The sequence below is a fragment of the Salmo salar genome, chromosome ssa03 (genome assembly GCF_905237065.1).
Source record: "Salmo salar chromosome ssa03, Ssal_v3.1, whole genome shotgun sequence".
NCBI classification, from domain to species: Eukaryota; Metazoa; Chordata; class Actinopteri; order Salmoniformes; family Salmonidae; genus Salmo; species Salmo salar.
The window spans coordinates 30,225,926-30,286,873 of NC_059444.1; the positions used below are offsets into that span (position 1 = coordinate 30,225,926).

Genomic DNA, 60,948 nt, shown 5'->3' on the forward strand with positions numbered 1-60,948 from the left:
AATTAACTTTTAACAAGGCACACCTATTAATTGAAATGCATTCCAGGTGACTACCTCATAAAGCTGTTTGAGAGAATTCCAAGAGTGCGCAAAACTGTCATCAAGGCAAAGGGTAGCTACTTTGAAGAATCTCAAATATAAAATATATTTTGATTTGTTTAACACTTTTTTGGTTACTACATGATTCAATATGTGTTACTTCATAGTTGTGATCTCCACAATTATTCTACAATGTAGGAAATAGTAAAAATAAAGAAAAACTTTGACTATATATATATATATATATATATATATATATATATATATATATATATATATATATACACTGTATATACACGTCTGAAATGTCTATGTTAATGTTTTAAATGTATGTAAATTGTGAGGTATATTTTTCTGTAATTTATTTTTCGTTGTGTGTCGAACGCCAGGTAGACTAGCTGTCACCATTGGCGTCGGCTAATGGGGGTCCTAATAAAAATCATTAAAAAAAATCTCAGAAACGACAATCACTGTGTACAGGTGAAACCTGGAATTACCAAACGAACCTGCATGTACAGTATGTCTGACTGTGTTAGTAGATGGAAAATGAACCAGTGGTGATTGTAAATAGTGAAAGTGAAGGGTATTTAAGTGCACCTCTGACCTATTCCCCAAAGTCCCAATCGTGTCTCATCCTCCGCCCCTGTACGCAATGTTCACCGTGTGACGGGGGTTGTACAATCACTGTGGCAGCCCTGGCCAGCCTGACAGTGTGTGTTATCTAGCCACATCACTTAGTTCCCGATCTGATCCCCCCCTCCACTCTCATTAACAAGAGAGTTGGTGATTGGCCTGGACACACACACACACTGAGTCTCTGGTGTGTCTGCGCTCACAGACGACACCACTCATACACTCTCAAGCCATTTAGACAGCACACCTCAAATATAGACTACACTGCTAGACTACAGGGACTGGAGTCAAACTAGAGTGGTGTTTATCTGATTAACTGTATACATTTTACACTAATCACACAATTATTTGGATGGATGCATTTGGGCCAGTGCATTACCTATCCCCAATCAATTATTTCTGATGAGGTCACTTAGATTCTTCATTTTGTGATTATTTACTGTATTCTTTGATGTTATGGGTGGAATGCATTTTGAGAAGAGTGCATATTGTTGTATTGTGTGTATGACCAACATAGCCACATGTATTGTTGAACCCCCATTGATTTTCATGGTTGACAATGTGGCAAATGCACAGAAGCATACTTTCAACCTCAGTATGGATCCACCCTTACGTATCGACATTTTACAAACAATACGAATGGAAAGGGAAATACATTCAAAGTCTAATTGAAAGTCTGTAGACAACTGAGCTGATATGATTGCAGTGTTGCAATACAATGTTTAGAAATGAGAATAAGAATGTATGTCTTCAGCATGGCCAGTCAGTCAATGCTGTAGCTTTTAGCTACTGCTTTCATTATATTCAGGTTATACACAGCTACATTCTGAGTACAGCAGAACAAACAACCAATGTGATTGTGAATCAGTGATGACAATCCTTATCCTTATGGATTGGTTTGCTAAAGGTCGGTACCAGTAGGTGTTTTAGCATAAACAGTCGTCATAATGGGAAAATGATGTGTACTTACTAAACTCGTAACCAAACATTTAAGTGCCCTCGAAGATGTGTTAATGCCTGACCTTTGCTGATTTATGTTAATTAATGTGTATTATTGGGTGTTACTATGTAAGAACACAACATATTGAGAGGAGATTATGCAAAATGATGGTTTGCAAAGTGCCCTCATGTGATTTATCAGTGATGAACAAAATTGCAGTGAAGGACGTCGTATTATATAGTATTATAGTGTATTTAGTATTTCAAGACACATAGTACTGTAAATTTGTATTTTTCAGATTCCCTCAAAAGGTGTAGCTGTTTCAGAGGGAATAACCACTAATCCCTCTCACACAGCTACTCTAATCAAACATAGTTGTGAGGTTTTGTGAACTATCTATCTGAGCCTTTCTCTTCCTAGTTCCTATCTGTATTATGAGTCAGGGGATACAATCAAAGAGACCTCATGCGGAGTCAAGCCCAATCATGGCACTCACAGGGGGGTGTGAATATAGAACGGAAAAACAACCTGCTGGCTACCCCCTCCTCCCTCCTCCACCTCTCCCTCCATCATCATCCTCTTGACGATTGTAATGACCACCAAGGGCTGAAACGTGCACATCAGTGTAAACGTGTTCATTCATCGGTGGGGTGAGTCAGTCAGTGAGCTGAGGTTCAATAAGATGAGAGTGGGCACAGGGAGATACTCATAGCAGGCGGTAGTGGCGGTGGGAGGTGGGGGAGCATTCACTGATAAACATGCATTTTGTTGTTTTACTGGTGCTACTCAGACTTCATGCTCTACAGCTCCAGCCTTCTATCTACCCTACTCTTTATAAAGACTGGGAGGGGTGTACTTAAAACAATGTCAAGTGGTACGGCTACAAGTGTTTTTAGATTAAGGAGATGGGATGCAAGCGAGAATGGAGAGGTAGAAAACATTGCATTGAATGAGAAAGAATGAAGCAGCTGGCAGACCAAGAAAACAAAGCATTACTGAGTGCCATTGTGACCAACAGGGCAATGAATATTACATAAGATTCTGAGTGTGAACATTCAGTACCCTTCCAGAGTAGAGAATTTCAACATGCCGTATCTAAATAGAGTGCATACTGTAGCCTTACTATACCATAGATATAAGAACAAAGCCATCAAAGCAGAGGACAATATAAATTCACCTGTTTTTCTCTCTCGCTCGCTCCTTCTCTCCCTCCCTTTTACTCTCTCTCCCACACTCACATGCATGCACACCCACGTACACACTTGCTCATCCCAGTTCTTCTCCTAGACTAATTACTTTAAGTGAAAAAAGCTCTCCTTAGGGAAGCCAATTTCACTCAGCATCTGACGAGCAGAAATTAGATGTCTAATGGAATGGAATAGTTGTGCAAATTGAAGAAACAAAACACTTTTTTTTATCTAGGTGCCCACCTAAATTAGATTTTAATTTGGACCACATTCACAGGTAATAGAGTGCAGTCGGCTTGTATGGCGCCTCTATCTCTCCCCGTTGCTTGCGGATTTTTTATTTATGCAGGTTGCCTGTGGTATCCATTATCAACTCCACTGCCCACCATTTTGAGCTCACTAGCCATAATACGGTGATGTCATGACAGCAGAGTGTCAGTTCTGAATGTGAATATAACTACAGGAGAAGAATAACTGATGATGTCTGACAGAGAAAATACATAAGCGTTTGTCTATTCTTCTATTTAAATCGTGGGTGTTGTGACAAAAAGATGGGGGTTGTGACTAGGGTTGGAAAGCTACTGAAAAATTACCAAAGTTACCGGATCTTCAGTAATTTTGGCAAGTAACAGGTAATCTACGGTAACTTTGATAATTTATACTTGAATCAAGCAGACCCGATACTTGAATCAAGCAGGCCACCATAGTCCCTGTGCCCAAGAACACATCCGTAGCCATGAAGTGCTTTGAAAGGTTGGGACATGGCTCACATCAACACCATTATCCCAGAAACCCTAGACCCACTCCAATTTGCATACCGCCCAAACAGATCCACAGATGATGCAATCTCTATTGCACTCCACACTGCCCTTTCCCACCTGGACAAAAGGAACACTTATGTGAGAATGCTATTCATTGACTACAGCTCAGCGTTCAACACCATAATACCCTCAAAGCTCATCACTAAGCTAAGAATCCTGGGACTAAACACCTCCCTCTGCAACTTGATCCTGGACTTCCTGACGGTCCGCCCACCGGTGGTGAGGGTAGGTAGCAACACATCTGCCACGCTGATCCTCAACACTGGAGCTCCACAGGGGTGCGTGCTCAGTCCCCTCCTGTACTCCCTGTTCACCCACGACTGCATGGCTAGGCACGACTCCAACACCATCATTAAGTTTGCAGACAACACAACAATTGTAGGCCTGATCACCGACAACGACAAGACAGCCTATAGGGAGGAGGTCAGAGACATGGCCGGGTGGTGCCAGAATAACAACCTATCCCTCAACGGAACCAAGACTAAGGAGATGATTGTGGACTACAGGAAAAGGAGGACCGAGCACGCCCCCATTCTCATCGACGGGGCTGTAGTGGAGCAGGTTGAGAGCTTCAAGTTCCTTGGTGTCCACATCAACAACAAACTAGAATGGTCCAAACACACCAAGACAGTCGTGAAGAGGGCACGACAAAGCCTATTCCCCCTCAGGAAACAAAAAAACTTGTCATGGGTCCTGAGATCCTCAAAAGGTTCTACAGCTGCAACATCGACAGCATCCTGACTGGTTGCATCACTGCCTGGTACGGCAATTGCTCGGCCTCTGACCGCAAGGCAGTACAGAGGGTAGTGCGTACGGACCTGTACATCACTGGGGCAAACTGCCTGCCATCCAGGACATCTACACCAGGCGGTGTCAGAGGATGGCCCTAAAAATTGTCAAAGACCCCAGCCACCCCAGTCATAGACTGTTCTCTCTACTACTGCATGGCAAGCGGTACCGGAGTGCCAAGTCTAGGACAAAAAGGCTTCTCAACAGTTTTTACCCCCAAGCCATAAAACTCCTGAACAGGTAATCAAATGGCTACCCAGACTATTTGCATTGTGTGCCCCCCAACCCCTCTTTTTACGCTGCTGCTACTCTCTGTTTATCATATATGCATAGTCACTTTAACTATACATTCATGTACATACTACCTCAATTGTACCGACCAACCAGTGCTCCCGCACATTGGCTTACCGGGCTATCTGCATTGTGTCCCGCCACCCGCCACCCACCACCCGCCAACCCTTCTTTTACGCTACTGCTACTCTCTGTTCATGATATATGCATAGTCACTTTACCCATATCTACATGTACATACTACCTCAATCAGCCTGACTAACCGGTATCTGTACGTAGCCTCGCTACTTTATAGCCTCGCTACTGTATATAGCCTGTCTTTTTACTCTTGTTTTATTTCTTTACTTACCTATTGTTCACCTAACACCTTTTATGCACTGTTGGTTAGAGCCTGTAAGTAAACATTTCACTGTAAGGTCTACACCTGTTATATTCGGCCACGTGACAAATAAACTTTGATTTGATTTGGAATCATTTTTAAAACATTTATTCATATATATCAGTGGTCACATATCAGTTGACCTCCAAGGCATTTCTAGTCGATCCCAAACATTTCTGTCTCTTTGACCGTAGGTGCACCTGATTCAGCTGCCCTGTGTGCCGGGTATGCAAAGTGTTCTGATTTAGAACCATTTCATGTGTCTGAAGGTACAAATCCGCCTTCCCGGCGGACCCGTAGAGCATATCAAGTGCACTATAGGCCTACCGCTGGCAAATTTAGATTGCTCAGATTTGTCTGCAGTAAAGTAGCATTGTATGCTGTAGAGATAAGATTTCCCTTTACTAGTACTAATGGGCCCGAACCATGAAAAACAGCCCCAGACCATTATTCCTCCTCCACCCAACTTTACAGCAGTATGCATTCGGACAGGTAGCGTTATACTGGCATCCGTCAAACCCAGATTTGTCCGTCGGACTGCCTAAATTCCACTCCTCCAGAGTCCAATGGTGAAGAGCTTTACACCACTCCAGCCAAAGCTTGGCATTGCATATGGTGATCATAGGCTTGTATGCGGATGCTCTGCCATTATAACCAATTTCATGAAGCTCCCGACGAACAGTTCTTGTGCTGATGTTGTTTCCAGAGGCAGTTTGGAACTCGGTAGTGAGTGTTGCAAATGAGGACAGACAATTTTTATGCTCTTCAGCACTCAGCAGTCCCGTTCTGTGAGCTTGTTTGGGGCTACCACTTCGCAGCTGAGACGTTGTTGCTCACACACGTTTCCACCTCACAATAACAGCACAGTTAACCAGGGCAGCTCTAGCAGGGCAGAAATTTGACAAACTGATTTGTTGGAAAGGAGGCAACCTATGACGGTGCCATGTTGAAAGTCACTGAGCTCTTCAGTGAGCTCATTCTACTGCCAATGTTTTCCTATGGAGATCGCATGGCTGTGTGCTGGATTTTATACACATGTCAGCAACGGATGTGGCTGAAATAGCCAAATTCACAAATGTTTGTATTTATAGTGTATAGTTGCATTGGCAGGGCCAATATGTGGTAATAATGTATTGGGCATTTAGCCTACTGCACGAACGTCATTGCTCCAGTTGCATAAGCTTACAAGTAATGTAAAAAAAATCTGAGCGGTAGATCTTGGCTTGCATTTTGACTCAGAAAGTGATTTTGACTGATATATAGTATTGATATATAGTATATTTTTTATCTGTGTCCATATTGTCCATGCGTTTTTAGTGGATAGACTATCTGGTTAAAGAGAAAATAGCCTAATTAATGAAAAAAAGCATCTAATCAACAATAGGATTATTTTCAATGAACTCTGCAACTCTTCCAACTATTGACTTTTCACAACTGCCACCAGTTTGAAGCGAAAACATTTCCAACAAAGACATACTGACGTAAATAAATAAAAGCGTGTAAAGAATATATACAGGATATTTCAAACTGAAACCCTCATACAAAACATCAATGGTATTCACTATATTTAGGATAATGTTATGGAGCTTTGTCATAAAAACAATACAAAAAATCCAGTATTATACGCTCCCTTTGCAACCCTGGTTGTGACAAAAGATGTTTATGGTCACAGAATGTGTAAGGGAATTCAGCTTTAGCTTTACTTGCTGAAGAGCTTGACATTGAGCTTTGCATGTCATCTCTAGCATGAGACACTAGCTCCAATTAAAAGACATTACTCAAATGTCCCCTGAGGAATGCTCTTGGTGCTTTCTGTAATGTATGTCAGGAAGACAGAGACAGTTTAGCTGTGAGAATGTCTTCTCTCTGTATATTTTTGCGGGGAGGATCAAACTGGAGAATGTCTGTGATGTTGACTCCCTTTGTCTAGTAGCACAGAGATGAGAAGATCCAGCTGTTTCAGTTAAAAATAACCAGGACAGTTGTATGGGAAGGGCTGATGGGAAGAGGGTGGGGTGGGAGCTGGGAAGAGCAGTCCAAGAGGCTGCCACTATGGCCCCAAGGTCGGCTAATGGTTCTTGAGAGTTCTGAGTCATACTGCAGCTTGTCTGCTCCTTTTTGTTGGAGCGTGTGTGTGTGGGTGGGTGGTTCGAAGGAAAGACGGATGTCAAAAGCTTGAGAGAATCCCAAAAGACCAAGCTGAACTTTTTTAAGTTCTCCCAAAATCCGCCCCAAGTCTAAAGCACATCCAATATAATTTTCCATAAAAATCCAATGATTGGTCAATAACGTAACATGTGGTCTTTTATTGTAATTCAACACAAAAGTGACAATGTATGAACCCTTCAGATACCAAAAAAACACAACAAAACCTGGAGAACACAGGCTGAGAAAAGCCTTGATATAGTCTGATTAGGATGCTGGTGGTGTGGTGTACAGCATTTTGATGTAAAACAGAAATGAAGCTTTTATATCATCAGTATGGGAATTCTCTCTCTGGGCTGTCAGGAGCTTCCTCTGGTGATCTAAGCCAGTCAGAGAGACAAAGCAGAGATGTGTTGAAAGGCTTGCAACAGGAATAGTAACTTATCACCGGCCCCAGGCCCCTTGGCACTTGGCTACAGTCAGGGCTTAGGCACAGCCAGCCAGTCTTTCCCCTCCCTGCCCCTCTACCCCTCTGTCTCCCACTTTACTTTTCCTAACTTCAGCTGCCACACGAAGACTTACTGTATCTGGACTGCCGTACAAATACATATTTATGTGCATGTGTGCACAGAATTTCGTCACTAGCTAGCAATTCCACATCAGCTGCGCATGCCCGTATGTGTGTGAGTGATGATAAGACTACAATATTTCCAATGCTTGACATGTGTGTATGACTATCTATTGGAGAGCATTCTAGAAAGTGTTATGACACGGGGACTTGGCCAGGAGAGGACATTTTTGTTTTCCATTTACTCTTTTTACGTTAAAAAGTTTCCGATTCCTAAGGGGTCAGAGATATTGTAAGTGTGTTGATGATTATGGTTGGGGCTGTGTCATATGGTTCTAGTGGCAAATGGTTCAGACACGTGTGTTTAATTGGGGTTCCTCCACATTTGACCTCTTTAAAGTGAATGTTAGCGCTGATAGATAATGTGGTGGGCAGCTGGCTGGTGGGAGACGGAGAATGTTAAGCAGTAAGATAGGTTAGAGCAAGGCTATGTAGCAGCTGCATCAACATCACTCCTGGTGAGATGTTTGACATATAAAGGTTGGTGTAAGACCGTGAGTGACAGAATAGTATAATAGAGAAAAAGGGTAATGTGTTGTATTATGTAAGTACGTCTACATTGAATAATTCATAGCACATAGTCTACACAGTAAATTGCATTACTGCATCATAGATTACCTCTAAACCTTGCTTAAGTAGAGTGTTACAGTATGTGGAAGATAATATTCAAGGATTAATCCTGCAGAAATAATTTGTCATATGAATTCAGCTTATAATTAAAGACCATCTGGCATGGTCTGATTCCCTAAAAAGTTTTGCTTCCTGTTATTAAGTAGTTGACAGTAAACAGTTTTGGAGTTGAAAACTTAAGAGACGAGAATAACTTACTTTCACAGTTCATATCAAACCCACACAATTTGCCGAGATGGAGGACATTCAAGAAGCTGCGGTTATTTTCTGAGCAGCAATGGTTACGCAGTGAATGCTAATTCTAATCTGAAAATAGGTGGACAAAGGACAAAATAAAATTGCATTACAAACACTGGTACAGCATGGAGTGTGTTGCATTGAGAATTACCTGCAATAAACGAGTGTCAGAGAGTCTGAGGAGAGAGGGAGAAATAAAATGAGAGAAGGGTAAAAAGAAAATAAATGTGCAGGCCGCCTGCAGATTTGTTGTGTGAAATAGCCGTTATCTGGACAGGCAGCAAGTTCTTCCAGCTAGCATGTCGTGAGGAATGCTAACGTGCGGCCTGGCATGCAATTAACAGATAAAAATGTGGGTTCATTAAATGCATATGCAGTGTCCTGTGTTCCCAGTGCCACTATCGATCGGCAGGCAGGTAGGCTGCCTCCACGGTCCTTCCCGCTACACCGTACAATGTGACACTGTACATCCATCACAACCTCCACCATATTTATAGAATTTTAATTAGCTCCGCGCTCAAGCCAACATCATTAGCGTTTCTTTTTTTTCTTCCAGCAAACAGCCAGCCACACATGTTAATAATTTGGCTGTGAGAGTAGCAGTGGGAGCCTCTATCAAGGACACAGAGAGACATGGGAGGGGAGTGAGGGTGAGAGTGGGAGAAAAGGGTGATAGTTTAAAATGACAATGAAAAATTAAGCAGTTTTAAAAATGTAACTTAACATGTGGCATGACACACACACATACATTAATATCACCCTGGAATCATTTTCCAAATGATTAAATAAGCAGAGCTTCTCATTCTTCAGAGATGAACATGTCTGTTAATAGACAATATTTTGGGTGCTGTGTGAATCACGACATGAGAGGACATGGTCACTAGACCTCTTGAGACGCAAATCAAGTGAACTAAAGACTAGCACAGCTGGAAAAAACAAGGCTGACATCTGGCTGGCCCTGAAGAAGTTCATGACCTTATATGAGACCATGTTAAAAACAATATTCAGACAATTGCCTTGATTTGCAACATAGCCCAACTGACATTATTGCCCCCTTAATGTTTAAGGTTTCAACACCACTGCACAAAAGTTTTCATCCAATATCAAATCAACTTGAATGAATATGAATTTACCAAGGTCCAGTTTTTCAAAGGAACTCAAAATGTATGAGCCCATCAGACCAGACCAATGAAAGACCCAAGGTTATGAATAGGTAGTGCTCAGCTCAAACACCATTTCGGTCATGTTAAAAGGAAACACATTTCTCTCCTTTCAATCAGACCTGAACAGAATTGAGGGGAGCGATGAAGAGAGTCCTGAAGTCATAATTTGTCTGGTGATGTGGACTGGATGGCCTAAAGATCCATTCTGACCCTGCCTCTCCGTCTGCCCAACCAGCCAGCCAGGAGGTCGCAGAGAGGACAAAACCAAGGTGAAAAGCTGCACATTTAGTGTTAGCCCCTGACTTTCAGCTTCAGCATCTGAGGCCCACTGTATGAGACTGATATAAGCTGTATACAGACTACCGTCCTGTATTAGACCAATAGAAATATTGTATGTTGATCACCAGCAAGAGGTCTCAAGCAGCTGCTGTGGAAATCTACTGAATACTTGTTCGTTTTGTGGCCAGATAAAACTTTTGTAAGACATGTTTCATTGCATGCCAATGTTTGAGACTCATACAGTTGCAACATCATAATTAGTGTCAGAGATACTTTGTTGACAGTTTTTTAATTGACCCTTCGCTAAGCCCCGCCCACGATTTTGGGCAACCAATCACAGCGCCCCAATGTACAGTCACTATCATCGAGTCCGACACCTCGGATAAGCTCACGTTTAAATCGCATGAAAGCCAATGAGGGCTATGTCAAAAACGGAGAGAAAACCGTTTAAATGGCTAAATAATTTAACAGTGCACCAGGAGTACTTGCTACTGTGATTCCTGAAATGCACAGTCCATTGGAGTATTTTTCAAATCCAACATCATACTTTTGTTACATGTTTTGCTAGCTCAACTGATTAGCTAGCTCTCAGTCTGATTGAGCATCAAACGAGCTTGTTTTCTCCAAATGTATGTTAGCTAACTAAGTAAGCAATGTTATGAATACAACTCCCATCTGCTGTCGACTTCAGGGTACGATTTGAGAGCACTAGTTAGCTCCAAATGTGGTTAAAGCTTTGACTGCATGCTGAAAGTGAATTCATAGCCGTTCAGTGGCTACCTACATTAGAAACTAGGTTCCGGTGAAGCATTAGTAATGAAAGTCCACCATAACATACCCAAGAGTTTCCCGATTAGCAAGTGGTAGTCTGTGTTTATTTCATTGTGTATTAGAAACAGTTTGAGATCATCGTGAGAGGATTTCACCAGTGGTTGAATGGTGAATTTGGCTGCCTGGGAAAATGTTGTCCGAGGTTGCAACAGTAACCAAGCAAAGGGTCAACTTTTACCATTATGTAATTTCACTTAGATTCCAATTAAGATTAATGGATTTAAATTAGGTAAAGATTGTTAATTTTCGCATCATTTAATTAAGTAGACGCACTGTACTCAGCACAATGCCTATCTTGAATGATTCATGTGAAGCTGAAGGGCTCTTTAGCTGTAGAACAACAAAGCCTGTTCTGGCCACTTGATATGTACAGGGGCCACCATGATGACCTCTCAGGTGCTATGGTATAGAGACATAGTTCCATAGAGACATTATAGAAAGGGCCTAACTGTGCCTCATGTACCATCGCACCATTTTTATTTTGATAATTGGTTTTCTTTTGTCAGTCCACATACATTTTCACACACACACACATATTTGGGGGTGACCTAATTGCACCACAGGGTAGGTGTAATTCACAGGTGGCGGGTGGCAAGGGAGGACGGGCTCATAGTAATGGCTGGAAATGAATTAATGGAATGGTATCAAACACAAGGTTTCCATGTGTTTGATCCATGTATTTGATACCATTCCATTCACTCCATTCCAGCAATTATTATGAGCCATCCTCCCCTCACCAGCCTCATGTGGTGTAATTACATGGACCTTTATCTATTCCAGGCTGCACTACTGGCTGCCTGTGGACTCAATCGCTTTGGACATGTTCTGCTGTTGCTTGGAGACTGAATGATTTAACACACGTGTCACACTCATTCCACGTAGGGCCGACTTTTCAACCTCCTTTGGACTTGATTGCTGAATTAAGGGCACTGATTAGTAAGGAACTCCCCTCACCTGGTTGTCTTGGTCTTAATTGAAAAGAAAAATGAAAAACAAGCAGACACTAGGCCCCTGATGGAATAAGTTTGACACCCCTGATTTAACCCATTATTTATAACAACCCTTTTTTATTTTACCGCATCACCAGAACCAAGCATTTAGAAAGCTCTGTATGACTGCATAGTTGGTGAGGGGCTACTGTTCAATGTATGCTTGATTTTCAAGTGTTTTTACAGCTTTTTGATGTATGTAATTTAGGCTGGGATCATTTTTTTCCAGATAGGTCTTTCAGACAGCACCATATGTGACACTTGACACTTGAATTCGAAAATTGGGAGTCCCACGATGTGACCGGTTCGGTTATGAGCTGGCTGAAGTCATTCAGGGCACACATCCATAATCCTGACCTTACTGTTGTTATTTTAATATTTTGTTGTACTGTAATTTATTTTACTACCCCTAGGACAACTAATAGAGCTGCTAGCACTGGGAGAATATCTAGAGGTGGGCGTACTGCGTTACTGCTACTAGATAGGTTGATGTTTGGGGTGATTGGGGTTGATGACAAATAATCTTGTCAGAGGAGCCGTCATGTGTGGCGGATGGGAGGCAGTTTGTGCTGAGGAGCCCCGTTAGTAATTAATCACTGTGTTCCAGTAATACATTCCTTCGATCGGAGCGTCAGGGAATCATTTCTCTGGACAGTGGCCCATGAAAGGTCATCCACACCGCCCGCCACCGGCCGGTCATTGGTTATTCCGGGATGGCACCAGGCACAAAGCTCATCCAGTCAATGCAACTTAATGATTTATGCACATATGAAATGAGTCACGGGAACATCACGGCCAAGGTGGGATTGAATTATTGTGTTGCTGGAGTTTTTAGCCACTGCTACAGTATGAGTGGAATGCTGTCTACTGAAGCAGTACAGGTTCTCTGGAATATGGTACAACTTCTGACAGGGTTTCAGGCGTGGACAGTGTGACTGGAATTATAGAGTGCAAGAGATAGGACATTTGGTGAAAAATAAATAATTATAATAATAATAAAAAATATATATCTTATTGATCATCTGATTTACCATCTCAATAAAATGATGTGATCATGGCGATCCACCATCCAGTTGCTGATTGTCTGTGAAACTCTGTGAACATTGAACGCTGCCACGGAGAAAAGCACTGAGCTCTAACACATGTGACACCACTCTCTGGCCTATTTTCATTACTTACCATCCATGCTCTGTGTTGATACATACCTGGCCTCCCAATAGGCCTGTGTTGATCCTGGTCTGACAGTAAATCAATAAAATGCATTCCCTCAGCCTCAGCGCCAGTGGATATAAAAAATGCATTTTGAGCTCAGTCTCAGGAACATGAAAGGGATCGACATGTAAGGGCGTCGGCGAGGTTTAAGTTCGCCAGTCTTTGGTATAAATAAACAATAAAGGGGTCACTGAGCTTACTGAGGAATTTTCTGCGATGCTATATTGAATTTTTCACAACCACCTGGGATACATGTATTCTACCTTATTAATGAATTTGTGTACTTCTGTGGCCTGTTAGAGATGTAGATGCACTGTACTCGAACTCCCAGGTACATCCCGAGTATCGCAGAGGTCTTAGGCACTGCATCTTAGTGCTAGAGTTGTCCTTACAGACCTTGGTTCAAGTCCCATAGTGCGGCACACATTTGGCCCAACGTCTTTAGTGTTTGGCCGAGGTAGGTAATCATTGTAAGTAAGAATTTGTTCTTAACTGACTTGCCTAGTTAAATAAAGGTAAAACTAAAAATATCCTGTGGGAAAGGCTTCGGTAGACCTACTGTACAGTATATTGGACACTTTAAACGCTGCATTCATTACACAGTGTGCAAGGAATCTGTAGCTTACATTGAAAACACAAATATTCTGAAGAGAATAGCTGATGCCACACCCATAGATACACTGCATAGTCTGTCAAACTTGGCATGAGACGGATGACCTGATCCAAGGCTATTACACTCATAAAATCACATTTTTTGTCACAGATCATTTGGAGCCAAAATGGTGTACAGTTGACTAAACTCCTTTATCTAACGCTCTGGCTTTTTTCTCACATCACAATAATTCCCTACCCACACAAGCTTTTCAGATCAACGTACTGTAGACCTAAATTCCACACTAGCACAAGGCGATTATCGAGGCCTTAGCTCTCTGGTACCATAAGGATGTTGTGATGTTGCCCTCTGTTCTGACAGATGTAAAGCCCTACCTCCTTATTTACTCCCTCCCTCTGTCGTGGACAGGAGAGGACCTCTCTGTCAGTAGCACAGCCTAGTGAGTGTACATTGCAGAGTTAGTGGTGGTCCCCTTGGCAGGTGGTCTGATCTCCGATACAGATCTGTACTACAGGGATGACACACAGAGAGAGCTGAGGAGGAGCCTCACCTCAGTGAGGAGTCAGGTCCCTGAGGCAGTCCCCCCAATAAGCTCAAAAACACCCTCTTCAAAGCAGCTCGTCTCTCACCCACACATACCATCTTCCTGTCTCTTTCTCTCTTTCACTCTCCTATTATCTCCCTTGCTCTCTCTTTTGTTCTCCCTGTATGTATCTGTTTATCTCCCACTCTGCCACTCTCCCTCTGTCTCTCCTTCTCTGCATCTTACTAGATCTCTTGACCACATTCACTGCATCTCTCATCTCTCCCACACCCCCTCCATTCTCTCCTGTTCCCTCTCTCTGTGATTGTGAGTAGCATCACTTATACAGTGCTTTCAGAAAGTATTCAAACCCCTTGACCTTTTCCAAATGTTGTTGTTGTTTTACAGCCCAAAATTAAAATGGATCAAATTTATACTTTTTTTGTCACTGGCCTACACACATTTCCCCATAATGTAAAAGTGGAATTATGTTTCTCAGAAGTTTTACAAATTAATACAAATGAAAAGTTGAAATGTCTTGAGTCGACAAGTATTTAACCCTTTTTGTTATGGCAAGCGTAAATAAGTTCAGGAGTAAAAATGTGCTTAGCAAGTCACACAATAAGTTGCATGGACTCTGTGTGCAATAATAGTGTTTAACATGATTTTGAATGACTACCTCATGTCTGTACAGTGAATCTCAAACACATATTCAACCAAAAGACCAGGGAGGTTTTCCAATGCCTCGCAAAGAAGGGCACCGATTGGCAGTGGCGTGTATACATGGATTGCAAGGGAAGCCAGGCTTTCCCAAAAAATGAACAAAAATGTATTCATAAATATATACATTATTTAGTATCTTTAGTCTCTCTGTGTTTCTTAAATTTACATTTGCAAGTCTGAATGTATCTCACCCATTACAGCATCCATGTGAACGAAGCAGTGCCCCTCTGTATCTATCTGATGCTGTCTGGTCAGAAAGAGTATGACATTGTTGCTGCCCGTAGCATTGAATGCAAGGGAACCAGTGAGCATTTGGCCTCCCTTGATAATTGTTGTAAATAATAGCCAATCAGCATTGAGCTAAACTGAGTGAGCTCAGCTGTTAATGGTCCTGGCGCACCAAAAAAAAGTGTCAAGGAAGCCCGTTTGGATTTGGCTTCAGACCAATCACATCACAAGCCAAACGTCATTATTGACAGAAAAAATATGAATTGTTGCATCTTGTTGTGTTGTTGTACTCCGGTGGCTGGCTAGCTAGTTAGCTAAAATCGTCTTTTTCCTAAATTAGCCATGGATGAAGATAGGGATTTGGACTTGTGGTTTTATTTAATTCTCTGTACTGGCCAATGATTATAATGGCGATTCTGATCCAACCATAAATTCATACATTGTGCCCTTGGCCAGAGAGGATGGAAGTTCACAATGTAGCTAGCTAGATGTAGTATGGTAATTATAACTAGCGGGCCTGACGTATCGTTGCCCATGAAAGGAAGTTAGGCTAGCGAGCAAGTATTTTAGTGAGGTAGCCAAGGAAAAGAAAAACTTAAAGCATGTACTGTATGACAGTTATAGATCGTTTAGGTAACATGAAAAAGGAGGATGGCATTGGCGTTTCTCTACAAGTAGGGTAAGTCTACATGTTTGTTCTACTTACACGCACACACAGAAATCAGTACCATAGACAGCCATATCATATTTAGCTTACGTTAAAACTAAATAGTTTTTGTTGTCTTTTAGTTGTCACTGTATTAGACTAAGCATAGGTGATTAGATGATGTTGAAATGTTGAAGTTGAAATGGTGCTGGAATAGTGGAGGCAGCTCCTGTTTTCTTTGCAACTTGTGATAACTCTTTGTGGTTCTAAATCAATATTTGTTCAGTAGACCGAATATGTTGGAAACATTACCTTGCCTGACCATGCTGTAGGTCATCAATCAATCAATGAAATGTATTTATAAAGCCCTTTAAACATCAGCAGATGTCACAAAGTGTTATACAGAAACCCAGCCTAAAACCCCAAACAGCAAGCAATGCAGATGTAGAAGCACTGTGGCTAGGAAAAACTCCCTAGAAAGGCAGGAACCTAGGAAGAAACCTAGAGAGGAACCAGGCTCTGGGGGGTGGCCAGTCCTCTTCTGGCTGTGCCAGGTGGAGATTATAAGAGTACATGGCCATTTAAGGCCAGATTGTTCTTCAAGATGTTAATTCATAGATGACCAGCAGGGTCAAATAATTATCACAGTGGTTGTAGAGGGTGCAACAGGTCAGTACCTCAGGAGTAAATGTCAGTTGGATTTTCATAGCCGAGCATGCAGAGGTTGAGATAGCAGGTGCGGTAAAGACAGAGAGTTGAAAACAGCAAGTCCTGGACAAGGTAGTACGTCCGGTGAACAGATCAGGGTTCCCTAGCCGCAGGCAGAACAGTTGAAACTCGAGCAGTAGCATGACCAGGTGGATTGGGGACAGCCAGGAGTCATCAGGCCAGGTAGTCCTGAGGAATGATCCTAGGGCTCAGGTCCTCCGGGAGGGGAGGGAGAGAGGGAGAATTAGAGGGAGCATACTTAAATTCACACAGGACACCAGATAAGACAGAAAACTGGGTTCGGTCTGCTTTCCACCAGACACTGGGAGATAATTCACCTTACAGCAGGACAATAACCTAAAACACAAGGCCAAATCTACACGTGAGTTGCTTACTAAGAAGATAGTGAATGTTCCTGAGTGGAAAATTTTAATGGCGAGACCTGAAAATAGTCTATCAATGATCAACAACCAATTTGACAGAGCTTGAAGAATGTTGAAAAGAACAATGGGCAAATGTTGAACAATCCAGGGGTGGAAAGCTCTTAGAGGCTTACCAAGAAAGACTAACAACTGTAATCGCTGCCAAAGGTGATTCTAACATGTATTGACCCAGAGGTTGAATACTTATCTAATCAAGATATATTGACACTTCATTTCTCAAATATTTTTTTTTTACAGATGTTAGAACTTTTCTTACACTTTGACATTACAGAGTATTTTGTGTTGATCAAGACATGACAATTTTAAAATGACATTTGAATCCCACTTTGTAACACAACAAAATGTGGAAAAGGTAAAGGGGTGTGAAAACTTTCTGAAGGCACTGTAGCTTACTCACTTTGCTCATCCGCCGACTGCTGACTGCTCAGTTGTGAAATTCCAGGAGTTGGGAAACACGGGAAAGAGATTGGGGATTGGGCTTAATTTTGATTATAACTACAGAGAAAAACACTTTGCCTGTTCCCTCTCCTATCCCCTTTTTTATTCATGCCAGATTCAGATGACACCGCGTGGTAATGACACCGTGTTCGCCGAAGGAGTGCAGTGTCACGCTGAGTCTGAGTGGGACTCGGGAAACAAGCGCCCTTCTTTCATCTGTGATGCTTTACAGAGACTAGCAGCTTGGTCTGTAATCAGGAACCATCTCGTACATCTCTCTCCGAGTGCATTGCGTACTAATTAAACAGATTGTAACTGTGTTTTGACACAGTCAGTCGAATTGATCTCACTTTCAACCTCGCGACTGGAAACGAGAGGAGCTGAGGATTCCGTCTCAGATGTTTCTACTTCAAAGAATTTCCAAAAGTTTGATAACCAGTGGGACTCTCAGCAGGTTTAAAATATGGAACATGAAATTACAGCATGATGATTACATGTGTCTCTTCAGCCCCACACTATTAATGGACTTTAAAAAATTGTCTTACGCAAAGACAAGCACAAACATCTTATTCTTCCAAAGACCAAATACACCTACTCAGTATTTTTATCTGTTCCAGACCAGATGCATTGAATAAACATCCAATGGAAAATTGGTTTCCAACTCCCTGTTTATAGTTGGTATAAAGTAAGGCACAATTGGACAGATGTTCCAACTGAAAAAAAGATGGAAGAAATATGCTAGACAAGATCTATAAGATACGTATTTTTTTATTTAACCTTTATTTAACTAGGCAAGTCAGTTAAAAACAAATTCTTATTTACAGTGACGGCCTAGGAACAGTGGGTTAACTGCCTTGTTCAGGGGCAGAACGACAGATTTTTACCTTGTCAGCTCGGGATTCGTATCTCTCATGGACAGAAGCACGTAACATAAATGGTAGTACCGTCTGTCAACAGACTGTGGGATGTGACAACTAATGAGGAACTTTGTTCCAGTACGCTTATTTTTCGTCACTGATCATTTGGACAAATCACAATTTTGCAGGAGCTCGAATCTTTCGAATTTCAAAAGAGGAGGGGACATTTGTGCCATAAACGTGCCTGATACTTGCAGAGTTTCCGTTTAGGGGTTTGGAGACTTCGCATGTCGCGTTAGTGTCTCTCTCTTAACATCTACCCCCAGAATTTAATCGAGCATCTGATGCAATTATGCAAGATTTTAATTCTAAAGAGATACTGAAATTCTGTACAGTTCAGGAAGGAAAATAAATGAACCCAATTCCCTTCTAAATTGTTTATTGCCATTGCTGGCGCATTCTGGAGCAAGCTCCATCATCAGAGCACTATTAGATACATTTTCAGATCACTTTCATGTTGTAGCATGTGTGTAATTTATATCATTGTACCCCACTCTTATGCCTTAGATCTATAGACAGATGGGATTGCGAATGCTGTACTTTAAAATGCCAGATCAAGATTATTTTCTCAGTACAACACACATTAGTTGAACTCTTCACTTCCTCTTCTTGGGTATTGTGTATGAATGTGTATCACCATATTGTGTATGTCACAAGGACATACAAATGGCAGTGGTATTGTACAATTTGTAAATAGTGTGGATTCGAATGAAGCTGGGACATTCATACAAAGAGTGAGTTAGTTGTTAGAATTGAACTGTTGGCATACACCGTTTTTTTTTTTAAATGAGAGAATGAGCATGTTGTTCTGAGAACATGTCAGTCCTCATCATCCATAGACAAAGAAAAAATATTTATTTTATTTTTTGAGTGTTAATTCTGTAATTGTTTTGACTATCTCCTGAATCCTGTACATTTTTTTGAATTTATTGTTTCTTTATTATCTCCTGAATCATGTTGACTAATTGAGACAAAGATTCCTCTCTGGGGCTTTTCACTGCTAAATGTATTTATCTAATTAACTTGTCAGCTGCGTGTATAAAATTAGCGTGGTTGATAATGATTGTAACCCCGAAAGAAGCACAATGGCCCAAACAAATCATTAAACAGGGAAATTATACTCTTGCATAATTAATGTACAAATAATTAATGGAATATTTTCCCAAATGGTGAGGATAGATCCGATGATGAGATGATTTCATTATGCTTAGGCATATCACATTAGTCATACTCTTGATCTATCATATTACTTATCCCATACAAATTGATTAGCTACACTGTATACAATGGCTGAGAAAAATATATTGGTTACCTAGCATGTTTTTCTCTTTCTAGGCTACATGTAAACAATTCTCTTCAAAACAACAATGTCATTCTTCAATCATGACTATATATCATACCCAGTGTCCTTGGTCTTTCTAAAGAAATGCCATTCCATTACACTGACTATCAGACTATAATTACATAAAGTACATGCAGTAACCTACACATTTCTGCTACACAGGCACTACGATCGATGCTGCTGTAGGGAAGAGACCAAAACATATGTTCCTTCCTCCTTCCCTATTCAATAATCTCTGAAAAAATAAGAGCAAGAACAAAAAATACTATTGTTTTGATCTGTTTGTTCCCTCTACCTTCCATTGCATTGCTTCATTAGTTGTTGTCGGGTTTAAATGCTCCTAAATCATCCCTATTACTGATCTCACCCATGTACAGTAAAGGCTCAACGTCAGCTCCAGAGTGGCGCAGTGATATAAGGCACTGCATCTCAGTGCAGGAGGTGTCTCTAGAGTACCTGGTTCAAATCCAGGCTGTGTCACATCTGGCCTTGGTTGGGAGTCCCATAGGGTGGTGCACAATTGGCCCAGTGTAGTCTGGGGTAGGCCACCATTGTAAATAAGAGTTTGTGCTTAACTGACTATCTTAAGAAAAGATAAATAAAAATAATCACCTTATGAATGAGACCTTAGAGAGGGGGTGGTGGAGAATCTAACTAAGGATATACAGTATGTAGGTGAATAAAACAGTTTTTAACTAGGCAAGTCAGTTAAGAACAAATTCGTATTCACAATGATGGCCTACCCCAGCCAAACCCTAACCCGGACGACGCTGGGCTAATGATGCACCGCTCCATGGGACTCCCAATCACAGCCGGTTGTGATACAGCCTGGAATCGAACCAGGGTCTGTAGTGATGCCTCTAGCACAAAAAGCCTCAGTGTTGACACGTCATTCAGGGCAGGTGCACCTGTTTTGAGCCCCACCTGTTTAGCTACAACAACAACAAAAATAATATATGTGTGTATATATATACACACACTTTTTGCCTGTTTTACATGTTATTTTGACATTAATATGTGTCACATATTAGTTTGCAAACAATGTAAAAAAATATATAATTGAGTTAATAAAGCCGCATTTGCTTTATTGAGTAAGGCAGCTCCCAAATTTAGGTGTTTCAGCCTACCTAGCTCAGTGCATTGTTCGCTGGTGGGGCAGCCAGCGGAAAATACAGAGCATAGGGGTTGGTAATGGCCCAGCGTCGTTCGGTGTAGGGGAGGGTTCAGCCGGCCTGGATGTCCTTGTCTCATTGTGCTCTAGCGACTCCTTGTGTCAGGAGTCTTGACCTTCGCCAAGTCCATAGGGGAGTTGCACCGATGAGACTAATTGGATATCACAAAAAAGGGGGTAACGCTACGGGCCAGAAAAGTTTGAATACATTGGCCATGCTGTCAATCCAGCATGACTTCTGCCACAGTCAAAACAAACTGGAAACTAGGAAATGGGAAATCTCAGACTTCAGTGAATTCAAGACAACTGGGAACTTTGGATAAAATTAGCTCCGACTGGGATAATGCAGAAAATAATTTTAAACAGTCATCCAACTCAGAATTCCAAGTCAGGATTTCGGGCCTCTTTCTAGAGCCCACAAGAAGGATCGCTGTGCCACCTTCCTGTTCAAGTGAGCACAGCACAACAAGGTGAGCCCAAAAATGTCTTGTATGCTGCTTTATAAATTATGTAATATGCCAGGGAGATATGTATAGTGTAACTAAGAAAGTAATACTAAGTGTATGTTGTGTAGTAAGCTGTTAAAAGCCCATGTGCCTCACCCTAATCATTTGGGACCTTTCCCTCTCATAATTTAGCCTACTGTTCTGACTTGGTGGTGCACATGTAGCTTATAGCCTGTTTTAGAGAAATGTAATCATCAAATATTGTAAGAGCTTTCATTGTCTGCTTATATGCCCCCTTAATTTATCCTACAATTCTTACTTGATGTACAGGGAGAATACTGTAAGAACGGCTCATGTTCTGAATTCTGTCGCTGTACATTTCAAAATTGCTGAACAAATAGTTATATTGACTATGTCCGTCCTAGCTCGCTCATTGATTGCCTCTTATCCGCTCATCATCCCCTTATGCCATAGTTTGTAGATCTCAATTGTCAGTAGAAACCACACTTGTTTAAGCAAGTCAGCCATATCATCTATGTTTTTTTTAAAGGCACTAAATTATGCTAAATGAACTGTTTCGCTGCCAGACAAGGCTCCGCTGATAGCCAGGTGTAGCAGTGGTAAGGATTCACTACATGGTGCTTATCATAACTCAAGGCGAGACCCAGGAGGTACAGAGTGGCAGGCAGGTTTGAGGTCAAGGCAGGCAGAATGTCAGGCAGGCGGGTACAGAGTCCAGAAACAGGCAAGGGTGAAAACCGGGAGGACTGGAAAAAGGAGAAATAGCAAAAGCAGGAGAACAGGGGAAAAAATGCTGGTTGACTTGGACATACAAGACCGACTGGCACAGAGGGACAGGAAACACAGGGATAAATACACTGGGGAAAACAAGCGACACCTGGAGGGGGTGGAGACAATAACAAGGACAGGTGAAACAGATCTGCGTGGGCGCATATCTAGCTGACCGGGGTGTCGGTGGTTAAAATCGGTCGATGAGGGCTGGGTCCAGGATGTCTTTAGCTGGGGAAAACTGGGGAAAACAAGCGACACCTGGAGGGGGTGGAGACAATAACAAGGACAGGTGAAACAGATCTGCGTGGGCGCATATCTAGCTGACCGGGGTGTCGGTGGTGAAAATCGGTCGATGAGGGCTGGGTCCAGGATGTCTTTAGCAGAGACCCAGCACCTCTCCTCCGGGCCATAACCCTCCCAATCAACCAGGTACTGGAAACTCCTGCGCCATGGTCGAACCCTCAGGAGGCGTGTCACCGTATATGCTGTCTGGCCATCGATGGCCCGGGGGGGAGGGATGGGCCTGGAAACAGAAGACAAAGGACTGAAACACAGGCTTAATCTTAGACACATGGAAGGTAGGGTGAATACGGAGGGTATGGGGTAACACAAGATGGACAGCAGTGGAACTCAGGACTCTGGAGATGGGAAAAGGACCAATGAAATGGGGAGACAGCTTGCGGGACTCCACCCGAAGGGGCAGATCCTGAGTGGAAAGCCATACCCTCTGCCCAATGCGGTAGCGGGGACCTGGCGTCTGGCGATGGTCCGCTTGTCGACGATACCTGGAGTTGGTCTTGAGAATAGCCGCCCTGGCTCTTCTCCAGGTACGTCGACAGCGGCGGACAAACATCTGGGCCGAGGGTACGCTGACCTCCTGCTCTTGTTCCGGAAAGAGTGGAGGCTGATACCCCATGGAGCACTCGAAAGGGGAGTGTCCCGTGGCAGGACACGGAAGGGTGTTCCAGGCATACTCCACCCAGACCAGTTGACGGCTTCAGGTAGAGGGGTTGGTTGAGACCAGGCATCTTAACCTGTTAGGGCTAGGGGGCAGCATTGACACGGCTGGATAAAAAACATACCCGATTTAATCTGGTTACCACTCCTACTCAGTAACTAGAATATGCATATACTTATTACATATGGATAGAAAACACCCTAAATTTTCTAAAACTGTTTGAATGGTGTCTGTGAGTATAACAGAACTCAAATGGCAGGTCAAAACCTGAGAGATTCCTTTACAGGAAGTGGCCTGTCTGACCATTTGTTGAACTTCTTTTCCATCTCTATCATTTACTAAGGATCTCTGCTCTAACGTGACACTTCCCACGTCGTCCATAGGCGCTCAGAGCCCGGGAAAAAACAGAATGTCGTCATTCCAGCCCCAGGCTGAAACACATTATCGCCTTTCTCAAGTGGCCGATCAAGAGACACTAGCTTATGCGCATGACCCCGACCGCCCCCGCCTTTGGGATTTTTTTCCTCTGTTTGCCGAAAAGGAGATTCCCTGTCGGAATATTATCGCTTTTCTACGAGAAAAATGTCGTAAAAATTGATTTTAAACAGCGGTTGACATGCTTCGAAGTACGGTAATGGAATACTTAGAATTTTATTGTCACGAATTGCGCCAAGCGCGTGACACTTCTTTACTATTTCGGATAGTGTCTGGAACGCACGAACAAAACGCCGCTATTCGGATATAACGATGGATTATTTTGGACCAAACCAACATTTGTTATTGAAGTAGCTGTCCTGGGTGTGTATTCTGACGAAGACAACAAAAGGTAATGAAATTTTTATAATAGTAAATATGATTATGGTGAGTGCTAAACTTGCCGGGTGTCTAAATAGCGAGCCCGTGATGCCTGGGCTATGTACTTAGAATATTGCAAAATGTGCTTTCACCAAAAAGCTATTTTAAAATCGGACATATCGAGTGCATAGAGGAGGTCTGTATCTATAATTCTTAAAATAATTGTTATGCTTTTTGTGAACGTTTATCGTGAGTAATTTAGTAAAATGTTAGCGAATTCCCCGGAAGTTTGCGGGGGTATGCTAGTTCTGAACGTCACATGCTAATGTAAAAAGCTGGTTTTTGATATAAATATGAACTTGATTGAACAAAACATGCATGTATTGTATAACATAATGTCCTAGGGTTGTCATCTGATGAAGATCATCAAAGGTGAGTGCTGCATTTAGCTGTCTTCTGGGTTTTGGTGACATTATATGCTGGCTTGAAAAATGGGTGTCTGATTATTTCTGGCTTGGTACTCTGCTGACATAATCTAATGTTTTGCTTTCGTTGTAAAGCCTTTTTGAAATCGGACAGTGTGGTTAGATTAACGAGAGTCTTATCTTTAAATGGCTGTAAAATAGTCATATGTTTGAGAAATTGAAGTAATAGGATTTTTAAGGTTTTGAAAATCGCGCCACAGGATAGCCGTGGCTGTTACGTAGGTGGGACGAATTCGTCCCGCCTAGCCTAGAGAGGTTAAGGTGGTCTCCAGGTCCTGATTAGCTCGCACCAACTGGCCATTCGATTTGGGATGGATTCCTGAGGATAGACGGGCCGATGCCCCAATAAGGGTGCAGAACGCCTTCCAATACTGAGATGAGAATTGAGGACCCTGGTCAGAAACCATATCCACCGGGAGACCATGGTGCAGCACGTCTTCCGGATCCATAAGCTGGGCCGTTTCCTTGGCAGAGGGTAGTTTAGGGAGAGGGATGAAATGAGCGGCCTTAGAAAACCGATCCACCACTGTCAGAATGATGGTGTTGCCATTAGATGGGGGAAGTCCAGTGACAAAGTCCAGAGAGATATGGGACCAGGGACGATGTGGGACCGGTAGTGGCTGAAGAAGACATGAAGGAGCTTGCCGTGGAGTCTTGTTCTGGGTGCACACCATGCATGCGGCGACGAAGGCAGAGACATCAGGAACTATTGTGGCCACCAGAAACGTTGTTGAAGGAAGGCTAGGGTACGGCAAGAACCAGGATGACAGGTTAGCCTGGAGGAATGAGCCCATTCCAGGACCGGACTGAGTTGGGGACAAACAGCCGGGTAGCCGGGCCCCCTTCAGGCCCAGGCAGGGAGCGTTGTGCCTTGCGAACCAGAGTCTCAATACCCCAATCCACCGTGGCTGCTAGGCATGAGGTAAGGAGAATGATTTTGGTGACCGAGGGTGTGGCAGAGGAAATGTATAGGTGAAAGAGAGTGTCAGGCGGAAGGAAATGGTGAAGTAGGTTAACAACAGAGCCCACCGGGCCTGCCTGGAGTTAAGGCACTCAGCTGTACGGAGATATTCCAGAATGTTATGGTCGGTCCAGGCCAATAATGGCTGTTCTGCTCCTTCCAACCAGTGCCTCCACTCTTCCAACGATATCTTGACCGCCAGGAGTTCTCGGTTGCCTACGTCGTAGTTCCTCTCTGCAGAACTGAGAAGATGGGACAGGAAGGCACAGGGATGAAGGTTTTGGTCCTGGGAAGATCGCTGGGACATGATGGCCCACACTCCAACATCAGAAGCATCCACCACAACCCAAAATTGACGCGATGGGTCCGGATGGATGAGGATGGGTGCTGTTGTGAACCGATGCTTCAGGTCCACAAAGGCTTTGTTGACAGCAGGAGACCATTTGAACGGTACTTTGGGAGATGTGAGTGCCAAGAGGGGGCCCGCCAGGGTGCTGTAACCCCAAATGAAACGGTGGTAGAAGTTTTTAAATCCTAGGAAATGTTGCAACTGCAGCCTGGACGTTGGTTGAGGCCAATCCACCACTTCTTTCACCTTTCCAGGATCCATCTGAACATTGCCCTCAACAATGACATGTCCCAGAAAGGTGATTGTAAAGCGGTGGAACTCACACTTCTCGGCTTTCACGAACAGTTGGTTCTCCAGGAGGTGCTGAAGGACCTGCCTGATGTGAAGAACATGTTCTTGGGCAGACCGGGAAAAAAACAGGATGTCATCAAAGCAGACGGACACAAAACGGTTGAGCATGTCCCAGAGCACATCGTTTACCAAAGCCTGAAAGACAGCGGAGGCGTTGGTGAGTCCAAACGGCATGACCTGATACTCATAATGTCCGCTGGCTGTATTGAAGGCTGTCTTCCACTCATCCCCTTCGCGTATCCGAACCAGGTGGTAGGCATTACGAAGGTCCAACTTGGAAAAAATGGTGGCCCCTTGGAGAGGTTCAAAAGCTGAGGAGAGGAGTGGTAGGGGGTAACGATTTTTGACAGTAATGTAATTCAGTCCCCGGTAGTCAATGCATGGACTCCTTCTTCTCCACAAAGTAAAACCCTGCGCTGACAGGAGATGCAGATGGACAGACGGCCCCAGTAGCCAAAGACTCCAGAGTGGCAGACAGGCTCAAGGTCAAGGCAGGCAGAATGGTCAGGCAGGTACAGAGTCCAGAAACAGGCAAGGGTAAAAACCGGGAGGACAAGAAAAAGGAGAAATAGCAAAAGCAGGAGAAGGAAAAAAACTTTCAAACTGAGAGCACCAGCAAGACTGTTGACTGGAATTGTAAAGGAAGGGTATATAACTTATACCAGAATTACCAGAAACTGCTGGAATTTTATCACATGACATCTAGTTACCTTTCTGGGTACTTCAGATTATCACAGTTACAGTTAAAATCAGAAGTTTACATACACTGGAGTCATTCAAATCCGTTTTTCAACCAATCCACAACTTTTTTGTTAACAAACTATAGTTTTGGAAAGTCGGTTAGGACATCTACTTTGTCCATGACACAAGTAATTTTTCCAACAATTGTTTACAGACAGATTATTTCACTTATAATTCACTGTATCACAATTCCAGTGGGTCAGACATTTACATACACTAAGTTGACTGTGCCTTTAAACAGATTGGAAAATTCCAGAAAATTATGTCATAGCTTCAGAAGCTTCTGATAGGCTAATTGACATCATTTGAGTCAATTGGAGGTGTACCTGTGGATGTATTTCAAGGCCTACTTTCAAACTATGTGCCTCTTTGCTTGACATCATGGGAAAATCAAAAGAAATCAGCCAAGACCTCAGAAAAAAAATTGTAGACCTCCACAAGTCTGGTTCATCCTTGGGAGCAATTTCCAAATGCCTGAAGGTACCACGTTCATCTGTATAAACAATAGTACGCAAGTATAAACACCATAGGACCACGCAGCCGTCATACCGCTCAAGAAGGAGACGCGTTCTGTCTCCTAGAGATGAACGTACTTTGGTACGAAAACTGCAAATCATTTCCAGAACAACAGCAAAGGACCTTGTGAAGATGCTGGAGGAAACCGGTACAAAAGTATCTATATCCACAGTAAAACGAGTCCTATATTGACATAACCTGAAAGGCTGCTCAGCAAGGAAGCCACTGCTCCAAAACCGCCATAAAAAAGCCAGATTGCGGTTTGCAACTGCACATGGGGACAAAGATCGTACTTTTTGGAGAAATGTCCTCTGGTCTGATGAAACAAAAATAGAACTGGTTGGCCATAATGACCCTCGTTATGTTTGGAGGAAAAAGGGGGAGTCTTGCAAGCCGAAGAACACCATCCCAACCGTGAAGCACGGGGGTGGCAGCATCATGTTGTGGGGGTGTTTTGCTGCAGGAGGGACTGGTGCACTTCACAAAATAGATCATCATGAGGTAGGAAAATTATGTGGATATATTGAAGCAACATCTCAAGACATCAGTCATGAAGTTAAAGCTTGGTCGCAAATGGGTCTTCCAAATGAACAATGACCCCAAGCATACTTCCAAAGTTGTGGCAAAATGGCTTAAGGACAACAAAGTCAAGGTATTGGAGTGGCCATCACAAAGCCCTGACCTCAATCCCATAGAACATTTGTGGGCAGAACTGAAAAAGCGTGTGCTAGCAAGGAGACCTACAAACCTGACTTAGTTTCACCAGCTCTGTCAGGAGGAATGGGCCAAAACTCACCCAACTTATTGTGGGAAGCTTGTGGAAGGCTACCTGAAATGTTTGACCCAAGTTAAACAATGTAAAGGCAATGCTACCAAATACTAATTGAGTGTATGTAAACTTCTGACCCACTGGGAATGTGATGAAAGAAATAAAAGCTTAAATAAATGATTCTTTCTACTATTTTTCTGACATTTCACATTCTTAAAATAAAGTGGTGATTCTAGCTGACCTAAGACAGGGAATTTTAACTTGGATTAAATGTCAGGAATTGTTAAAAACTGAGTTTAAATGTATTTGGCTAAGGTGTATGTTAACTTCCGACTTCAACTGTATCTGTAATTATCTATGGCCCTTTGTGTGGTCTTATGGCTTCGTTTACACAGGCAGCCCAATTCTGATATTTTGCCCAGTTATTGGCTGAAAAGCTGATCTGATCTGATTGGTCAACAGGGCAGCCTGTGTAAACGCAGCCTATCACATATAAAATATTTAAAATGTTCAAATAAGGTCATTTTAAAATATGAAATAGAATGACAAAGCTGTAAAACATTATCCTAAATTTAAACCGTCAACTTAGTGAACAATATTTGTGTTTAATATGAGGGTTTAAGCATGAAATATCCGTAATATTTTTTTACTCACTTATTCATTTTACTATGTTGTAAATGTTTTGGCGCCAAACTGGTGGCAGTTGTGAAAAAAGTCAATAGTTGGAAGATTTTTCGAGTTAATTGAAAATAATGCCATTGTTGATTAGATGCTTTTTTCACAAATTAGGCTATGTTCTATTTAATCATATGGTCTATCCACTAGAATCTTGTGTACAACATGGTCTATATATTAATATTTTTGGATTGTTGTTGTTCTTCAAGTATAAATTACCAAAGTGTTTATTGATTGCCATAGTTTACTGGTAACTTTGGTAAATGACTGGTAGTTTTGCAACCCTAACTGGACTCATCAGCCACCAGCCACCTTCCAGATATGCCTCTAATATCCCTAAAGAGTAGACTACAGCCCACAGAAGGGGTAAGAGTGACACCTAGCGGTTGTAACATTTCTAATTTGCATCGTAATAAGACATTTGCAATGGCCAGGTCCTTCATATTGTAAATGTAAATGTCCTTACAGTGAACTAAAAATCATTTTGAAGTCCATCAATGGTTAGGTCACTGTGGTAAGGGACAATTTCATTTAAAATCCACTAATATCAGAGTATACTGTTTATGGAAATTATACTGACTTGAATTCTTTTCATAGAAGCAAAAATGTAAAGTCAACAATCACATTTCAAATGTCTATTGACTTTGATATAGATTTGGAAACATCTTTCACAGTGACAAGAAAAAAAGCAATTTTGGAGCATACAGTAGGCCTTTATGTTTCAATAATAGGACTGTAGGGTTACAGCCACCAGAGGTTTAAGAGGCCACAGAGAGAGCCCCTGCAGTGCATTGTGTCTCCCTGTCAGCCAGTCCATGGTGGACTGAGATGCAGCAGCCAAGTGCCCTCAGAGTCTCCCGTGGAGGACGAAAACGAACATCTAGAGAGACTGGTTTCAGACTATGCAGAAAACTAATTACAAGCAATAAATTAATTTCACGCTGTCGCTTTAGAATTAATTGCATCTTTAAAGAACTGACTGGAAGAGATGGCTTGAGTGGTGATAACAGTGGACAAAGTGTTGTATTAATTTATGTACCAATGGCATCGCCGTGCTGAAGGTTGCACTTCATGCTTCTTAAAGGAATGCGCTAAACCTCATTTAATTGCTGCTTCAGTATTTTCGTCATACATCTTATGTGGTCTATCTACAGGCTATAAATGGCCATAAGTACTTAGATTGCCTCAGCCTGTCTCCCCACTTTTTTCTAAAGTTTGGTGTGGAATAAAACCAGGGAAAGAATGAAACAACTGACATCTCCCAGTCTTCTTGACCGACAGTCTGCTAGCCTCGCTTCAGCTTCACCTATGAGTCAGCCATTTTGAGGTGAGGTGATACATTTTACACCATGCAGCTGAGGCTAATAATAACAACTGTTGTTACCAGGTAACCCTGACTACCAGGCGTCCAACAGGTCCACGTGACACGGGTGCACGTCACAAGTCCTCAACTGGCAGCTTCATTAAATAGTACCTGCAAAACACCAGTCTCAACGTCAACAGTGAAGAGGCGGCTCCGGGATGCTGGCCTTCAAGGGATGCTGGCCTTCTAGCATCCCGGAGTCGCCTCTTCACTGTTGACGTTGAGACTGGTGTTTTGCAGGTACTATTAAATTAACCTGCCAGTTGAGGACATGTGAGGCGTCTGTTTCTCAAACTAGACACTCTAATGTACTTGTCTTCTTGCTCAGTTGTGCACCGGGGCCTCCCACTCCTCTTTCTATTCTGGTTAGCGCCAGTTTGCTCTGTTCTGTGAAGGGAGTAGTACACATCGTTGTACGAGATCTTCAGTTTCTTGGCAAATGCTCACATGGAATAGCCATCATTTCTCAGAACAAGAATAGACTGACGAGTTTCAGAAGAAAGTTATTTGTTTCTGGACATTTCGAGCCAGTAATCGAACCCACAAATGCTGATGCTCCAGATACTCAACTAGTCTAAAGAAAGCCAGTTTTATTGCTTCTTTAATCAGCACAACAGTTTTCAGCTGTGCTAACCTAATTGCAAAAGGATTTTCTAATGATCAATTTGCCTTTTAAAATTATAAACTTGGATTAGCTGACACAATGTGCCATTTGAACACAGGAGTGATGGTTGCTGATAATGGGCCTCTGTACGCCTATGTAGATATTCCATAAAAAATCTGACGTTTCCAGCTACAATTGTCATTTACAACATTAACAATGTCTACACTGTATTTCTGATCAATTTGATGTTATTTTAATGGACAAAAAATGAAATGTGCTTTTCTTTCAAAAACAAGGACATTTCTAAGTGACCCCCAACTTTTGATTGGTAGTGTATATGTGTTTATATATATGTGTTATATATGTGTGTGTTTATATATATGTGTTATATATGTGTGTGTTTATATATATATATATATATATAATATATATATATAATCAGGGGTGCGGCAGCACCCTCAACATCCCTGCATTCCGCAGCTATGTTTAGGTGCCAAGGATTCAGACATGTTGAAGCAGTGTGTAGAAGGGATATACCACAATGTGAGAAATGTGCAGGAGGGTAAATTCAGAGGGAGTGTAAAGTTGGGATAGAGAAAACATTGTGTGTCAACTGTGGGGGCACCCATGCAGCTGGGGATCCGAAGTGCCCTGTAAGAGAAATGCCCAGGTTGAGATTGCCAGGGTTCGAGTATCCACTTTGTTCGATTTGTTGAATATACGCCAATCCGGCATCCTTCTTCTAACTAGGTTCAAAATATATCGCATCTTCAACCTGGTCTTCTATCCCACATGGTCTGCGTTCCAGTAACTTCTTTACAGCATGAGCAATAAGCATGACGCATTTTGAATATTAAGTGGCTCTGTGTACAAAGGGGAATGCTTATTTGGACCATGCAGGCCAGGCTTTGGCTTCTGTAAAATACTATTAATTCATAGAAAAAGAAGAATTAAAAAATATATACTGCTCAAAAAAATAAAGGGAACACTTAAACAACACAATGTAACTCCAAATCAATCACACTTCTGTGAAATCAAACTGTCCACTTAGGAAGCAACACTGATTGACAATAAATTTCACATGCTGTTGTGCAAATGGAATAGACAACAGGTGGAAATTATAGGCAATTAGCAAGACACCCCCAATAAAGGAGAGGTTCTGCAGGTGGTAACCACAGACCACTTCTCAGTTCCTATGCTTCCTGGCTGATGTTTTGGTCACTTTTGAATGCTGGCGGTGCTTTCACTCTAGTGGTAGCATGAGACGGAGTCTACAACCCACACAAGTGGCTCAGGTAGTGCAGCTCATCCAGGATGGCACATCAATGCAAGCTGTGGCAAGAAGGTTTGCTGTGTCTGTCAGCGTAGTCTACAGAGCATGGAGGCGCTACCAGGAGACAGGCCAGTACATCAGGAGACGTGGAGGAGGCCGTAGGGCAACAACCCAGCAGCAGGACCGCTACCTCTGCCTTTGTGCAAGGAGGAGCAGGAGGAGCACTGCCAGAGCCCTGCAAAATGACCTCCAGCAGGCCACAAATGTGCATGTGTCTGCTCAAACGGTCAGAAACAGACTCCATGAGGGTGGTATGAGGGCCCGACGTCCACAGGTGGGGGTTGTGCTTACAGCCCAACACCGTGCAGGACGTTTGGCATTTGCCAGAGAACACCAAGATTGGCAAATTCGCCACTGGTGCCCTGTGCTCTACACAGATGAAAGCAGGTTCACACTGAGCACATGTGACAGACGTGACAGTCTGGAGATGCCGTGGAGAACGTTCTGCTGCCTGCAACATCCTCCAGCATGACCGGTTTGGCGGTGGGTCAGTCATGGTGTGGGGTGGCATTTCTTTGGGGGGCCGCACAGCCCTCCATGTACTCGCCAGAGGTAGCCTGACTGCCATTAGGTACCGAGATGAGATCCTCAGACCCCTTGTGAGACCATATGCTGGTGCGGTTGGCCCTGGGTTCCTCCTAATGCAAGACAATGCTAGACCTCATGTGGCTGGAGTGTGTCAGCAGTTCCTGCAAGAGGAAGGCATTGATGCTATGGACTGGCCCGCCCGTTCCCCAGACCTGAATCCAATTGAGCACATCTGGGACATCATGTCTCGTTCCATCCACCAATGCCACGTTGCACCACAGACTGTCCAGGAGTTGAGTGTGACTCCAAATCCAGACCTCCATCGGTTGATAAAATAGATTTCCATTGATTATTTTTGTGTGATTTCGATGTCAGCACATTCAACTATGTAAAGAAAAAAGTATTTAATAAGATCATTTCATTCATTCAGATCTAGGATGTGTTATTTTAGTGTTCCCTTAATTTTTTTGAGCAGTGTATATTATTTAATAATAAAAAGTATTAGGTCATTCATTGCCTTATCCAAGCACAGTTTTAATGTCACAGGGGAACATTTGAAAAATACATATATTTGGTTTTAGGTTATTTGTAAGTCTGTTCTTAGAATGCCTTCTTATTAAATTTGGGTCAACTGTTCTTTTCTATTATTTTTAAATGCAGAAGAACTGCTGAAGTCATTTTTGTGGATTAAAAAAGAAAAAGAGAGAGTCTTTTAAGATAAAACTAATTGGCTCCTGTGGGAATTTGTGCAGAAATCTTTGATGTGGCTGCTCTGCTCCCAACTCTCTAGCAAGGCTCCTTTACATGAAATAGAAACTATATGTTATTGTGTAATCCTCTCATAATTATGACAGTAATTGTAATCTTACCAGATAACATTGTATTTTTTAAAGCACTTCACTGTTTGATCGTGTAAGGTATTTCAGACTTTGTACATTCATTTCCATTCCCATTTTACTGTCCACTGTCATCTTTAATATTCATCACCCAAATTTGATTGACAGATGTTCCAATCTGGACCTTCTGTGTTATATGTTTCTAAGACATCCTCAGAGTTATTTTAATTAAATTGAGAAATGATAACTTCAAATCTCCTATGCTGAAACACTGTACACTTTCACCATGGGAATGTAGCACTATTTTCTTTAAATATACCTGTAGGCCTATTCTGTATAACAATTTGAATCACTGTTAGATTGAAACCACCCTCTGTCAAAACAGTTATGGTAAGATTTTATTAGTAGGGTTTACACTATTTTTATTCAGCTGTGTTTAGACAGGCAACACAATTCAGATCCTTTTTTGACCAATCAGATCAGCTCCGAAAAATATCTGATGTGAAAAGATCTGATGCAACTGGTCAAAAGCCAAATGCCATCTATTTTGTGAAGTGCACCAGTCCCTCCTGCAGCAAAGCACCCCCACAACATGATGCTGCCACCCCGTGTTCACGGTTGGGATGGTGATCTTAGGCGTGCAAGCCTCCCCCTTATTCCTCCAAACATAACGATGGTCATCATGGCCACCAGTTCTATTTTTGTTTCATCAGACCAGTGGACATTTCTCCAAAAAGTACGAACTTTGTCCCCATGTGCAGTTGCAAACCGTAGTCTGTTTTTTTTTTATGGCGGTTTTGGAGCTGCCTTTCTGAGCGGCCTTTCTGAGCGGACTCGTTTTACTATGGATATAGATACTTTTGTACCGGTTTCCTCCAGCATCTTCACAAGGTCCTATTGCTGTTGTTCTGGGATTGATTTCCACGTTTTGCACCAAAGTATGTTAATCTCTAGGAGACAGAACGCGTCTCCTTTCTGAGTGGTATGACAGCTGCGTGGTCACATGGTGTTTATACTTGCGTACTATTGTTTGTGCAGATGAATGTGGTACCTTCAGGCATTTGGAAATTAAGGGATTGTGCGTTCCTGGTGTAACTCGGGCAGTTGTTGTTGTCATCCTGTACCTGTCGCGCAGGTGTGATGTTCGGATGTACCGATCCTGTGCAGGTGTTGTTACACGTGGTCTGCCACTGCGAGGACGATCAGCTGTCCGTCCTGTCTCCCTGTAGCGCTGTATAGGCATCTCACAAACGGACATTGCAATTTATTGCCCTGGCCACATCTGCAGTCCTAATGCCTCCTTGCAGCATGCCTAAGGCACGTTCACGCAGATGAGCAGGGACCCTGGGCATCTTTCTTTTGGTGTTTTTCAGAGTCAGTAGAAAGGCCTCTTTAGTGTCCTAAGTTTTCATAACTGTGACCTTAGTTGCCTACCGTTTGTAAGCTGTTAGTGTCTTAACGACCGTTCCACAGGTGCATGTTCATTCATTGTTTATGGTTCATTGAACAAGCATGGGAAACAGTGTTTAAACCCTTTCCAATGAAGATCTGTGAAGTTATTTGGATTTTTACGAATTATCTTTGAAAGACAGGGTCCTGAAAAAGGGATGTTTCTTTTTTTGCTGAGTTTAGTACCTTCCTATTCATAGCCCTCTAATTCCACATGTTGTTGTTACAGCCTGGATTACATTTCTCACCCATTTACACGCAACAACCCATAATGACAAAGTGAAAACGTGTTTTTAGAAATGTTATCAAATTTATAGAAAATTAAATACAGAAATATCTCATTTACATAAGTTTTCACACCCCTGAGTCAATACTTAGTAGAAGCACCTTTTGCAATGATTACAGCTGTGAGTCTTTCTGGGTACGCCGCTAAGAGCTTTCCACACCTGGATTGAGCAACATTTGCCCTGTTTTATTTTCAAAATTCTTCAAGCTCTGTCAAATTGGTTGTTATCATTGCTAGACCATTTTCAGGTCTTGTCATAGATTTTCAAGTAGATTTAAATCAAAACTGTAACTTGGCCACTCAGGAACATTCACTGTCTTCTTGGTAAGCAACTCCAGTGTAGATTTGGCATTGTGGTTTAGGTTATTGTCATGCTGAAAGGTGAATTCATCTCACAGTTTCTGGTGGAAAGCAGACTGAACCAGGTTTTCCTCTATGATTTTGCCTGTGCTTAGCTCCATTCCATTTATTTTTTATCCTGAAATACTCCCCAGTCCTTAAGGATTTCAAGCATACCCATAACATGATGCAGCCACCACTATGCATGGAGAGTGGTACTCAGTAATGTGTTGGATTGGATTTGCCCCAAACATAACACTTAGTATTCAGGAAAAAATGTAATTGCTTTGCGAACTTCTTTGCAGTATTAATATGGTGCCTTTTGGAAACATGATGCATATTTTGGAATATTTCTATTCTGTACAGGCTTCCTTCTTTTCACTCTATTAATTAGGTTAGGGTTGTGGAGTAACTACAATGTTGTTCATCCATCTTTTGTTTTCTCCTATCACAGCCATTAAAGTATACCTGTTTTAAAGTCACCATTGGCCTCATGGTGAAATCCCTGAGTGGTTTCCTTCCTTTCCGGCAACCGAGTCAGGAAGGACGCCTGTGTCTGTGTAGTAAATGGGTGTATTGATAAACCGTCCAAAGTGTTATTAATAACTTCACCATGCTCAAAAGGAATATTCAATGTTTGGTTTTTTTCTTCATTTTTACCCATCTACCGCTAGGTGCCCTTCTTTGCAAGACATTGGAAAATCTCCCTGGTCCTCGTGGTTAAAACTGTGTTTGAAATTCACTGCTCTTCTGAGGGACCTTACAGATAATTGTATGTGTGGGGTACAGAGATGAGGTAGTCATTCAAAAATCAAGTTAAACACTATTATTGCACAGAGTGAGACCATACAATTTATTATGTTAAGCACATTTTTACACCAGAACTTGCCATAACAAAGGGGTTGAATAATTATTGACTCAAGACATTTTAGCTTTTCATTTTTAACTAATTAGTGAACATTTTGAAAACATAATTCCACTTTGAAATTAGGAGGTATTGTGTGTAGGTTAGTGACCAAAAAATCTAAATGTAATCCATTCTAAATCAAGCTGTAACACAACAAAGTCAAGGGGTGTGAATACTTTCTGAAGGCATTGTACAGATTACTACTTGGAAATAATACGTTTTTGCATGGACATTGCCATTGAGGACCACCATTTTAAAGTAGTCAACTGGGTGGGACTTCCTATAGATTAAGGATCAAATCCAGGTCATCAAATGACCATTATACTCGTGAGCAAACATTTCATAACTGCAGGTGTTCAAACCTATTCAAACACACTCCAGTTGGAAGTATGCAACCATTCAGTTTGTTTATCAAGTCATAGTAATAGAAGAAAATTCATTACTTCAAAATGTAGATGGTGTCATTGGCGCTGCCCATTCCCTCACGGACGCCATAATAGGACAGATTCAACTATGTGTCATCTAAGTCTATGGTTCAAAGGTGAATAAAGTGTCCTTAGTTACAGTACCTTGTGATGTTACAGTTTTTGTGCAAGGCTACATGTACTGTACTGAACAATGAACCACACCCTCTTAACCATTCACCAGGCTTATCTAGGCATGAGTAACAATATTTCAAAGCTAATCCACTCTGTCTCTCTCACTCACATCCTCACTCTCTCTCTACTTAAAATGAAGTATTTACACTAAAACAGCAGGACCAAAGTGAATAACACAACAAGTGTATTTTATATTATTTACTTAAAAAAAACATATTAGCAAAATTTGACACTTACGAAATAGGCAACATGATTAATTTACAAAATGGGTCAGTTTGGTAATTGAATTCCAAATTAATAATATGAACATATGACAATGCTCTTGAATCCATAGAATTAGGAATTAGAATACTAGAATGGAAATGAACCTTCTAATAATTGGCCAAAGGTCAGCCATGTTGGTCAGGGAGTTTGCCAGTGCTCTGATAAGATATTGTGTAAAACAATGAATGTGTCTGCACTGTATGTGTGTTAGCTAGCTAGCCAAACAGTTTTAGATGAATGATTCCAAATTAACTACCAATATGCCAACATTCCATTCAAACAATGCAGTCAATTCACAGCCATACACTGGTTCAAATCAGTTGATGATAGGACATAGACAAGTTGTAAATACAATAAGTACTGAAATTGTATCATATAATAGCACTCACTGCTTTCCAATAAAACTAAATCTGAGACATTTAGGGGCTATTTACACGTAACATTTGTATAAAACCCATATACGTTGTATTTATATGACCATATTTGAGGTTGACTATAATTACATTACACAATTTCTGATACATCACATACCTCACTTTTATTTTTCTGCATAAGTAAAATCAGGAAATGGATCACCTATGCCTCTACTGCCATTCATTCCAATTAAACTAGTTTTGGATTTCTCCCTGACCAAGATGGCTGCCATTTTCGCCCCATTATGGAACGAACTTTGAGGGTTTATGACATAGGCCCTCTAGTAATGTCATAGGGGGCGGCAGGTAGCCTAGTGGTTAGAATGTTGGGCCAGTAACCAAAAGGTTTCTCGTTTTAATCCCCGAGCTGACAAAGTAAAAATATGTCATTCTGCCCCTGAGAAAGTTAACCCACTGTTCCCTGTGGATGTTGATAAAGGCAGCCTCCCGCACCTCTCTGACACATTTCAGTTAGACACATTTCAGTTGAAAGCATTCAGTTGTACAACTGACTAGGTATCTCCCTTTCAATGGATCAATCAATCAAATGTCGCTATGAATACTCACAGGCTGTCTGTCTGGTTCAAACCCCTCCCTGTTCACACACTCAGCCTCATGCTGAGTGTGTGAACTGACTTACTGTCAGACACTGTCTCATCAACCCCATGGGTCGTATCAGCACCTGTCTCTTCAGAACCATCTATTCTAAAAATAAATCACCCTGAACCTTCTATTCTAAACAGAAGCAGGCAGAACGTTATATTCTAAAAAGAAGCACCCAGAACCTTCTGTTCTAGTCTAAACACAAGACTCTCTGCAGCCAATCAATCATAGGAATCGAATGGATTAGAGGGACGATCATAGTGTGACCAATTAAACATAGAAGCCCTGTGACCAATTAAACATAGAAGCCCCAATGTAGTCTAATCAACACTCATATAGAATAGTGTGTAATGTTTGTACCCCATCCACCTAAATTCATAGGTTATTTTAAAAATCGAATAATCTAGTCAAATATTCATGTATTCTTCAAGGCACCTGTTTTTAGCGTCACATGAACAAACATTTGATTCTACGATACTAAACTTCATGGGGCTTTACCATAATATACAAATAAAATAACATGACCAATGCCCCCCCAAAAAATACATCTTTAGCACTAAAAATCACAGTGTACACGATTTACACACAGGAAATTGGTCAGTGTTACCTAGTGTTCATTTTTTTATGGAACATTTCTAGTGTTGGTTCAGGATTGAAATGAACACTCAGTGGTGCAAAAGAACTCCAGTGTTGGTGTTAATAACCAGATCTGAGTGTGATTAAAACACTTAAAACCACGGCCACCATTATCATATTTCCCAGCATGCTCTACTACAGTTTTTTATTTTTATTATTGTTTGTTTCAATATCTGTGTTTTTTCATGTACATTGACTGATCAATGAATATTATGCTACACAAAGATAAATAACAATCTTCTCTAAACTAATTCAATCTGTTAGTTAGATTTATTGCAATGGTTGTTTCAGTTTAGATGGTTTATGTAGTCTCATCTATCAATTTTCCAAACTCTGACAGTCATTCTGAATGCAGGCTACGGGTGATCAAAAATGTAAACTCTTGGATATCCACACTGGCTAGATTCCAATAGGAATGACATCACCTTGCAAGCCAGCATAATGTGAATGCAAGCCTGATGTGGCCTGCAAACTAGGAGTTTCAGGCCACTGTTAATCATTTTATTTGGTGAAAACCACAGGACTGAAAATGAACGAATGCAATGACCATGTCTTTGTCACTAAGTACTCTACAATTCACTCGAAAAGGTAAGGCACACTGGGAAATATGCAAATAAGGCTTTACACCATACCCCAAATACGAGTTACCTTAACACTACAGGTGTTCATTAAAATGTTAATATCACTGAAAAGTGTGGACCCGTATAGACTCTGAAAAAGTGCTGCATATAACAATAGCAGAGTTGATTCAAATCTGGAGAATTTGCTGTACAAGTAAATACATAGTACTTTCCAGTGCAAAATGGCTCTAACCAACAAACAGTTAGAGAAATTCAGTGTGATTACTCTGAATGATAGCATGGCAACCCTCTTAACAGATTCCTAAAATTCATGGTATTATCAGAAAAAGAGTACACTTACAGTAATAAAAACATATTGCATTACATTCTCTTTGTTCATTTCTTGTTACAGACCTCAGCTAATATCTTGAACTTTGGCCCCAATGTGTTTAGGAAGTCCAGGTCTTCCTGGTTGCCTTGGTCACTGCAGCAGCCCACCGAGCCGGCTGGAGACCCCACCCCCTCGAAGCCGTACGCGTGAATGATGTCATCGGCATATCGCCCCTCCTCCCTCGTCCCTAGGTAAGCCAACTTCTGCAAAGACCAGGTAGACAATGTAAGAGATGAGGTGAGGAAAGGAGAATGCATTTTGTTATTAGTCCATAGAGAGCAGCCAAGGACTAGTCCGATGGTAGGGAAAATATTACAGTAGGTGATATTACATCCTGGCATAGGATATTACTGACAGGTATTACACTGAGAACAGACCAACATTTCACCAACCAGACAAGATATATGAAAGCTAACACAGGATTTAGCAAGTAAGCAAGCATTTCAGATGGGAATTGTCTAGGCTTTTACCAATAGGAAGAACGGTTTACATTGTTTGAGTTGTTTCTCGAGTTCCCCTACAACCACTTTACCTGTTGTAAAAACAGCCCGTTGGTTTGCCAGGTGTGCCAGGCTGCAGAGTCGTTGAATTTCATGAAACGTGTGTTGTCAAAAGTCATGTTTCCACCGCCATATTGACCTCCACCACATTGTCCACTGCCATATTGTCCAACGTATTGGCTGCCTTCGTATTGGCCAGAGAAGCCGGTCTCCATATTGGTCACTTTGACACCGCCGGACTGCTGTAGCAGGTTCTGTTGAGCGCCCAGGCCTCCTCCAATCATACCAGAGTTCTTAGCTCCCACCCACCCCACGTCAATCATGGATCCCTTCACTGATGAGTCGATCCCAGATGCAGGAACGATGATGAAATTTGAATCCTGAGGAGCCATATTTCAGAGAGGAAAAAAAACAAACATCCAAAAACAAATTAGGATATAACAGTGAAATTTGCTAAGATTCCACAAACATGAGAAATGTGTTTTGTAATGCTGTCGTTATGACAGACTTACCACTGCATCCCCTGGGGCCTCAATGTTAGACTTCAGGAGGATACCGCCACTGTCTCCCATATCTTCCAGCTCCATTTTCTCATTCTTTGTAACACAGATGAATGCAAAGAAGATACCTGCAATAAAGAACAAGAAAGAAAAGTAGCTCAATAAAAATGTATGGTCCGTAAGTGGTCACAGGGTCGTCTGACGAACAAGAAGCACAAGCCATTTGCTAAGGAACAAAGTTATACTAGCCGTCATCAGTTGCTTAAGACTTCACCTAATGTCTAACGCCTCATACAGTTTTATATGTTGTCCTATCTTATTACTGCTTTGACACTAACCTGTCAAGCCTACATAAATAAGATGAATGAACATAATAAAACATTAGAGACTCACAGAGAAGAAGTAGCAGGCACAGCGCCAGCAGCATGGCCAGGATGGCCCACACCCCCAGAGACGTGGAGTTCTGATAGGCCAAACACGCTCCGTTCCTGCAGCGGCAGATCCGGACCGTTACAGTCTGGGTCTTTCCAAATCCCTGTAGGTCCTTGACCATCAGGGGGACAGTATACAGACCAATAGGGAGCTCCTTGGTGTGCTCCAACATCCCTGCAGTGTCTGAGGAGGAAATACACTGTTGTAAAGAACAGGAGTTTCGGCACTAGTTTTCCTGGTGAGATTTCATTGTAAGGACTAAAACTCCTGGCTCTAAACAATACTCATTGTCAGTTAGGTGCTATGTAAGGAGGCTCTGGTGAGGTTGCATTCTAAAGTATTTTGGCTCTAACGTTATATTGAAGAATGTATGAGACTGACTATTCACTATAAGATGCGCATTTTCCGTTTATATTTAAATAATTGCTTCACTTTTTAAGTGCAAGATATCAATTTATATAGAGACGGAATGGAGTCCAGAGGTAGGAATCATTTTCATACCGTTAAGTCGCTTCACAGCCCATCTCCCATCATGCTCCTCTCCCAGTTCAAAGCTGAAGGGGGCGGAGAATGGAGCTCGGTCCTTGTCCTCTGCTACCACCAGCACAGAGCCCATCTCTCCCCCATCCATCTCACACACCACCAGGTCTTTAGAGGGGATGATTGGGACGTGGTCATTCACATCCTCCACTTGAATAATCACTGTCCCTGTACCGGTCTTGAGACCTAAAAATAGAGTAGACATATGTAAGAAACACGATAACATATCAATGAACAATTCTTGCTGGTTTTATTGTGGTTTTATTGTGAGAGCTTGACTGAGTAAGATTTCCAATGTAGTCATTAATCACACTCAGCAATAAACTTTAAAGTTCAGTGAAATACAGATGCTATATAGTACTGGTATCTCCCTAGTAGTCACTCCCTGTTATAAATGCAAAACAGAGATAAGGGCCAGTAGCTAGGGTATGTATTGATATGTAGGCTACGTGTGCCTTTTTTTTAAATAGATGTAGTTCTGTCCTTGAGCTGTTCTTGTCTGTTAATGTTCTGTATTATGTCATGTTTCATGTATTGTGTGGACCCCAGGAAGAGTAGCTGCAGCTTTCGCAACAGCTAATGGGGATCCTAATAAAATACCAAGTCACACCAGGTGTTATAGTGACTACTATGCGCCTCATCTTGTCACTTAAACAACACAGACGTATTGTTCCAATTCATCCCAAAGGTGTTCGATGGAGTTTAGGTCAGGGCTTTGTGCAGACCAGTCAAGTTCTTCCACACCGATCTCGACAAACCATTTCTGTATGGACCTCTGTGTGCACGGGGGCATTGTCATGCTGAAACAGCAAAGGGCCTTCCCCAAACTGTTGCACAAAATCATCTAGAATGTAATTGTATGCTTTAGCCTTTAGCCATTCCCCTTCACTGGAACTAAGGTGTCTAGCCCGAACCATTAAAACAGCTCCAGACCATTATTTCTCCTCCACCGAACTTTAATAGTTGGCAATATGCATTGGGGCAAGTAGCGTTCTCCTGGCATCCGCCAAACCCAGATTCATCAGTCGGACTGCCAGATAGGGAAGCGTGATTCATCAATCCATAAAAACTTGTTTCCACTGCTCCAGAGTCCAATGGCGGCGAGCTTTACACCACTCCAGCCAACTCTTGGCATTGTGCCTGGTGATCTTAGGCTTGTGTGCAGCTGCTCAGCCATGGAAACCCATTTCATGAAGCTCCCGACAAACAGTTATTGTACTGACGTTGCTTCCAAAGGCAGTTTGGAACACAGTAGTGAGTGTTGCAACCGAGGACAGACGATTTTTAAGTGCTATGCTCTTTAGCACTCGGTGGTCCCGTTCTGTGAGCTTGTGTGGCCTACCACTTCACGGCTGAGCCATTGTTGCTCCTAGATATTTCCACTTCAAAAGTCCACGTTGAAAGTCACTGAGCTTTTCAGTAAGGCCACTACACTGCCAATGTTTTCCCTATGGAGATTGCATGGCTGTGTGCTCGATTTTATATACACCTGTCAGCAACAGGTGTGGCTGAAATAGCCAAATCCACTAATTTGAAGGGGTGTCCACATACTTTTGTATATATTGTGTATTCAACTAAGACACTGTAACAATATCTACTTACTGGCATCAACAGCTTTCATAGTGACGTTGTACACGCCATTCGTTACAAAGTGGGACTCCCTGTCGATAGTGTTGGCGATCTTCAGCTGTCCGGTGCTTTCATCTACCTTGATCCATGAAGCAGGGTCTGAGACCTTGTAATACCTGAGAGGGAACAGAGGGAGAGAAGGAACTTTTACAGCATTCTCTTGTATAATGGTACAATTCTGCTGGAGTGAGAAAAAACATGGCATTCCTCTATCTTCTTTTGAAACACAATCTGACCTTACTTGTTATAACATCATATTATTATTATTATTATTATGATTATTATCAACATGGTCACACAATAGGCCAATACTACCCTGGTTCCAGATCTGTTTGTGCTGTCTTGCCATCTCCTGTAATTATGGCAAGACAGTACAAACAGATCTGGGACCTGGCTAGGTCAATTATTGGTGAGATCAATAAGGTAAACTAGGATCTTACTTGATGCCGGCGCTGCTCTTGGTCTCTGGGTCTACGGCTATGTAGGTCCCAATCAGGGTGTCGTTAGGAGTGTTCTCCTTGACTCTAAAGTGTACGGTGGGGGCGGTGAACTCTGGTCCCTCGTCCTCGTCCACTACAGAGACGTCTACAGGGATGGACATCCACTGGGCCTTGGTCCCACTCAGCTCAGCCTGGTTACGGGCCATCACCTCCAGCTTCAGGTTCTTGGTCTTCTCGTAGTCTAGAGGCTGGAGACAGCAAGGACATGGAGCGTTATTTTACTGTATTATCAGCCGTCAATGACAATGCGCAAAGAAGACTTTTGGCTCAATATTTTGACTGTCTTTATGTTATGGGATAGTTCACAAAATGTATACATTAGCCTCATTTTATAAATAACTAGCAAGACATCTATGGATCCAGAAAGTCATGATCAAATCAAAAATACAGGTTCATTGTGAGTACCAGCTCACCTTTATTAGGTAAATTAGTCCTTCATTCGTTTTGGGGTCTCTTTCGATCCTGAAGTTCCCATTTTCGTTCCCCTTTTGGATGACAAACTCAGTGTTCCAGTTTGGTGTCTTCACCAAGTCCTTATCTTCAATGGGGATTCTGAGGATGAGTCCCTCTCCTTGGTTCTCTTTAACTTTTACATCGTACTGCAAAAGGAAGTAACATATTGTTATTTGACCAAAGCAAACAGAGTATTCATAAGACAAACTGGGACATCCATGCCTTTTTCGTTACATTGCGGAATAAACTGCAATACACAAACTACACTACTGTAAAAACTTGTCAAAGAAAACGTACAGATGTCTTTGTGAATGTGGGAGGGTTGTCGTTGATATCACCCAACACAATGGTGGCTGTGGTTGTGTTGAATAGACCAGTCAGAGCTCCATTCATGTCTCTGATTTCCACTGTCACCAAATGCTTATCATTCACCTGAAAAACAAATACAAACATACATTTAGATCAATAATTCAAACAATGATAGCCGTGATCAACAACGTGGAACCCTGGAAAACTGTAAGTGAGATATTTTTGTAAAAGGTACAACGATGGGACTGACCTCTCTGTCGAGGGTGTCTGTTTTGGTGCTGATGACTCCCGTCTCTGGGTTAATGTAGAATAGGTTAGTCCCAGAGAGGAGGGAGTACCTGATCTTAGTGTGGTCTGTACCACGCTTGTCTATGTCTGTGGCATTCACCATCCCCACCATCGTCCCTGCAATAGAACGTATCACAACACACAGGCTATTAGTTCACATCCACAAGTTCCCGTTAAAGGTCAATGTCTGGATGTGTGCACTAATTGCTCAGAAAATGGACTAACTTGTGAAACGAATGTCACTTTTTCCATGTACTATATTACAGAGGCTCGGGGCACTCTGGTATTTCTTATTTCAGTTGTGTGTTTCTCACCTGCTTTGCTTTGCTCCAGCACAGTAAACTGCAGTAGGCCAGTGAAAGTTGGTGCATTGTCGTTCACATCGTCTACATTCACTATGATGGGTAATGGTAGATCTGTCTCCTGGTTGGTGTATCTGTCAAACACTCTGGCTTGAAACTGGAGGAAGATGGACTCAGTTTAGAAATGGCTTACACTGTTTGTGTTGTCTTTGCTACGCATCAAGAGTACAATTGTCATGTTTTAACATCAGATAAAGAATCAATCAATTATTCAAGCAAGCAATCAATATTTGTTGTTTACTACTCACTACAAACTGAGGGGTTCTCTCACGGTCGACAGCTTTGTTGACCTGCAACATCCCAGTATCCATCACCACACTGAACACACCCACAGGCTCCTCTGTCACTCCAGGCCCACTGATGGTGTAGTACACACTGCGAGTGGCCGACGAATCAGATGCAATCTGGACCAGGAAACAATCAAGTATTATCTGCGGTCAAGCTTCAACAAGCAGTGGGATAATAATATCACCCTGGTTCAAGGCCACACACAGACCTTTCAGGGGGCAGGTGCTCAAAATGACAATTTTAACATATTTGAGCATAGGCCTATTTATTTCTGCAGCAACACTCTCACTCATTATCACAAATTGTGAACTTGTCGACGACTTGCGGGCAGTGGGTTACGAACAACAATGACAAAAGAATGAATACAAAATTATACCACCCACCCAAAAGGGCACTTTAGAGACTAGAAAGACAAAGGGGCATGTGCTCTGCACAGGTAGAGCCCTATCTGTGCACTTGCCTGCCCTGGTTAAGAAATTGCACAATTAAGAATGTGAAGCATTGAGCTATGCAAAACAGAAATGCTCATATGCCTTACAGGTAATAGGCCTAAAGCACTATACTTGTCGAGTACTGTTAGAAAAAGTTATTATGTATTAATATGTATTCCCTAGGCAGGTTACAACAGATTCAATTACAGTGCACATCCAGCCTTGTACTTAGAAAGGAAGGGGAAGGGCTAAAAAGGAGAAAAAAAACAACTAAGTAAACGTTCCAACTGATCCCTCTGTGTGTGTGTGGTTCAGTGTGTCTGGATGTGTGAACCCCCAGGTGAGGGCGTGGACCATACAGGTACAGAATGTGCATTAGCCGCAACTGAGAAAGAATGAGAAATAGAGTGGAACATGGGGGTGGGAGAAAGGCAAGGACATGTAGAGGATAATTTGGGGTTTGTTACATGACACAAAATATGTACATGGCTTAGGTTTAATATCAATATTCAAACACAAAATGTGCTGAAATGTGATGCAAGTTGTAACTTATTTTAAGGAAATTACCAGCTCAACGTCCTTTGGAAATGGCAGAATGTCATTTTCTATGATGTTGAAGGGCAGAGGACTCCAACGTCTTTTGGAGCGCTTTAGTAGGCCATCTTTCAATACCTAAAAAAGCAGAAAAAAGACCACACAAAGTCACAAGTCAACAATGTGATATAGATAATTTCACAAAAACAATACTGCTTTGAAAAATGGGACTTTGTACTATAAGCCCATGCAGAATCCACCTTACCTTTCTAGAGTTCTGGACAAGGTAAACATTCATTTCTCTCTTCTGACCATTGGGGTCCTGAAACTGCACTGAGAATGTTCTGCCATTGGCTGGTACCATGGTGATGGCGACTGTTACTATAGTGCCATCAGGTCGTACTGTGAAGTCGGGGTCACTAGTTGTAAAGTGCAATGTGATGGTGTCACATTGGTCCACATCAACTGAACGACGAGAGAGAAAGAAACGTTATCAACTATACAATGACTAAAAAAACAACATGGATCATCCACGACACAATTACTTGATTATGATTAAGGATGTCAACTGGTTATAAACAGTTCATGACTATATTGATTGTTTCATTCAGTATTAAGTACATTCAACGTTAGACAGGACGGAAACATTTGTGAATGGCAGGACCTTTTGCAATAACATGTCCCACTTGTACTGTCTGAGGTACTGTTGCTTGTATGGAGACAGGGATAAAGCAGGAGTCCACACATGAGAGGATCTGGAATTGACACATGCGAGAGAGATATTGTTCATACATTCTAACAGGTGGCATATCATACAAAAGCTGTGTTACAAATATGGTACTGCATTCATGGACATTCTGTCTTGTCAGTTCTTTGTACTAGATTAACCAAAAGAATATACATTTAAATGTGTACAAGGACGTTTTCAAGGAGTGCATAGGCTGCACAGGTACAGTGCCTTCAAAAAGTGTTGACACCCTTTAACTTGTTCAACATTTGGTTGTGTTACAGCATGGATTTAAAATGGATTCAATTGAGATGTTGTGTCACTGGCCTACACACAATACTCCATAATGTCAAAGTGGAACTATGTTTTTCAAAATGTTTACAAATTAATTAATTAAATTAAAAGCTAAAATATCTTGAGTCAAGAAGTATTCAACCTCTTTGTTATGGCAAGCCAAAATTAGTTCAGGAGTAAAAATGTGCTTAACAAGTCACATAATAAGTTGTATGGACTCACTCTGTGTGCAATAATAGTGTTTAACATTATTTTTGAATGACTACCTCATCTCTATACCCCACACGTACAATTATCTGTAAGGTCTCTCAGTCGAGCAGTGAATTTCAAACACAGATTCAACCACAGAGACCTGGGTGGTTTTCCAATGCTTCGCAAAGAAGGGCACCTATTGGTAGATGGGTAAAAAAAAGCAGATATTGAATATCCCGTAGAGCATGGTAAAGTTATTAATTACACTTTGGATGGTGTATCAATACACCCAGTCACTACAAAGATACCGGCGTCCTGCCGAACTTAGTTGCCGGAGAGGAAGGAAACCGCTCAGGGATTTCACCATGAGGCCAATTGTATCTTTATAACAGTTACAGAGTTTAATGGATGTAATAGGAGAAAACTGAGGACAGACCAACAACATTGTACTGTAGTTGCTCAACAATACTAACCTAAACGACACAGTCAAAAGAAGGAAGCCTGTACAGAAAATAAATATTCCAAGAGATGCATCCTGTTTGCAATAAGGCACTAAAGTAAAACTGCAAAAAGATGTGGCAAAGAAATTAACTTTGCCTTGAATACAAAGCATTATGTTTGGGGCAAATCCAACACAACATCACTGAGTACCACTTCATATTTTTCAAACATGGTGGTGGCTTCATCATGTTATGAGTATGCTTGTCATCGGCAAGGACTAGGGAGTTTTTGGGATATAAATTAACTGAATAGAGCTAAGCACAGGCAAAATCTTAGAGGATAACCTGGTTCAGTCTGCTTTCCAACAGACACTAGCAGACAAATTCACCTCCAGCAGGACAATAACCTAAAACACAAGGCCAAATATACACTGGAATTGCTTATCAAGACGACACTGACTGTTCCTAAGTGGCCTAGCTACAGATTTGAGTGAAATCGGCTTGAAAATCTATTGCAAGACTTGAAAATGTCTGTCTAGTGTAAGGGACATTTTTGTTAAACCTTGCTGATGCTTGTGTACTAGAAGATCTTTCCTGAAGCTTAGTTGCTTGGGCATTAAGGTTGAGATTGTTAAAGAAACTAGCTCATATAAGAATGTACGTGCATTAGTATAGGCCTGTTTTAACTTGTCTTGTGAGTGAGTAGCATAGAAAGCTAAGTAGGAAATGAGGTCCCGATGATGTTCTGGGCACACAGTCAGGAGCTGACCGGGGCGACCTATGGTTTCCTATTAGTCAGAAGGGAATGAACTGGTTACTTTTAATGTACTGAAAACAGAGCAAAGTGTTGTATCCTGTGCACCAGTGATCGAGCCTGTTGCTGGGCTAAAGGTTCATGCTTGTGAATGTGTGTGGAAGTGAAACCATATATCATCCGGGCAGACAGTAAAAGGCACTTGCTGGCTACGTTATGAGGAACTAAGGCTGGAGTGATTTTCTGTTGCTTTGACACCTATTGTCCTCACTAGAAGATTAAAATAACCAGCAGTTGCTCCAGAACGAGGCGACTGAATTCACAGTTAGTCGGTAACTTTTACTTCAGTTTCGTCCTGTTCTCCACACACGTACACATAACAAGAGCATGTGTTTTGTACACGCTTGCATAGGACGGTGTGACGATATAAGGTTTCTGCACTCCTTGTGTCATTTGAGCTCTCAGCCTTCCACCTCAGAGTGTAGGGCTGACCAGCTACATTATTGCGAATCTTATCAAATAAAAGGTTGATTGTTTGAAGAAATGACAAGTAACTCCTTTTTGGTTAGAGTTTTGACGACACTAGCAATGAGCAACAACCAACTTGACAGTGCTTGAATATTTGTTTTAAGAATAATGGGCAGAAATCGTACAATCCAGGTGTGCAAAGCTCTTAGAGACTTACCCAGAAAGACTCACAGCTGTAATCACTACCAAAGGTGATTCTAACATGTATTGACTCAGGGATGTGAATACTTATGTAAATGAGATATTTCCGTATTCAATTTTGAATAAATGTGCATACATTTCTAAAAACATGTTTTCACGTTGACATTATGGCGTATTGTGTGTAAATGGATGAGAAAAATAAATATATTTAATCCATTTTGAATTCAGGCTGTAAAACAACAAAATGTGGAATAAGTCAAGGGGTATGAATACTTTTTGAAGGCACCGTAGATGTATCAACAAGCTGCACCTTGCCAGTGATCTTTTTAGCTGAATGTTAGACCACTACATAGCTGGGGTGCTGAGAGTTCTGCAGCACTCCCTGAAAAATTGGAATAAAAAACCTTTAAGTAGAAATAGGCCTATATACACTATATATACACAAACGCATGTGGACCAATTCCATATTAATGCCCATTATTTTGGAATGAGATGTTCAACAAGCAGGTGTCCACATACTTTTGGTCATGTAGTGTATATACAGTACCAGTCAAAAATTTGGGCACACCGATTCATTTAAGGGTTTTTCTTTATTTTTACTATTTTCTACATTGTAAAATAATAGTGAAGACATCAAAACTATGAAATAACACATATGAATCATGTAGTAACCAAAAAAGTGTTAAACAAATCAAAATATATTTTACATTTGAGATTCTTCAAAGTGGCCATCCTTTGCCTTGATGACAGCTTTGCACACACTTGGCATTCTCTCAACCAGCTTCAGCTGGAATGCTTTTCCAACAGTCTTGAAGGAGTTCCCACATATGCTGAGCACTTGTTGGCTGATTTTCCTTCACTCTGCTGTCCAACTCATCCCAAACCATCTCAATTGGGTTGAGGTCGGGTGATTGTGGAGGCCAGGTCAACTGATGCAGCACTCCATCACTCTCCTTCTTGGCCAAATAGCCCTTACACAGCTTGAGTGTGTAAAGCTGTCATCAAGGCAAAGGGTGGCCACTTTGAATAATCTCACATTTAATATATTTAGATTTGCTTAACACTTTTTTGGTTACTACATGATTCCATATTCGTTATTTCATAGTGTTGATGTCTTCACTATTATTCTACAATGTAGGAAATAGTAAAAATAAAGAAAAACTCTTGAAAAGTTGTGTCCAAACTTTTGACTGGTACTAATATATATATATATATATATATATATATATATATATATATATATATATATATATATTAGTACCAGTCAAAAGTTTGGACACAACTTTTTCAACATTCAAGAGTATATATATATATATATATATATATATATATATATATATATATCCTTTCATTTTTTTCCTCACAAAAGTAGAGCACTGGGCCTTTACTAGTCCTGTATTAGTGGACCAATGCCATCTGTAACACGGAAAAATGTATAAATTTTTTGAAAATGTTATTTTTTCACAAACGTACTGCACTGGGCCTTTAGTAGTCCCCAAACATATTCCCCGGCTATGCGACACTGTAAAGTAAGTTTGGCTACAAAGTTTGCAAACTCAATTACATTAACAGAAACTTGGGCAGGTGATATATCAAAATCAAATGTGAAAAATATAGAGACACTTTAATTTAATAGAATTGACTTACCAAAAAGATGCATAAATGTACAAGTAAATTCGGTGCCATTTTTGTTGCCGACTAGACACGATTACACACGCAAGAACAATAACTAAAAGTTGTTCTGTCAAGGGCGGGATTGAGATGGTGGATATTCTTTACATCAATCAATTACAGAACCCTCATTTTGTCCATATGGCGACTGACATTGCCTGTAGCGGAATAACGATTTCGTTGATGTTCTAATATGACCGTAGAAATGTAGGCATGGAACCACGCCCGCGATTACTCACTAACCTGCACGTCGGTGACGCATTGGTTGTCTAGGGGTGAGATACTACCCCCCTAACAATAGTCAAGTCATGCCCAGCTTTCCTGTGGGGAAAATAACCTGTGGTTACCTAGGTTATTCCATTGGCTAACAGCAAAAACGTCACCCTTTTCAGACGAAATGTTATTGTTGGGTGCTTTTTTTGGTCGATTACACAACTACATTTAAGATTACTTTTCAACATTGCCTGCTCCCTAGCGTTCTCACTTCTCAGAAAAACCCTCACGCCCATTTTCATGATGGTGCTAGCTGCTGACCGGAACATTAAGCTAGCCAAGACCAACAACACAAACAAACGGCTACAAGTAGTGAGTGGAGTTATAAACTGACTGTACTAAACAAGTTAAATGTCTTACCTGTGGTGAAATGTTTTCAACACACATAGCTACATGAAGCCTACTTGGACACCGGGTCAAATAAAATATTATTTGTCACATGCGCCAAATACAACAAGTGTAGACCTTACCGTGAAATGCTTTCAAGCCCTTAACCAACAATGCCGTTCAAGATTATCCCACTCTCCTTAATAAAACAGATTGCAATTGAATTCAGCAATTACTACGTCTAAAATACCACAGTCGACTGCAGTTATTGTACTTTTACTGCAGTTACAAAACTGCTATCTTTTTTTGTAGGGGCCAAATAGCCATAGCCTGAAGCCAAATGGCTCTTCTCGCAGCCTTTTTTTCCCTACCTGGGAGCATTGAGAACCGTAGATCGGGATTTTTGACCTGGATACATGTACATGGAACAAAACAGTAGCATGTTTTGTTATTTCTGTATAACAAAAAAGTCGACAACAAGGTTGGCTCTTTTACAATGGGAAAGAATGTTTGTTTTCCCCAATTTGTGGACGTGATCAAGGGGATTCCTTATTATATAAATATCGTCTCGAAGTATGTGTAAATTGCAGGCTTAAAAAAGCTAAGTTTGATAAGAAGTATTAAGTATGTGAATGATGGTCATACTGTATTTAGGCAAACCGACTGTGAAGGGAAATAAGTGGCTACAGTTGACAATTGTCACAATAGTGAGAAAAAAACCGTTTGTACTTTACAGGCTCTAGAGAAGTTAGTTATACTTATCAACAAATAAGTAATATATTATGCATTGTCAAGGTGTCTAGAATGATTCAGAGAAGTTTCATGTGATTCTTCAAAATGGTCACAAGACCACAAGCATACATATCTAAGGTGTACTTTTACAGACGAATTTGATACCAATAGTCTGTATTTAAAAGTTTATTAAAAACAAATACATTGTTGCATTTAAAAAATATACACTGCTCAAAAAAATAAAGGGAACACTTAAACAACACAATGTAACTCCAAGTCAATCACACTTCTGTGAAATCAAACTGTCCACTTAGGAAGCAACACTGATTGACAATAAATTTCACATGCTGTTGTGCAAATGAAATAGACAACAGGTGGAAATTATAGGCAATTAGCAAGACACCCCCAATAAAGGAGTGGTTCGGCAGGTGGTGACCACAGACCACTTCTCAGTTGTTATGCTTCCTGGCTGATGTTTTGGTCACTTTTGAATGCTGGCGGTGCTTTCACTCTAGTGGTAGCATGAGACGGAGTCTACAACCCACACAAGTGGCTCAGGTAGTGCAGCTCATCCAGGATGGCACATCAATGCGAGCTGTGGCAAGAAGGTTTGCTGTGTCTGTCAGCATAGTGTCCAGAGCATGGAGGCACTACCAGGAGACAGGCCAGTACATCAGGAGACGTGGAGGAGGCCGTAGGAGGGCAACAACCCAGCAGCAGGACCGCTACCTCCGCCTTTGTGCAAGGAGGAGCACTGCCAGAGCCCTGCAAAATGACCTCCAGCAGGCCACAAATGTGCATGTGTCTGCTCAAACGGTCAGAAACAGATTCCATGAGGGTGGTATGAGGGCCCGACGTCCACAGGTGGGGGTTGTGCTTACAGCCCAACACCGTGCAGGACGTTTGGCATTTGCCAGAGAACACCAAGATTGACAAGTTCGCCACTGGCGCCCTGTGCTCTTCACAGATGAAGCAGGTTCACACTGAGCACATGTGACAGACGTGACAGAGTCTGGAGACGCCGTGGAGAACGTTCTGCTGCCTGCAACATCCTCCAGCATGACCGGTTTGGCGGTGGGTCAGTCATGGTGTGGGGTGGCATTTCTTTGGGGGGCCACACAGCCCTCCATGTGCTCGCCAGAGGTAGCCTGACTGCCATTAGGTACCGAGATGAGATCCTCAGACCCCTTGTGAGACCATATGCTGGTGCGGTTGGCCCTGGGTTCCTCCTAATGCAAGACAATGCTAGACCTCATGTGGCTGGAGTGTGTCAGCAGTTCCTGCAAGAGGAAGGCATTGATGCTATGGACTGGCCTGCCCGTTCCCCAGACTTGAATCCAATTGAGCACATCTGGGACATCATGTCTCGCTCCATCCACCAACGCCACGTTGCACCACAGACTGTCCAGGAGTTGGCGGATGCTTTAGTCCAGGTCTGGGAGGAGATCCCTCAGGAGACCATCTGCCACCACATCAGGAGCATGCCCAGGCGTTGTAGGGAGGTCATACAGGCACGTGGAGGCCACACACACTACTGAGCCTCATTTTGACATGTTTTAAGGACATTACATCAAAGTTGGATCAGCCTGTAGAGTGGTTTTCCACTTTAATTTTGAGTGTGACTCCAAATCCAGACCTCCATGGGTTGATAAATTGGATTTCCATTGATTATTTTTGTGTGATTTTGTTGTCAGCACATTCAACTATGTAAAGGAAAAAGTATTTAATAAGATAATTTCATTCATTCAGATCTAGGATGTGTTATTTTAGTGTTCCCTTTATTTTTTTGAGCAGTATATATTTTCTTTGTAGTTTACATATGTACCTTCATTTCAATACATTGAATCCATGATACATGTGGTATATGAACATATCTTAGCAGTCCCATTTGTGACCAATGGGAAAATATACTGGCACTAATGTATTATATACTGTACATTTGATCATGGCAGATTATACTTTTTTTCAGTAGATTGAAGTTGAGTTGGGTTCAAATGAAATAAAATCCCAATTTATTTGTCACATGCTTCGTAGACAACAGGTGTAGACCAACACTGAGGTACTTACCTGCGGGTCCTTTTCCAACAATGCAGAGTTAAGGTTATGATAAAAAATAAATATATTTTTTTTTAAATAGTGACATAGTGAATAACATATAAAGAGTAAAAATAACATGGCTAAAAATATAGGGAGTAGAAAATGACATCACTATGTACAGGAAGTACAAGTACCGAGTCGATGTGCAGGGGTATGAGACTACTATGTCTTGACAAAATGTATAAATAAATCAATATTTATTTTAAAAAAAATGCTATTCGAATGGTTGTTACCGTGACCATGGTCATTTGGCTGGCCAATTACCGTCATACCAAAATTCCATGACTGTCACAGCCCTAGTCCCCATGGGGCATGGGACAAGATGCCTCATGAAGATTAGTGTGTTAAAATCCATTTTATACATTTTTATTTTAAAATGTTAAGTAATTGACTCTTAAAAACTAAATTCTACGTATCTTATTTTTATTTATTAAATAAAATATCGAAAGAAAATGGCATTGCACCTCTCACTAAAAATATCGTCACTATGATGAAGTTTTTAATTGTCAAGCTTCATGTCCAAATCAAATTGTATCTACAAATTGATTGTGAAACTAAATGAAGTTGCTTATACATGATTTGGACATGATTTGGAAAATGGTAATATACAGTAGGTACTGTTGACTTGCACTGGATTGCCCTGAGGGCATCTGTCCCCGCTGGAGGGGGGGCTCAAACATCACTTAAAATTTTACTACTTTATTAAAAACTGATTACAATTTTTCTTTCTTAACAAGTGAATTACTTATCTTTAGTCTGCCCTACTGGTATGTATAAAAAGTTTATAGCTCTAACTTCATATGTAACTTTTTCTAAATTACTATTTTTTTAATCAATTGATCTCAAAATCGTTTTGTTGGTTTAACTTAGATAAGATGATACAGATTACATTTTTAGTTAAGCAAGAGTAGTGGCAGCCAGGGAAGGTGTTGGGAAATAAAATGGATGACATAAAGTGGTTTTTGTGAGAATTACAGGCAGGAGGCACCTTATACCGGGGTTCGCTTTACCCCAAGTTACCCTACTGTAGTCCACCCTCTGGTCTGTAAAAAATAAAATATACAAGTGTGATTGATGCTCTATTCATATGTGATCAAAAGCTGCTCAAAACACGCTAAGTAAATTGTGTTACATTGTAACATGAGAAAGCACTGTGAAGAAATGTTACCGACAGGGGGAAACGTATCGGCAAAGGGTCATTGTCTGAAATGGAATGCCCCTTAGCGCTTGTTCCCAACTATCAACTGTCCCACCATGCAATGGATTTACAGTGCCCTGCAAAAGTATTCAATCCCCTTGGATTTCTTCACATTTTATTGTGTTACAAAGTGGGATTGAAATGGATTTAATTGTCAGCAATCTACACAAAAACATTCTAACAGTTTTTAATATAAATGTAATAACAAAAAAATATAGTTGTTGCATAATTATTCAGCTCCCTGAGTCAGTACATGTTAGGAACACCTTTGGCGTCAATTACAGCTGTGAGTCTTCTTTGGTAAGTCCCTAAGAGCTTTGCACACCTGGAATGTGCAATATTTGCCTATTATTCTTTTCAAAAGTCTTCAAGCTCTGTCAAGATGTTAGGGATCATGGCTATACTGTTACTCAGTGAGGTGTTATGTTGGATTTGCACCAAACATAAGGCTTTGCATTTAGGCCAAAAAGTGTATTCCTTTGCTGTGTTTTTTTTTGCAGCATTACCTTAGTGCCTTGTTGCATACAACATGCATCTATTGGAATATTTGTATTCTGTATATTTGTGTTCTTCTTTTCACTCTGTCATTTAGTTCATTATTGTGAGTAACTACAGTGTTGTTGATCCATCCTCAGTTTTCTACCATTACAGTCATTTAACTTTGTAGCTGTTTTAAAATCACCAATGGCCTCATGATAACATCCCTGAGCAGTTTCATTCCTGTCCTGCAGTTCAGAAGGATGACTGTATCTTTGATGTGTCTGGGTGGTTTAATATATAATCCACAGCATTATTAACTTGACTATGCTTAAAAAGATGTTCAATGTCTGATTTGTTATCGTTACCCATCTACCAATCACTGCCCTTCTTTAATGAGGCTTTCGAAAAGTTCCCTGGTCTTTTTAGTTGAATTTGTTCTTGAAATTCAATACTTGATTGAGGGCCCTTACAGGTACAGTAGATGTATAGGGGACAGAGGAAGGGTTAGTCATTCAAAAATCATGTAAATCCCTATTATTTCACACAGAGTTAGCCCATGTAAATTATTGTGTGATTTGTTAAGCCACATTTTACTACTGAACTAATTATTATATTTGATAGATTGTACATTTGGTTTTATATTATTGTTTTATGTCTTTACTCTTTTATATAATTATATCATCCTAGTATTAATATCTAGTTTTTATGAGATTGAACATAGTGTTAGGTTTAAGCTCTTTGTGTATAAAAGTGTAATTATACTGAACAAAAATATAAACGCCACATGCAACAATTTCAAAGATTTTACTGAGTTACAGTTCATACAGTATAAGGAAATCAGTCAATTGAAATAAATTAATTGGGCCCTAATCTATGGATTTCACATGACTAAGCAATGGCACAGCCATGGATGGGTCTGGGAGGTTATAGGCCCACCCACTGGCGAGTGAGGCCCAGCCAATCAGAATGAGTTTTTCCACACCAAAAGGGCTTTATTATAGACAGAAATACTCCTCAGCACCACTCATGCTTTTAATCAGCTTCTTGATATGCCACACCTGTCAGGTGGATGGATTATATTGGCAAAACAGGGATGTAAACAAATTTGTGAACAAAATTAGAAAAAAGCTTTTTGTGCGTATGGAAAATGTTGGTGATCTTATATTTCAGCTCATTAAACATGGGACCAACACTTTACATGTTGCGTTTATATTTTTGTTGAGTGTATTTAGTGGACTGAAGTGAACTGTAGGAATGTGTACTCCCAATAACTCAAGGCTTCTTGTGACTGATAAGAAGTCCTGTGATATGCACAGAGGACCATGGAGAAATCCTGGGTGGTGGAAAAGTACACATTTGTAGTAGGGAGGGTTTGAGTGCTAAGGGTATGGATCAAATGTATGCATTCAGCTGGTACATCTTCCATGAGTAAACATTTGAAATATCACTCAGTTTGGCCTCTTTTGTATGAGAAATATGTTTATTGTATATTGAGATAGTAGCCTTCTTATCACTAGAGCTTTTGTAAGTATTGTAATTCCTTGGAAATAGGGTCAGATACATTTAATCACATCCACATCTAAACCCCTACCATTTTGATTTGTTCTGAAGAGAAGGGGAGAGATTCAAATATGTTGTATTGTTAATGTAATCCTTAATGCAGCTATCATGTAAAGTATCTTTCCATTCAACAAACCTATGATCAGCATTTTCTACAGCTGCTGTGACTGTTCCAGGGAAGTGAAGATGACATACATGACATGTTCCTATGTAAGTCATTTTGGTGAACTTTCGCTTTAAAATAGGACCATAGAAAATCCTGCCTAGAGGTGCATGTATAGCTCTCCAAGAGCGTTGGCCACTGATTTGACCAAATAATGTTCACAATACAGTAAGACAAATCATCTCACCCTAACAAAATTCCTGCTGAATTCTGCTGTTACAGCCTAATGAACCTAGTGCTAAATTGCCAATGACAAACTGTAGAAATAGAATGAATAGAAAGGGCATCTCGTTTCAAGTCAATGATGGCATAATGTGTGGACTGACAGCCATTTTGAGGTTGAAGATGACAGTATATTTTCAACCTATTATAATATTTTCAATTAGCCCATGTCACTTAAAATGTTTAGTTTGGTAAATTAGTCTAGTTAGTCTATCCAGCAATCTAAATTTGTAGTAATCATGGCTGAAGGTGCCCAGGGGCCATCATTGATTTTGTCACGTCCTGGCCAGTATAAGGGTTAATTGTCATTGTAGTTTGGTCAGGACGTGGCAGAGGGTATTTGGTTTATGTGGTTCGGGGTGGTGTTTTTGTAGTAAGGGCATTTGATTTAAGTATTCCGGGGTTTTTTGTGCACTGTTTGAGATTCATGTATTCTATGTTTAGTCTAGGTAGTCTGTTTCTATGTAGAGTTAATTGGGGTGGACTTCCAATTGAAGGCAGCTGTGTGGTGTTGCCTTTGATTGGAAGTCCTATATTAGTTGGGTGTGTTTGTCTGTGTGTTTGTGGGGAATTGTTTGTGAGCACTGTGTTATTGAGCCTGCTACACTGTCGTGAGTCTTGTTTTGTTTTTGTTCTGTGGATGCTTTACATTTTTTCATTAAAAGAATGAGTATCCATATACCCGCTGCATTTTGGTCTTCCCTTCAACACCACGACGAATTTCGTGACAGATTTTGTTAGTCACTCTCACACATATATCATATTAACATGGCATAAGTCATGGCAAAAATGTTAGAATTGCAGGAAATATGCTTTTAAAACTGCAAAAATGCCTTCCCACCCCATGGCAAAATTTGCTGAAAAACTGCAGCAAAATAAAAATTCTCTGTACGTATTAAATTATAGTTTTTAATCCCAGTTCTGAGTTAATGTAATTAATAAAATAATTTTTCTGCTAACAGATTCCTCTGTACGTATTCCTCTGCAGGTGGATATTTCATGATTACTACAGGATTACTTCCTGCTTCACACTGAGTATTTAAATGATGTATTCCCAACATAGCTCATTCTAATATTTATATTATGAGTTAAACTGTTAATGCCATTGATATACAGTACCAGTCAAAAGTTTGGACACACCTACTCATTCAAGGGTTATTCTTTATTTTTTACTATTTTCTACATTGTAGAATAATATTGAAGACATCAAAACTATGAAACAACACATGGTATCATGTAGTAACCAAAAAAGTGTTCCTTGATGACAGCTTTGCACACTCTTGGTATTCTCTCAACCAGCTTCATGAGGTAGTCACCTGGAATGCATTTCAATTAACAGGTGTGCCTTGTTAATTTGTGGAATTTCTTTCCTTATGCATATGAGCCAATCAGTTGTGTGGTAACAAGATAGTCCATATTATGGCAAGAACAGCTCAAATAAGCAAAGAGAAATGACAGTCTATCATTACTTTAAGACATGAAGGTCAGTCAATACGGAACATTGAAAGTTTCTTCAAGCGTAGTCGCAAAAACCATCAAGCGCTATGATGAAACTGGCTCTCATGAGGACCGCCACAGGAAGGAAGACCCAGAGTTACCTCTGCTGCAGAGGATAAGTTCATTAGAGTTAACTGCACCTCAGGTTGCAGCCCAAATAAATGCTTCACGGAGTTCAAGTAACAGACACATCTCAACATCAACTGTTCAGAGGAGACTGTGTGAATCAGGCCTTCATGGTCGAATTGTTGCAAAGAAACCACTACTAAAGGACACCCATAAGAAGAGACTTGCTTGGGCCAAGAAACATGAGCAATGGACATTAGACCGGTGGAAATCTGTCCTTTGGTCTGATGAGTCCAAATTTGACATTTTTGGTTCCAACCGCTGTATCTTGGTGAGACGTAGAGTGGGTGAATGGATGATCTTTGCATGTGTGGTTCCCACCGTGAAGCATGGAGGAGGAGGACATGTGATGGTGTGGGGGTGCTTTGCTGGTGACAGTGTCAGTGATTTATTTAGAATCCAAGACACACTTAACCGGCATGGCTACCGCAGCTATCTGCAGTGATACGCCATCCCATCCGGTTTGCGCTTAGTGGGACTATCATTTGTTTTTCAACGGGACAATGACCCAACACACCACCAGGCTGTGTAAGGGCTATTTGACCAAGAAGGAGAGTGATGGAGTGCTGCATCAGATGACCTGGCCTCCACAATCACCCGACCTCAACCCAATTGAGATGGTTTGGGATGAGTTGGACCACAGAGTGAAGGAAAAGCAGCCAACAGGTCCTGAGCATATGTGGGAACTCCTTCAAGACTGTTGGAAAAGCCTTCCAGCTGAAGCTGGATGAGAGAATGCAAAGCGTGACCAAAGCTGTCATCAAGGAAAAGGGTGGCTGCTTCGAAGAATCTAAAATCTATTTTGATTTTTTTAACACTTTTTGGGATGCTACATGAATCCGTATGTGTTATTTCATACTTTTGAT

The 60,948-nt window shown here is 41.3% G+C and overlaps 1 protein-coding gene across 3 annotated transcripts; it reads right to left on the reverse strand.

Annotated features, from left to right (window-relative positions):
- Positions 1 to 37,210: 37,210 nt before the first annotated feature.
- LOC106599708 (desmocollin-2) lies at positions 37,211 to 52,303 on the reverse strand. Of its 3 annotated transcripts, none has more exons than XM_014191009.2 (16): positions 52,151 to 52,303; positions 47,325 to 47,415; positions 46,926 to 47,125; positions 46,694 to 46,798; positions 45,656 to 45,811; positions 45,360 to 45,504; positions 45,008 to 45,162; positions 44,746 to 44,880; positions 44,409 to 44,594; positions 43,936 to 44,183; positions 43,469 to 43,611; positions 41,828 to 42,052; positions 41,288 to 41,509; positions 40,907 to 41,022; positions 40,427 to 40,774; positions 37,211 to 40,097 (listed from the first exon to the last, which is right to left on the reverse strand). In XM_014191009.2, exons 3-16 carry the CDS (start codon positions 47,022 to 47,024, stop codon positions 39,900 to 39,902), a joined length of 2,481 nt encoding a protein of 826 aa, XP_014046484.1. In that variant the 5' UTR covers positions 47,025 to 47,125; positions 47,325 to 47,415; positions 52,151 to 52,303; the 3' UTR covers positions 37,211 to 39,899. The 3 variants fall into 3 exon arrangements, with proteins under 3 accessions (XP_014046484.1, XP_014046483.1, XP_045570672.1); XM_014191008.2 differs by lacking the exon at positions 52,151 to 52,303 and adding an exon at positions 51,384 to 51,721; XM_045714716.1 differs by lacking the exon at positions 52,151 to 52,303 and adding an exon at positions 47,972 to 47,990.
- Between the last annotated feature and the right edge of the window lie 8,645 nt (positions 52,304 to 60,948).

What these genes read in the sequence shown, in the direction of transcription:
- LOC106599708 (XM_014191008.2), bottom strand. Translation starts at nt 51,422, where the DNA reads ATGGCACCGAATTTACTTGTACATTTATGCATCTTTTTG. An exon ending in TATGAAAGCTGTTGATGCCA is followed by an intron (nt 42,053 to 43,468) that starts GTAAGTAGATAT and finishes CTCTATTTTTAG; the next exon opens with GTCTCAAGACCGGTACAGGG. An exon ending in ACGGGCTGTTTTTACAACAG is followed by an intron (nt 40,098 to 40,426) that starts GTAAAGTGGTTG and finishes TGGTCTTTGCAG; the next exon opens with AAGTTGGCTTACCTAGGGAC.